Source organism: Chenopodium quinoa, unplaced genomic scaffold (assembly GCF_001683475.1).
Source record: "Chenopodium quinoa cultivar QQ74 unplaced genomic scaffold, ASM168347v1, whole genome shotgun sequence".
Lineage (NCBI taxonomy): Eukaryota > Viridiplantae > Streptophyta > Magnoliopsida > Caryophyllales > Amaranthaceae > Chenopodium > Chenopodium quinoa.
The window spans coordinates 3,293-67,718 of record NW_018743619.1 but is presented as its reverse complement, the minus strand read 5'-3'; the positions used below and the strand labels follow the sequence as shown (position 1 = coordinate 67,718).

At 35.6% G+C, this 64,426-nt stretch overlaps 2 protein-coding genes and 1 pseudogene across 2 annotated transcripts; all 3 read right to left on the bottom strand.

Moving 5' to 3' along the window:
• Positions 1 to 12,047: 12,047 nt before the first annotated feature.
• On the bottom strand, positions 12,048 to 15,031 carry LOC110683144 (annotated as a pseudogene).
• A 17,570-nt stretch (positions 15,032 to 32,601) lies between these two features.
• On the bottom strand, positions 32,602 to 36,063 carry LOC110683143 (peroxidase 4-like). Its single transcript, XM_021859491.1, has 3 exons — positions 35,801 to 36,063; positions 34,645 to 34,839; positions 32,602 to 33,709 (listed from the first exon to the last, which is right to left on the bottom strand). The coding sequence occupies exons 1-3, from the start codon at positions 35,978 to 35,980 to the stop codon at positions 33,152 to 33,154; spliced, it is 933 nt and encodes a 310-aa protein (XP_021715183.1). The 5' UTR covers positions 35,981 to 36,063; the 3' UTR covers positions 32,602 to 33,151.
• A 17,591-nt stretch (positions 36,064 to 53,654) lies between these two features.
• On the bottom strand, positions 53,655 to 57,122 carry LOC110683142 (peroxidase 4-like). Its single transcript, XM_021859490.1, has 3 exons — positions 56,830 to 57,122; positions 55,698 to 55,892; positions 53,655 to 54,762 (listed from the first exon to the last, which is right to left on the bottom strand). Exons 1-3 carry the CDS (start codon positions 57,043 to 57,045, stop codon positions 54,205 to 54,207), a joined length of 969 nt encoding a protein of 322 aa, XP_021715182.1. The 5' UTR covers positions 57,046 to 57,122; the 3' UTR covers positions 53,655 to 54,204.
• Between the last annotated feature and the right edge of the window lie 7,304 nt (positions 57,123 to 64,426).

The following is a 64,426-nucleotide window of genomic DNA, read 5'->3' as shown; positions in this document are numbered from 1 at the left end:
TTTGGGTAGTTTTTATTCAAGTACACGAAATTAATTAAGCACATTTTTCCAAGTATATTTAGAATAAAAGTATACCTAAGTGGAGTCAGGTCAGTGAAAACAAAGGCTAGGGGAGGGGGAACATTTACATAACTATTGATTATTTCAAATTCCTAATCCATGCATGTTGTTGTAAGATGCAATGTCCCTTTAAATCAAAATTATCAATTGGTTGACATTTCTCTTTCGATTACCTAAGGTTTATATTTACATTTAATTAATTGAGAAGAACTTGACTATGCAAATTCAAAGATCATCACTCCTATTGTCCCATATTGCTAGATGTCTGCCTAACATCACATCTTCTCCTAATTAAAGATAGTTATTGGTTCAATAGTCGAATCCTATTATATGCACATCTTCTCTTAACATGTACACATTATTTGGGTAAGAAATAGTGGGAGAAATGAAGGAAATGAGTTTCCTTATTTGGTTAAGGAGTGAAATGGAGGAATTCATTTCCCTAAGATTCAAATCATTTGACTTTAGTTTAGGTCAATTCACTTTAGTTCAATACAAGTCATTTCATTTGGATTCATATGAATTTCATAATTACCTCAATTCTATATCTAATCAAGTCTTGCAAATTCATGTTTCGTTTTGCTCAACAACATTTTGTATTCAATCACATTACCAATCCTCTCTAGTAGGGATGTCAATGGGGCAGGGCGGGGCGGGGCGCATGTTGGCATTCCCATCCCTATCCCCACCTAACATTTTCATCCCCATCCCCATCCACATCCCCGCAACGGGTCTAAAATTCATCCTATCCCCGCCCCGGCGGGTACAATTCCAAAACCATCCCCGCCCCACCCTCCACTTGGATATCCATCCCCACCTAATCCCCGCCAAAGACCCGCCTAATCCCCACCCAAGACCCACCTAACCTCCACCTTTCAAATACACAATCCTACATAATTAGGGCATGTTCTCTTACGTTGAAATTCAGTTCAGTTCGGTTCAGTTCAGCTCCTAATTTCCTTCTCTTATAAAATATTCATTTCAGTTCAGTTCAGTTCAGCTCAGTTCAGCTCAGTTCAGTTCAGCTGAGTTCAGGCAATGAGAACAGACTCTTAATATAGATTACATTAAAAAGAAAAAAAAAATCATTCTAAATATTACACATTTTTTTGTTTATAATATAAGTATATTACAAAGTGTTGTAATTAATATTTTATTTTACATAAATATATATAAAATAGTATAAAAGTATAGAATTTGTTTTATAAGATATATAAATGTGGGTACAACCTAAAATCCACCCCCCGCCCCATCACCCATGACGAGTATGGTTTTCAATTCATCCTCATCTTCGCCCCATCACCCGCCAAACCAAGACCCATCCCCGCCCCACTGGGGCGGGGATGGGGCGAATCTCCTATTTGACCCGCCCCACTGACATCCCTACTCTCTAGTAGTCTAGTTCTCCTAACAAAATATACAAAAACTACACATGACATTTGATACTCCGTACATGTATCCTCTTGTTCAACAAGCTATCAATGATGAGATGCCGAAGAACCAAACTAGAAACTGCTTCTTAGATCGTCTCATTGTAAATTACAATGTAGATAATTTATAGAGTTATTAGTCTTTAAAATAGTTTAGTGGCAAATGTTATAGAATAAACATATCAAAAAAAAAAAAAAAAAAAAAAAAAAAAAACTTAGATAGTATAATTGAAAAAAAAATGTTAAGGATAAAATATTATATGAAAATAAATATATTGATTCATGTGTACCACGGATAAGGGTAGAGCTGTCAAAAAAAATACTCCCTCCGTTCAATAATATAATTCCTGTTTTTCTATTTAAGAGACCCAAAATGTTGAACCTGTTTCTATTTTTAGATTATGTAAAGAACTTTATACCCGTATTTTTTTAACTTTATTCATTAAACTTTCTAATTTACCCTTAAATTATCTACTTGTATTGTACTACCTCCGTATAGGTTATGTGCAACGATTAGACATTTTCCCTCTCTGCTTTATGTCAAATCGTTGCACATAACCTGTAACAGAGGTAATACTTCTTTAATTTCCACTTTCTCCCTATATCTTTTGTCTATAACTGTACTTTTTCCCTTAAATTTATCCACTTGCTTTGTCTTTATGTCTAACTTTTATCCATGTTTTTCCATTTTTAATCTACTATTTCTATTTCACCTCCCATTTCTTAAATATCAAAAAAAAAAAAAAAAACATAGTAGGAATTATATTATGGGACGGAGGGAGTAAAAGTAAAATAAAAATAAATAAAAAGGATGAATGTAGACAATTAGGAAGGTACCTGGACTAAATAACATACTTCCTCCGTTTTCTTTTATTTGCAACACTTCTCTAAAAAGGAAATGTCACAATACTTGCAACACATTATAAAAGGAAAGTTATTTTAGGGAAAAAATATATTATATCTCTTATTTAAAGCACATGACCCACTAAATTACACTCCTAACAACCACTCATCCTATTTTAAAGTTTATTATATCATGTAAACCCCCATTCTTAATTATCGCGCTAAAGGGTGTGTTGCATCTTAAAGAAAATGGATGAAGTATAAGATATAAACTTGATTGACAATATTTTGTTATGGAAATATGAACATCAATACTAATGCACAGTTTTAAATATGAAGGTAATATCAAAGTTAATAAAATATAATCTAAATGTAAGTTTATAGTTTATGGAAGATAATTTTAATTTTATAGCTTATGTAGTTAATTTTGGACTTAATTTAAGTAATTAATTTATAAATTTTGTTGATTGTTCAATATTTAATTAAATTTTCGTTTTTTTTTTCTTTATTATCTTTGCTAATAGGTTATTGCACACTAGAATCGTTAAAAGCTGACCTGACCCGAAAAAATTACCCGAACCCAATTATTAACCGACTTGTTGAATCCAGAAAAAAAAAGGGTGACCTTGAACCCGATGTGACACGACCTGGAAACAACCCTAGACCCGAGTTAACCCGAGTATTTGAGACCCGAACCCGAACATGAACCCACCTAGAAATGACCCGACTTGAATATAACCCGTAAATTATTGACCTGAACTGAACCTGACCTGAATCGAGATTAAACCAAACCCATTTTAACCCGTTAAAATCAAGATTTAACCCGACCTATACTAACCCGATCCGAATTCTACCTGACCTGTTACTAATCCGACTCGAATTTTAACCTGATTGGTTACTAACCTAACCCAAAATCAAACACGACTTGTTATTGACCCAAATTCAATCTGAATTGTTCGTGACCCATTTCGAACTCCATCTAACTTGTTATTGACCTAACCCGATGTCAAATTACCTTAAATTCAATTTAGACCATCTTATCAATATATAGTTAAGTACTCATTTCTAAATTATTTCTACTAAGGGCCTCTTCTCATACGATTATTTTTAGTTCTATTCAGCTCTAATAAGTTCAGTTCAGCTCATAATTTCTTTCTCTTATAAAATATTTATTTCATTCCAGTCTAGTTCAATTCAATTCAGTTCAGTTCATCTCTAATAAGCTCAATTTAGTTCAGTTCAGCTCTTTTAAGTTCAGTTCATCTCTAATAAGTTCAATTTAGTTCAGTTCAGCTCTAATAAATTCAGTTCAGTTTAGCTGAGTTCGATTAATGAGAACAGGCCTTGATGATGATGATAATCATCATGACACGTCAGATGAAGAGTCAGCAGTAGTTTGTTAGATTTCCGTTATGCAATAACCGAATGATGCGTTTTGTAGTAAAGTTGTTAGCTGCTTGTAACAAACTTCTCTATAAATATCTGTAAGCTGTCCTAAGATCATTTTGATCAATTAATCAATAAAAATCTCTTCTCTCTCTCTAACTTTCTCTCTCAAGATCAAATGTTCTTCACTGTGATTTTCAATATGGTATCAGAGCAGGAGCTCAAAGATCTTCGAATTCTTCGATTATTACAGTGAAATCACTAAGATTCTTGTTCTAATCTCTCAGTTTTAATCTGATTTTCTTCCGCATCAAGTCAGATTTATGTGTTTTTTTTTTGTTGATTGTAATCAAACAATCAGATTATAGTAGCTTCGAATTTCTGCATATTTCTATAAGAAATCGTGAGAGTTTGAGCAATTTCCTTTGATAATATCATAGATTGAATCAATCAATCTGTTGTTTCTTCCATTTATACACAATTTCTTGATTGAAAATGGCGGAAAATTCTTCAGTTCCAGTAACTTCTGATCCAACTTCACCTTATTACATCAATCCATCTGAGAATACTGCTTTGCCTATTGTTTCTGAAAAGTTTTCTGGTGAGGCTTATGGTGAATGGAAGAGGAGTATGATCATTGCGCTTGCAACGAAGAATAAGTTAGGTTTCATTGATGGAAGTTTGCCGAAACCAGCTGAAGATCATCCAAATTGTGGTGCCTGGAAAAGATGTGATGCTATAATCATTTCTTACATTCTGAGATCCTTGGAGAATTCGATTGCTAGGAGTGTTTTGTTTTTGACTTCTTCTCAGGAAATATGGAAGGATCTTGAGGAGAGATTTTCTCAGACCTCAGTTATACACCTTGCAGCAATCCTTGAACTTTAAGATCAAAGCACGGACACCCTCCTTATCCAAGATCCAAGCACCTGAAGAGTCTTTAAGAATGTGAATCATGTTGCACCGCTTCCTGGCCTGAACCACCGAAAAATGCAGTTTCGAACCAAATTCACCCGTAGCATCCCACCAAACCTTCGTGCGCTAACGCTAGTACAAAAAAACAGTTTGAGCTTCCTCTACCTTCTCATTACGGTTATTAAGAAACAGTATGCAAGCCAATGGAGAGTGCAACGCCTGCAAACTTGTCGTGACCTCTTGACAAAAAAGCTCTCCAATTAATCCCCTATGACGTCCTGTGAGATAAGCACCAGTTACGGAGTTTATCCCTGATTACAGCCAACCGTCGAGACAAAGAAAATTGAGATGAACCTTGAAAGTTCTCGAGGCAAATGGAAGTAACAAATTCCGACACATCCTTAGCAGCCAAACACCAATTTTCTATTCAGTATGGCTGGCGAAAGTGCGACATGTCCATCGTGTCAGTGAAAATAATAGTTGCATGATCAGAAAATAGAATTGGTTGATGAGTCACATTCGGGTTTGGGTATTGAATGAACCAATCAGACGTCGCATAGGCTCGATCCAATCATTCAAAAGTCGGATTTGAATCAATGCGCCCATTAGTCCAAGTATAAGTGGGACCAGTAAAAAGAACATTAATGAGGCCCAAATCTAGACGCCAGTGAATAAAATTAAGCATGCCATGGAAATTGCAGACCTCCAATTTTATCAAAAAGGTATTCAACCTGATTAAAGTCTCCAATCAACAAAACATTAGGGTGAGTCCTAACAAAGCTAGAAATGGAAGTCCAAACCTCTAATCTATCAGCTAAATGATGCGCACCATACACAAACACTACATGTCTTATTTCATTTCCAACTGATATTTTACAAGCTACAAAGTTTGGAGAAATATATATCGGGTCTACCAACACCGGAGCTAACCAAAATACTACAAACCCACCACTTAAACCTATAGCATCTAAACCACAACTACCCAAAATAGGAATAGATGTTATCCTTTATAAAACCTTATTTACAGGGAGCATAGTTTCCATCAAAAAACCAACATCCAACCCATAAGTGGGACAAGGACATAATGTATGGAACCTTAGGGGAGTCCGCTTGCCCAATGCCCCTACAATTCCATGCTCCAATTCTCATTCCTGTCTTTAAGGCTCTGGAGGGGAGCCACCTAACCTACATCAGACAAGCTGCTAGAAGAGACCGAACCATCTAGACCCTTACGCTTCTTGAACGGAAGAACACAAGGCAAACAACCAGATGAGCAAACACTACCCACCTCCGATTCCAGGATAGGCGAGGCCAACGGAGCTACAGCAGAAGCTTCACGCTTAGCCAGTCACACCTTAGTAACCTGTCGCACCCATTTAATTACCATTTTTCCCTTCTTCTTAATAGGAGAGAAAGATCAGAGATGAAGTTTACCAGGAGAACGCGGAGCCATATCCTCAAGATGAGCAGTTGGAGCATTCGGAGCAGTCGGAGTCGCTGAAGAAGATTCAGTAGGTGAAGCTGGAGAAGGCGGAGATTCAGAAACCGTCGGGGAATAATCCGTTGGAATGGCGAAGGAGGTGACGGCCCATGAGTTTGAAGATTCAAAGAGAGTGAGAACTGCTGTGAAGACGAATCGGCCCTGTAACCGGAGCTTAATGAAGGGTCGCCGAAAAAGATCAAGAAAGAAAGGGATATTTTTGAGCAGATTCCTCTCCCATCCAATTTCTAGGTCCGACTTCGAAAGGGACCTCAAAAAAAGGGCCTGATGGACCAAGGGGAGGAGGAGAAAACCCATGTCCAAACAGATCCAGGTCCGGAAACCGTTTGGTCCATTGGAGAAGCCCGGGTAAAACAATCCATATCATTTAAGTAACCCATATCAGGTCAGATCTGGCCCACAGGAGAAGTAACATGGTAGCTTGGGCTATGTTGTAAATTAGAATTGGGTCGGCTCACTGCATAAGAGGAGAAGCGCATAAAAGGATCAGGTGATGGATTAGTATTTGGCATAAACTCAGAAGAGATTATTCTTGAATTCAGATCCCACGTGAGAGCTTGATGGCCCATTTCCGTGTCACAACCCAATACATAAAGTGGATAAGAACCGGAGACAACCTGGCGATAAGGGTCCCTGTTTATCACAGAAGTTCCCAAAAATCTTTGCAAAGCTCCACCGTCATTTGAAGAATGTTGTTGACTCCATCCATTGACACATGTATCCTTATTTTGCCAGCCCCTCATGTATTGCCAACCTGAATTAGAAGGAGTTGCATGTCTTACACATAGAGCTCTTCGAGCCTCATGATTAACTATCGCAAATTGTCCCTTAATCGCACGATTAGGCCCCAAATCCATGCTTAAGACTTCATTATTATCAGCTGATCGGAAAGCAGTTGGAGATGGGGGCGGAAAAAGTCCTGGAATACTTGCCACTGATCGTTTATTGCCCGAACCACATGTGGACTCAGATGAAGAGTTCTAACAAAACCCCTTGAAACGTTGTTCCATCATCATCATCATCATAATCCGAGGGGTGCGAATCCGCATCGTATTCTAACGGATCATCATCATCATGAGCTCCAAACCAAAGCTCCGTAGTCTAAGCGCTTGGGGAAGGAAAAATTCCTTGCAAAGAGTCTGAATATAATTCTAGGTCCGTGGGTCCGAAGAGCACATAACCACCATTCTAATGGATATGACGATAATGACGTTCCAAAGGACCACTAATTTTAGCATGATCTTTTTCACACAAGGTAGAACTATGTCCGACTAAACCACACTTTCTACAAAATCTAAAGATCCCTTCATATTTAAATTTCACCCACGTGACATGATTGTCAAATGTGGAAAAATAACAACCAGCAATCAAAGGTAACGACAAACAAACTAATATTTTAACTCTAGGGCAAAGTATAGGAAACTGACCATTAGATTCATCAAAGTTCGTTACATCACCCACATGAGCTAATACAACCGCCGCAACTTAAGGAGTAGAATATCGTAAAGGTAGACCCACCACGCCCACCACAACTCAGCAAGATGAAGATTAAGATTCATTGGTACTGCATGTTCCCGAAGGCGCTGTAACACGACCAAACTTCCTTTAAAATGGACCCACCCTCTCTCATCTAATTCATCGCCATCCTCAGAAGTTTCACAACTAAATATTAGATCTTTACCATAGTTGAAAACCGTCACTGGGGGCACAAAGATGCCAAAATTGGGCTAGTAGCCGCTGATAAAGAGATAAAGAAAAGTCCCTATCATCCCACACACGTCCAATAACACAACTTTCCCAATTAATAGGTGCTTCATCTTCTAGGACTGGGAGAGGTTGAAAGTTTTTCCCCATATAGTGAGGGTATACAAAGGTATTAGGATGAAGATAATGAGACATCTTGAAGGTAACTAGAGAAACCGAGAGAGACAGAGGAATTTTTAAATTTTAACTTTAAACTTTGAAAAGGAAAGAGTACTAGAGTGAGAAAGTAGAGAGAAGTTGGGCAATTTAGTGCTCTATTTATTGTTATGTCACAATCCACCCCTCCCATCATCAATGATTAGGGTATTTATAGGGGTAGGAATTTGTGCCCCTTAGAATAAGTGACCTAGAGATATGTGCTCTGATTCGCTGCGCAATTAGTGTAGGGCACGTGTCCCCTCTAGGGCCCCGTTTTGCGGCTTTCAAGGGTAGTTGGGCCTTATGATGTAAGGAGGCCTTTACTCTCTTTATTTTTTAGGTGCTCTCATGCTCTTCATACGTGTCATAAATCTTCCTATAGTGACACGTGTCACCTCTTTATTGGGCCACGTGTCACCATAGGATTGGACCACGTATTTGGGGTAATTTTTACCCTAAACAGTGTACATTCTTTAATTTGAACACAAATTTTTATATATGGTTGGCCACACCATGTGGCCGGTGTTACTCAAGTGACTCGGTTAGGGGTTACTCGAGTTACTCGGTCAGAAGTTACTTGAGGGGTTCGATCAGGGGTTACTCAGTCAGAAGTTACTTGAGGGGTTCGATTAGGGGTTACTCAATCAAGGGTTACTTGAAGGGATGGTCAGGGGTTACTCGTTTAGGGGGTTACTCGAGGGGTTACTCGGTCATGGGTTACCTGAGGGGTTACTCGATCAGGGGTTACTCGTGGGAATATTCAATTAGAGGTTACTTGAGGGGTTACTCGGTTAGGACTAACTCGAGTCACCCCTGACCGAGTAACCCCAGCCACACGTTGAAGCCAGTCACATAGAAAAATCCCCCAAACATTCCTTTTTATAGTGTGTTATTACTATTGTGATATTTCTATTTTAGGATAGTGTTACAACAATGAATTAAAGATGATAACATTTTCATTTATAAAGTGATAAACTTAAATCTATTAGACTTTCAATTGATACTTTAAGAAAGAGGATACACTAATTAAATAACATTAAATAAAAATGTTATGACTTAGAAATGTTTAGGTCATTAATTACCTGGAGTACAAATATATAAATATGGAAGCGTGTTATATAATGTAAGTAAGCTACATAATTTTCTTTTCATTTTTAAAACAAATATTCAACCACCTTATATAAAGTAAGGAAATTACATAAATTTTATTATATTAGGTCATGTCTATTGTCTTGTATTAATTTGTTTCTCCTATTTAGTTAGAATAGTGACATTATTATTATTGGGATTTTTTTGAAAATAACACCACAAAAAAATCCAAAAATTGGATTTCACCACCTTCTAACTGAATTTTGGATGAAATTCGTTAGTGGGACCCAAGATAGACACGTGGCAATAAGACATTGGTTTAAAAAATAAAGGTAAAAAAAAAAAAAAAAAAGAAAAACACTCTATAACCCTAACCCAGCCACTAGCCCACCACCGGCGGCCGCGACTCCACAGTCGGAGACTCATACTGACGCCGACAACCCTTCCTTCACCGGCGAAATCACCGCCCATCATCCCCACCCACCACGGCCCCCTCCCCCCGCGCAAATCCCACCAATCAGTTCGTGCAAACCCTTACCACGAACCACCGAAAACCACCCATGTCGTCGCCTCACCGCAAAAATCGACCTAGCTAGGGCTTCGAAAGTGGTTTTCGACTGGTTTGAAGGTGAAGCGGAAGTACAGGGGTGGTTTTTCGAGGAGGAATCGAAGTGGCTGGGAGGTTTTGGCTGGGTAGGGTTAGGTTTCGGCTGACGGTGGTTCGGCGACGATGTGGGTTGGGGTTTCGGCTAGTTTAGGTTGGGGTTTCGATGGTGTGGTGACAGTATCGGAGGTTTTGGGGCGGGGTATGGTGACGACGGTGGTTCAGCGACGGTCTCGGAGCTTCGGGGGTTAGGTTTGGGTGACGGTGGTGGGAACCCATCGGCGGTGGTGGCTGGTTTAGCAATTTAGGATTTTTCTTTTTCTTAAAAAAAATAATAAATTTTTTTAATCCAATAAATGAGTGACATGTGTCAAAAGTGAGCCCCACTAACGGATTCTTGGATGTAGTAGCAGTAGTAGTAGCAGCAGTAGTAGCAGCAGCAGCAGTAGCAGCAGCAGTAGCAGCAGCAGTAGCAGCAGCAGTAGGAGTAGCAGCAAGCAGTAGGAGTAGCAGTAGCAGTAGGAGTAGCAGTAGCAGTAGCAGTAGCAGTAGCAGTAGAAGTAGCAGTAGCAGTAGCAGCAGCAGCAGCAGTAGCAGCAGCAGCAGCAGCAGTAGCAGCAGCAGCAGCAGCAGCAGCAGCAGCAGGAGCAGTAGCAGTAGCAGTAGCAGTAGCAGTAGCAGTAGCAGTAGCAGTAGCAGTAGCAGTAGCAGTAGCAGTAGCAGTAGCAGTAGTAGTAGTAGTAGTAGTAGTAGTAGTAGTAGCAGCAGCAGCAGCCGCAGTAGCCGCAGCCGCAACCGCAGCAGCAGCAGCAGCAACAGCAGCAGTAGCAGTAGTAGCAGCAGCAGCAGCAGTAGCAGCAGCCAGCAGCCGCCGCAGCAGCAGCAGCCAGCAGCCGCCGCAGCCGCAGCAGCAGCAGCAGTAGTAGTAGCAGCAGTAGCAGCAGCAGCAGTAGCAGCAGCAGTAGCAGCAGCAGTAGGAGTAGCAGTAGCAGTAGGAGTAGCAGTAGCAGTAGCAGTAGCAGTAGAAGTAGCAGTAGCAGTAGCAGTAGCCGCTTTCGATGAGCCGCAAAAGCCACAACCCGTCCTAGAATTAAACATCATCATCATCATCATCATCATCATTATTATTATCATCATCATCATCATCATTTTTATCGACTCAATTATATCACAATATAAAATTCATCATGATTTAAACATTCAATTTTTATTCATTCTCAAAAATATGAAACATAATTTAAAATAGGATAAATTCTGTTAATTACAATATTAAACTAATTATAGGATAATAAACTAACATATTTTTTTTTTGAATGGAAAACAACTAATATATAAAACAGGGATAATTTTGGTTATTATAAAATAAATTATAAGATTATAACTAATATTTAATAATAGGATAAATTTTGGTAATTATAATAATTGATATACCTTTCGTCAATAAACCATTATGATATATGTTTGAAAGTGTTAAATATATTGTATGCTAAACATATATTGTATATATCTTTGTAAATGTGAATTAGTTAGGTGTATTATTTTCCTTCCTAGTTTATAGCCTATGACTTGAATAATTGTAAATTAGTTGACTGTAGATATTCTTTCCTAGTTTATACCTTTCACCCCCTTGTTGTAGATTTGTAGCCATCAATGCTATGGTTTAGTATATAATTATGAGGTCACGCCCAACGTATACATAGGTAAATGCCTTAAATATAAACAGAGCATATAATTCTTATATGCAATGACCAAAAGTAGTTTAGGTCACTACCTAATCCACGAACAAGTTTGCGAAAAATTAATTAATTTGTGCCGATCAAACTGATGGACTCGAAAAAAAAAAAAAAATAGTCGTCTTCTCAATTTATACAATTGGAAGAACGCCAATCATTCAACCTAAATCACTATGTCGCCGACCACTATGATATTGCAAAACATCTATCAATATAATTCTTCTTTAACAAATACTTAAAAAATGAGATTGTTGTTGAGATTTTTTAATGAACAGAACCTAAAAAACAAAACTACCTAATTTTTTTAAAATGTTGTAATTTACTACCTTTATGCCGGATTATGAATGAGTTTGACCAAAATTCTCCGGCATTGACTTGGTCACGTGACACTTGGTGAAAGAAAAGGGTCATTAAGTGTCACGTGATGGTCACGTGACCAAGTCAACATCGGAGAACTTTGGTCAAACTCATTCATAATCCGGCGTAAGGTAGTAAATTACAACATTTTTTCGAAAATTAGGTAGTCAATTACAACATTTTTTTTAATAGGTAGTTTCTCGCAAATTCTGAACTATAATAGGTAGTTTTTCACAAAATTTCCATTTATATATAGTACGTACAAGTGTAATTAAAACCAGAATTATGAAATAAACTGATGATATTAACAATAATCTAATTGATAACGCGACAGTTCTTTCTAATCTCTCCTTTAGTACCAGTAAGAAGCTTAATGTTCCCCATCTTGATCATCGCTGCAACAAAATCTTGAAAGAAAACAGCTTGATTAGTACTATACTTCTTCACCAAGGAATCTTGAGAACCACCATTGTAAAAGCTCTTGATCCGAATGTAATAGACCGCGTTTTTGAACAAGGTTTTGAAAATAATCGTTGTCGAATTTGTTTGGTGTTTGACGATCAAGAGGGGCTAAGTTGAAGTCTCCATTCCCAGCTTGTTTAGGGCAGTTGGCTTGGCGAGTGGCTGCAAAGGTGGGATCTATGTCGGTGTCGTTGTAAATGTGGGGTCGGAAGTTGATGCAACGAGCGAGGCCGATGGTGTGGCCGCCGGAGAGGGCGGTCATTTCGTTGATGTTTAAGTTTTGTCTTGCAAAGAGGGAAGTGAGGTTAGCAAGGCTTGAACGTGGGGGTGGAAGGTTTTGGTTTGCCAAGCTTAGGCTTGCTGTTCTTGCATCTCTTCTACCTAGTGGTACTTTCCATGTGGGCCCTCCTAACTACAAATGTGAGAACATATAGTTAGGTACATCAAGTGGTAGGATCTTAAAATAATAAATTTTGATAAGAACAAATTGAGGTGTTTAAATTGAATAACTAGTTTTGGTGGGATAAATAGACAATGTACGTCTTGAGTTATTGTATTCAACTTCATTTTTCATTTTCAATTGTCATTAATATGGTTCTGAAATAATACAATGCAATGTACTTCAACTTAGATAAGCAAATGGGATTATTATCAAACTTGTGGTTGCAATGGGTTCATATTGTATACCAACCATGCATGTTTATAAGGGATGACATAAACGTTAACACTTAGATGAATTAAAGATGATGGAATGAGCGACGTGACAAGATTAATGCAATTTGAAACGCTTTTTAATACGGATTATTTCCTTTGTTTCTTTATAATTGCAACACTTTCCTATAATGAAAATATTATAATAGTTGCAACACACATAAATGGAAGATTTTTATGGTGAAAATTGTACTATTATCTTTATTTAAAGCTCATGGCCACTTGATTATACCTCTAACAACCTCTTAACCCCTTTTTAAGTGTATTATATCATGTGAGATCTATTTGTCTTAAATACCATATCAATAAAGTGTATGTTGCAACTATAAAGAAACGGAGAAAGTATATATATTATTATATACCAGACTGTATATATTATTATAGATTATAGATTTATTCACATTTTTGTTACAGATGCTAGCTAAAACATTGCATGTATTTTTCAATTTTCCTATGCTTGGAAAATAGGGAGGAAGTAAGCAATATGGCTTATTTTGTAATGTTTTTCTTTTTGTTCTTAAACAATGAATGAAGCTCAAGTGATAGGGAGTAGTAATACAAACTAATTAATCTTTAGATTTATGTGCACAATGAAATCTATAATCCAAAGTATTTTTATGAGTTTTATGTGCTTACCAATCTAACTCCGTCTCGTGATGCAAGAGCTAGAATGTCTGCACACGATACAGTTTGGGGGCAAGCAGCTTCAAGATTACACTTGATTGCATCAATCACTTCAAAACCCCTTATTGAGTTGTTTGCATTTGCTTTAGCAGTTTTCTCCCCTGTAAATGTTGGTGTATCATCTAGGAGTACAGATGCATCACAACCCTAATGTTACCGGAAATGAATGAAAAAAACATGAATGAGTTAGTCTAATAGATGAACAATATAGTGTATATATTGATTCCAGTCTATTTTAATTGATCCTTTAGCGTAAATATAAAACGACCATATATACTTTCTTTGTTCACAATTACTACTCAGCGTACATTTCTTTTATAATTTCTAATAACTAAATTAATCACATGATTTATTTGGATGAACCTTTATATTCATTATGAGATAAAATTAGGTCAAAGACTTTTATGTATGTACTTCTATTAATCTATTATTATTTAGGGGTGTGACAAAAAAGATGTGATTTTTCCTAAAAAGTATGGATCATATTTAATTAACCATTGTGCCAATATTAAAAATAAATTAGATCATTTATTAATATATATATATATATATATATATATATATATATATATATATATATATATATATATATATGCTTCTATCAAAGTTGTATATTATCCATTGGTTAGGGTTGTCTCTCATGATATTAATGAATGCGATCAAACCTCACTATGCAACCGGGGTCTAACCCTAGGTAAAGCATTTTTTTTTTCCTTGACAATAGATCATGTAACGTTAGTATTATAAACGAAGTATATATATTTTTTAATTCTTCATTTTCTCACTCAGTTTTTTTTTATGTAGATAACATCCATCATTTTCTCTAAACCTTCTATATAATTGTCTAGGGACCCATAATTGTCCAAACTAATCATCATCCTCCCAACCATTTTCTTTCTAGAAAAATGCAACAATATTACAATCAATAATGACATTACAAGGAAATAACGAAATTCTCCCATCTTTGCATAATAATTTTTCATACGTCGTAGTATATTGTTTAATAATGTACATAGAACATGGTATTGCAATAAAAAAAATAAAAAAAATAAATAAAAAAAAAACTTAAATAAATAATAAGGTTATAGATTCGAAAATACTTACGTTGACAAAGCAATCATGGAAGAACAAGCGAAGAATAGATGCACCCATACGTGGTTCCTTACTAACGGCTTGCTTCATAGTATTGTACACAATTTGTTCAACATTAGGGCAACTAGAGGCATAAAAGTCTGGCTGCATAAGCCAAGCATTAGAAGCACCCATAAAAAGTGATGTTAGAGAAAAGATTACCAAAAAACATATCAATTTGGAAGCCATAATTAACTTGCTTCTAGCTTGCTAATTATGGCAAAGCGAAGGTAGAGTTGATGAATATATTATATGCTTTGAGTTTCATATATATATATACACACTAGACTTACTAGTAACCAATATTGGAGTATAAAATGGAAGACACCGCATGTAAGGGAGTAATTAGGATTAGTTGCAAATTAAATGGGGGTAGACATTTCAAATCTAGCCCCAGAACACGTACACCCTGCCAGTCCATTTCAGAATATCATTTCTATAATTATTACTCTTTCATTCCCTTCTTCAAACTTAAACAAAAATATTCACTTCATACTCTTGGGTACGATGTATGTATAGTAAATGATTGAGTAATAATCACTCTTGCTCATAGATCGTATGTATTTTCTTCAAGCCAATCTTACCCAAAGGAATCGATAGAGTAATAAAATCAATCATGGAGATTGGGGATTTAACCATCAGATTATGTTTTTGGCTGAGTTGTTCCTTTTATATGGAATCAAGAATCTGATCCTAGGTATAAGGAGCCCTGTGTTCATTGCATCAACATTTCAAGTCCAAATGATCTTATGTGACGGAGCATGATAGAGTATAAAATCACCAATCATGAGATCTCTAATCATCAGCTTATTACATACCCAAAGATAAAAAAAAAAAAAAAAAAAAAAAAAAAAAAAAAAAAAAAAAAAAAAAACCCAAAAATTGATTGAAAATCCCTTTAGGAACCCAATTAACCCAGCCTAAGCCTTTTAGGACAAACCAACTTAGTTGGACCTTAGGATTAGTTAGCCTAATTAAAGACTCAGGGTCTGTTCATTTCAACTTAATTTCAATTCAGTTCAGTTAAGTTCAGATCCAATCAATTCGGTTCGGTTCAGTTTATTTTAGTTCAGCTCCTAATTTCCTTCTCTCATAAAATATTCATTTCAACTCTATTCAGTTTTGTTCAGTTCAATTCAGTTCAGCTCACTTGAGTAAATGTGAACATAACATGCTCTTAAATTGCCTAAGCAAAACCCTTGCTAATAGAGTAATTAAATTAATCCATATTATAAAGTCATTGCACACCCATCTGGATTTGCAATCTTACGTCCTTAGAGGTGTCAAAAATCAAAAAACTTATGCGACAAACCTGATCCGATCTGACACGAAAAAGTGCTTTGGAGCCTGCAACTTGTGAGTAGTTTGATTTGCAATAGGTTGCAATGCGTTTCATTTGTTTTAATATTACTCCCTCTGTATTATTATAAATTTTGACGGTTCTAGTCATATCACCAAATCAAAAGTAATTCTTAAGTCCTCTACCTAAAATAGATAGGGAAGTAGGGTCGAATCCACGTGAAAGCAATGTATTTCTACTCCTAAAGAATTGATATGGTCTAAATTATCATGTAACAAATATAATTTTATGAGAATTAAACTAAGGGAAATAAATAAACTAACGTGAATAAGAATAATAGGAATAACAATAAATCAAAGCCTAGGGTATAGGTTCACCAATAATACTCAGGGGTATGTAAAGCATAAAAATCAATGCATCAATTAATAAGATCATAAAAGACTTTGCTACGTATTACAATCACAGAGTAAATCTAGCGGTATTAAATCGCATCTCTCAAATCTTGACTTAACCATTTATAAATTAATCTGCCTATTGAAACTAAGCCTAAACATCAATTCTCATTTGTCGAATCTCAAATCAATATTGCATAACTTAAACAGTGAAACCATGCCTAATCTAATTGAATAGCATTAAATCAATCAATAGGAAATTAACTAAAGCATTAACAATCATCAATAATAAATCACCCCCTAACCGTAGAAATAAACTACTCACACATATTGAAATCTAACCTAAGAAAACAATTAAACAAGACATAACTAATCAAAGTATTTAAATTACGAGAAATAAAAAGAAGAAAATCGTTACCAAAATAAATGGAATTAATAAATTGCATAAACCAAAGAGTGTTGAGAGAACAAAATACTAATGTAAGCTTAAAACTAAAATTTGGAATTTTTAACTAATGGAAGATGTAATAGTTTCGCTTGACAAAAGCGTATTTATATTAAAGCTAAGAAATCTAAACTAAGACTATGATTAGTCATCTCTAAACGCCCTCAAAAACACACGCCCGGTAGGAAGCATGACTGGTCGACCAGGCCGATAAGCCTCATGGTGCTCCTTCAATCTCTTTCGCCCGGTAGGACACGCCTTCAGAAGAGATGTTGCTGCTCTTTCTCTTCCTCGCGCGGTCGGGCGCGCCTCAAGGCGAGAACACTTGTCGATCGGGCAAGTCCATCAGGTAACATTGGATTCCTCGTTTGGGATCCTTTACTCGGCCCAATCCAAATATTTTCTTCTATGAAGCAAGTCCAATGCCTCAGCTTCTTCTTCTTCGCAAGCCCTTAATTACAGTTCTTAATTACTCTGACACGATCTTGGGCTATGCAATATGGTCATATCAATGCGATCCAAATTCAATGCTCATAGTGGCTCAACTAACTCCGGGGAAATACTCCAAATCTGCAATTTCCTACAAAGCAATACCAAAATCTACGAAAACACTAGAAAATGCATATTGGTAATAAAAATAGATCCGTAGAGCCAAAAATACTCCTAAATATGACCAAGGGACGAGATAAATCACTATATAAAATGGACATATATCCCAAGCCAGATCTTTGCTTGACTAGCACACATATCAATGCACAATTTTGACCATTAATATTTAATTTGTAATTACTACCTCTATTAAATATTAGTTGCAACTATATATCTCAAATATTACCCCAAATTTGCAACTAATACTTAACGGATGTAGTATATTTTCATTAGATTGTATAAAAGGTTAGGGCCTGTTCTCATTGACTGAACTCAGCTGAACTGAACTGAACTGAACTGAACTGAATATTTTATAAGAGAAGGAAATTAGGAGCTGAGCTGAACTGAGCTGAAATGAACTGAACTGAACTGAATTGAGCTAAACTGAACTGAGCTGAACTGAACTGAATTGAACTGAATTTCAACGTAAGAGAAAAGGCCCTTAATACAATGAAAATATACTTAAATACACTAATCCAAAAATATTTTACATGGCCATATATGTTTAGTATACATATAATGGTAAAAAATTATCGTCAAAATAAACATATAAATAGTGAAAAAGTCAAAGTATTACGATTATGACAAAATAAAGGGAAAACCTTTGTCAAATAAAAAAAAAGAACATTTATAAACAAATAATATATATATTGATTAATAAAAAGAGTGGGGGACATAAGTAATTCACAAAATTTTATATGTGGCACCGTATGGCCTACCATCATGTGGTTACTTCATTAGTGTTATAGGGATTATTCGATCATTGTTACAGAGGTTACTTCGTCGGTGTTAGTTATAAGGGTTACTTAATAACGTTATAAGGGTTACTCAGTCGTATGTGTTAGTTGATCAATGTTATAAGGACATGTTCACATTTACTGAACTGAGCTGAACTGAACTGATTGGAGCTGAACTGAACTTAACTGTACTAAGCTGAAATGAATATTTTTATGAGAGAGGGAATTATGAGCTGAATTTAACAGATTGGAGCTGAACTGAACTGAACTGATTGGAGCAGAGCTGAACTGAACTGAACTGAAATTAAATAAATGTGAACAGGGCCTAAGAGTTACTTTGTTCATTTACAAGCGATCATGTGGTGTGATGAACGCACTCAAAACACGCTATAATTAATTATATCGTATATGATAAATTATCTTGTCAATATAGATGAATTATATATTTATATTTCCAATTTCAATAAACACACTCCCACAAGTTTTAATTATGTTATATCCTTTTTTGTTTTTTTTTTCCATGGCACCAATGCCTACAATTAATCATAATATCTAAAAATATTTATCATAAAAAGTCATATAGAAATTAAAAATGATCTCACATAGTATTTTTATATACACGCATTGCTAGTAATACAAACTTTTATATGTAGTTGGTCACATCGTGTGGCCAATAATTATGGGGTTGGGGTTACTTTGTTAGTGTTATAGGGGTTACTCACTCGGTGTGGAGTTACTAAGTCGGTTAGGGATTACTTGGTTGATCAGTGGTTACTCGGTCGAGGGTTACTCACTCGGTCCGGAGTTACTCGGTCAAGGGTAATTTGGTCAGTTAGGAGTTATTCGGTCAATCAAGTGTTACGCCCCAGTCGATTAGGGGTTACTTGGTGTGTGTCAGCTGGCCCACGGTGTCGCCAGTCGCTATTAAATAATTCTAATCTTGATTAAATCTTACCTATTGGCAATAGTCAACAAATGGAACTAATCATAATGTTATGAATAACAACCCACAAGAACAATTGTTGTAAGCCTGCTGGAACTTGTGTCACAATGGTTTAAGTACTTTGCAATACGAGTATATTTTTGAGTAAAGGTTAAAGGTTAAAATCTTGACCCTGTGTACTTTTTGGTTTAAGAATCGCTAATACTTTAAAGTACAAGTATCTTATTGATAAATTATAGGATTACAACTTATGTAGCTCTTAAATGAACCCTTTCTCCAAGGGGCTCTTAAGCTTGTGTAAGTGATAACCAAGTCATATGAGGTAAAGGCTACACATACAATTGTTGTATGTGGTCCCTACATACAACTCTAATTTGTCATGTTTTGATTGGCTAGAACAATGGACCCAAGTTCTATTATATTCAATATATATTTGACTTCTAATTTTCTCCCTTTTTCTAATGATGTGTCAAAATTTTAATGGTGTTGTATGTAGGGACAACCTACAATGGTTGTATGTATATCAGCTCTCGTCATATGATCATATGAATTTAATTAAATCATTTTGCAACAAAGTATGTAATTACCTACTTTCTCCCCTTTTTCACGGTATTTAAGAAAAGTGAGTCACATGTGATTTAGAACACTTAAAAAGGAGGAGAGAGATTGTTAAGAGGATAATTTAGTGGGCTATGAGATTATAATAAGGGTTATAGTACAACTTTTGACATAAAATATTTTCCCATTATAGTGTGTTGCAACTATTGTGACATTTCCCTTTTAGCTAGGTGAGATGATTGTCAATCTTTATCTCCACTATTCAAGCTATGGTTTAAAGCTTGTAGAAGAATTCCATGATTATGAACTTATGAAGGCATGTCAAGTTTAGCTTTTCATTTCCACATCGAAATTCCTAGATCTATCAGTCAAAGTTATGCAACGTATATCAAGTACTTCTGCACGTTCCGGTGTACGTATTTATAGACCGACACTACGCTACTATCTTATTAATTATTGGTATCATACATGTCTAAACCTTTTCAAACTAATATTTTTAATGTGACAAAATTGTGAATCAAATTTGGGTAGTTTTTATTCAAGTACACGAAATTAATTAAGCACATTTTTCCAAGTATATTTAGAATAAAAGTATACCTAAGTGGAGTCAGGTCAGTGAAAACAAAGGCTAGGGGAGGGGGAACATTTACATAACTATTGATTATTTCAAATTCCTAATCCATGCATGTTGTTGTAAGATGCAATGTCCCTTTAAATCAAAATTATCAATTGGTTGACATTTCTCTTTCGATTACCTAAGGTTTATATTTACATTTAATTAATTGAGAAGAACTTGACTATGCAAATTCAAAGATCATCACTCCTATTGTCCCATATTGCTAGATGTCTGCCTAACATCACATCTTCTCCTAATTAAAGATAGTTATTGGTTCAATAGTCGAATCCTATTATATGCACATCTTCTCTTAACATGTACACATTATTTGGGTAAGAAATAGTGGGGAGAAATGAAGGAAATGAGTTTCCTTATTTGGTTAAGGAGTGAAATGGAGGAATTCATTTCCCTAAGATTCAAATCATTTGACTTTAGTTTAGGTCAATTCACTTTAGTTCAATACAAGTCATTTCATTTGGATTCATATGAATTTCATAATTACCTCAATTCTATATCTAATCAAGTCTTGCAAATTCATGTTTCGTTTTGCTCAACAACATTTTGTATTCAATCACATTACCAATCCTCTCTAGTAGGGATGTCAATGGGGCAGGGCGGGGCGGGGCGCATGTTGGCATTCCCATCCCTATCCCCACCTAACATTTTCATCCCCATCCCCATCCACATCCCCGCAACGGGTCTAAAATTCATCCCTATCCCCGCCCCGGCGGGTACAATTCCAAAACCATCCCCGCCCCACCCTCCACTTGGATATCCATCCCCACCTAATCCCCGCCAAAGACCCGCCTAATCCCCACCCAAGACCCACCTAACCTCCACCTTTCAAATACACAATCCTACATAATTAGGGCATGTTCTCTTACGTTGAAATTCAGTTCAGTTCGGTTCAGTTCAGCTCCTAATTTCCTTCTCTTATAAAATATTCATTTCAGTTCAGTTCAGTTCAGCTCAGTTCAGCTCAGTTCAGTTCAGCTGAGTTCAGGCAATGAGAACAGACTCTTAATATAGATTACATTAAAAAGAAAAAAAAATCATTCTAAATATTACACATTTTTTTGTTTATAATATAAGTATATTACAAAGTGTTGTAATTAATATTTTATTTTACATAAATATATATAAAATAGTATAAAAGTATAGAATTTGTTTTATAAGATATATAAATGTGGGTACAACCTAAAATCCACCCCCGCCCCATCACCCATGACGAGTATGGTTTTCAATTCATCCTCATCTTCGCCCCATCACCCGCCAAACCAAGACCCATCCCCGCCCCACTGGGGCGGGGATGGGGCGAATCTCCTATTTGACCCGCCCCACTGACATCCCTACTCTCTAGTAGTCTAGTTCTCCTAACAAAATATACAAAAACTACACATGACATTTGATACTCCGTACATGTATCCTCTTGTTCAACAAGCTATCAATGATGAGATGCCGAAGAACCAAACTAGAAACTGCTTCTTAGATCGTCTCATTGTAAATTACAATGTAGATAATTTATAGAGTTATTAGTCTTTAAAATAGTTTAGTGGCAAATGTTATAGAATAAACATATCAAAAAAAAAAAAAAAAAAAAAAAAAAAAAAAAAAAAAAACTTAGATAGTATAATTGAAAAAAAAATGTTAAGGATAAAATATTATATGAAAATAAATATATTGATTCATGTGTACCACGGATAAGGGTAGAGCTGTCAAAAAAAAATACTCCCTCCGTTCAATAATATAATTCCTGTTTTTCTATTTAAGAGACCCAAAATGTTGAACATGTTTCTATTTTTAGATTATGTAAAGAACTTTATACCCGTATTTTTTTAACTTTATTCATTAAACTTTCTAATTTACCCTTAAATTATCTACTTGTATTGTACTACCTCCGTATAGGTTATGTGCAACGATTAGACATTTTCCCTCTCTGCTTTATGTCAAATCGTTGCACATAACCTGTAACAGAGGTAATACTTCTTTAATTTCCACTTTCTCCCTATATCTTTTGTCTATAACTGTACTTTTTCCCTTAAATTTATCCACTTGCTTTGTCTTTATGTCTAACTTTTATCCATGTTTTTCCATTTTTAATCTACTATTTCTATTTCACCTCCCATTTCTTAAATATCAAAAAAAAAAAAAAAAAAACATAGTAGGAATTATATTATGGGACGGAGGGAGTAAAAGTAAAATAAAAAAATAAATAAAAAGGATGAATGTAGACAATTAGGAAGGTACCTGGACTAAATAACATACTTCCTCCGTTTTCTTTTATTTGCAACACTTCTCTAAAAAGGAAATGTCACAATACTTGCAACACATTATAAAAGGAAAGTTATTTTAGGGAAAAAAATATATTATATCTCTTATTTAAAGCACATGACCCACTAAATTACACTCCTAACAACCACTCATCCTATTTTAAAGTTTATTATATCATGTAAACCCCACCATTCTTAATTATCGCGCTAAAGGGTGTGTTGCATCTTAAAGAAAATGGATGAAGTATAAGATATAAACTTGATTGACAATATTTTGTTATGGAAATATGAACATCAATACTAATGCACAGTTTTAAATATGAGGTAATATCAAAGTTAATAAAATATAATCTAAATGTAAGTTTATAGTTTATGGAAGATAATTTTAATTTTATAGCTTATGTAGTTAATTTTGGACTTAATTTAAGTAATTAATTTATAAATTTTGTTGATTGTTCAATATTTAATTAAATTTCGTTTTTTTTTCTTTATTATCTTTGCTAATAGGTTGGCTTCTTATATTTGAAGAATAAAAAAAGGTTTGCTTTATTTTTTTAAAACTATCTTTATTTTAATTTTAAAGGAAGAGGGATGTTATAATCTTTTAAGGTGCTCGTGGAAAGGAAAAAAAAAAAAAAAAAAAAAAAGTGCACACTAGAATCGTTAAAAGCTGACCTGACCCGAAAAATTACCCGAACCCAATTATTAACCGACTTGTTTGAATCCAGAAAAAAAAAAGGGTGACCTTGAACCCGATGTGACACGACCTGGAAACAACCCTAGACCCGAGTTAACCCGAGTATTTGAGACCCGAACCCGAACATGAACCCACCTAGAAATGACCCGACTTGAATATAACCCGTAAATTATTGACCTGAACTGAACCTAACCTGAATCGAGATTAAACCAAACCCATTTTAACCCGTTAAAATCAAGATTTAACCCGACCTATACTAACCCGATCCGAATTCTACCTGACCTGTTACTAATCCGACTCGAATTTTAACCTGATTGGTTACTAACCTAACCCAAAATCAACACGACTTGTTATTGATCCAAATTCAATCTGAATTGTTCGTGACCCATTTCGAACTCCATCTAACTTGTTATTGACCTAACCCGATGTCAAATTACCTTAAATTCAATTTAGACCATCTTATCAATATATAGTTAAGTACTCATTTCTAAATTATTTCTACTAAGGGCCTCTTCTCATACGATTATTTTTAGTTCTATTCAGCTCTAATAAGTTCAGTTCAGCTCATAATTTCTTTCTCTTATAAAATATTTATTTCATTCCAGTCCAGTTCAATTCAATTCAGTTCAGTTCATCTCTAATAAGCTCAATTTAGTTCAGTTCAGCTCTTTTAAGTTCAGTTCATCTCTAATAAGTTCAATTTAGTTCAGTTCAGCTCTAATAAATTCAGTTCAGTTTAGCTGAGTTCGATTAATGAGAACAGGCCTTGATGATGATGATAATCATCATGACACGTCAGATGAAGAGTCAGCAGTAGTTTGTTAGAATTCTGTTATGCAATAACAGAATGATGCGTTTTGTAGTAAAGTTGTTAGCTGCTTGTAACAAACTTCTCTATAAATATCTGTAAGCTGTCCTAAGATCATTTTGATCAATTAATCAATAAAAATCTCTTCTCTCTCTCTAACTTTCTCTCTCAAGATCAAATGTTCTTCACTGTGATTTTCAATATGGTATCAGAGCAGGAGCTCAAAGATCTTCGAATTCTTCGATTATTACAGTGAAATCACTAAGATTCTTGTTCTAATCTCTCAGTTTTGATCTGATTTTCTTCCGCATCAAGTCAGATTTATGTGTTTTTTTTTTGTTGATTGTAATCAAACAATCAGATTATAGTAGCTTCGAATTTCTGCATATTTCTATAAGAAATCGTGAGAGTTTGAGCAATTTCCTTTGATAATATCATAGATTGAATCAATCAATCTGTTGTTTCTTCCATTTATACACAATTTCTTGATTGAAAATGGCGGCAAATTCTTCAGTTCCAGTAACTTCTGATCCAACTTCACCTTATTACATCAATCCATCTGAGAATACTGCTTTGCCTATTGTTTCTGAAAAGTTTTCTGGTGAGGCTTATGGTGAATGGAAGAGGAGTATGATCATTGCGCTTGCAACGAAGAATAAGTTAGGTTTCATTGATGGAAGTTTGCCGAAACCAGCTGAAGATCATCCAAATTGTGGTGCCTGGAAAAGATGTGATGCTATAATCATTTCTTACATTCTGAGATCCTTGGAGAATTCGATTGCTAGGAGTGTTTTGTTTTTGACTTCTTCTCAGGAAATATGGAAGGATCTTGAGGAGAGATTTTCTCAGACCTCAGGACCTCAGTTATACACCTTGCAGCATCCTTGAACTTTAAGATCAAAGCACGGACACCCTCCTTATCCAAGATCCAAGCACCTGAAGAGTCTTTAAGAATGTGAATCATGTTGCACCGCTTCCTGGCCTGAACCACCGAAAAATGCAGTTTCGAACCAAATTCACCCGTAGCATCCCACCAAACCTTCGTGCGCTAACGCTAGTACAAAAAAACAGTTTGAGCTTCCTCTACCTTCTCATTACGGTTATTAAGAAACAGTATGCAAGCCAATGGAGAGTGCAACGCCTGCAAACTTGTCGTGACCTCTTGACAAAAAGCTCTCCAATTAATCCCCTATGACGTCCTGTGAGATAAGCACCAGTTACGGAGTTTATCCCTGATTACAGCCAACCGTCGAGACAAAGAAAATTGAGATGAACCTTGAAAGTTCTCGAGGCAAATGGAAGTAACAAATTCCGACACATCCTTAGCAGCCAAACACCAATTTTCTATTCAGTATGGCTGGCGAAAGTGCGACATGTCCATCGTGTCAGTGAAAATAATAGTTGCATGATCAGAAAATAGAATTGGTTGATGAGTCACATTCGGGTTTGGGTATTGAATGAACCAATCAGACGTCGCATAGGCTCGATCCAATCATTCAAAAGTCGGATTTGAATCAATGCGCCCATTAGTCCAAGTATAAGTGGGACCAGTAAAAAGAACATTAATGAGGCCCAAATCTAGACGCCAGTGAATAAAATCAAGCATGCCATGGAAATTGCAGACCTCCAATTTTATCAAAAAGGTATTCAACCTGATTAAAGTCTCCAATCAACAAAACATTAGGGTGAGTCCTAACAAAGCTAGAAATGGAAGTCCAAACCTCTAATCTATCAGCTAAATGATGCGCACCATACACAAACACTACATGTCTTATTTCATTTCCAACTGATATTTTACAAGCTACAAAGTTTGGAGAAATATATATCGGGTCTACCAACACCGGAGCTAACCAAAATACTACAAACCCACCACTTAAACCTATAGCATCTAAACCACAACTACCCAAAATAGGAATAGATGTTATCCTTTATAAAACCTTATTTACAGGGAGCATAGTTTCCATCAAAAAACCAACATCCAACCCATAAGTGGGACAAGGACATAATGTATGGAACCTTAGGGGAGTCCGCTTGCCCAATGCCCCTACAATTCCATGCTCCAATTCTCATTCCTGTCTTTAAGGCTCTGGAGGGGGAGCCACCTAACCTACATCAGACAAGCTGCTAGAAGAGACCGAACCATCTAGACCCTTACGCTTCTTGAACGGAAGAACACAAGGCAAACAACCAGATGAGCAAACACTACCCACCTCCGATTCCAGGATAGGCGAGGCCGACGGAGCTACAGCAGAAGCTTCACGCTTAGCCAGTCACACCTTAGTAACCTGTCGCACCCATTTAATTACCATTTATCCCTTCTTCTTAATAGGAGAGAAAGATCAGAGATGAAGTTTACCAGGAGAACGCGGAGCCATATCCTCAAGATGAGCAGTTGGAGCATTCGGAGCAGTCGGAGTCGCTGAAGAAGATTCAGTAGGTGAAGCTGGAGAAGGCGGAGATTCAGAAACCGTCGGGGAATAATCCGTTGGAATGGCGAAGGAGGTGACGGCCCATGAGTTTGAAGATTCAAAGAGAGTGAGAACTGCTGTGAAGACGAATCGGCCCTGTAACCGGAGCTTAATGGAAGGGTCGCCGAAAAAGATCAAGAAAGAAAGGGATATTTTTGAGCAGATTCCTCTCCCATCCAATTTCTAGGTCCGACTTCAAAAGGGACCTCAAAAAAAAGGGCCTGATGGACCAAGGGGAGGAGGAGAAAACCCATGTCCAAACAGATCCAGGTCCGGAACCGTTTGGTCCATTGGAGAAGCCCGGGTAAAACAATCCATATCATTTAAGTAACCCATATCAGGTCAGATCTGGCCCACAGGAGAAGTAACATGGTAGCTTGGGCTATGTTGTAAATTAGAATTGGGTCGGCTCACTGCATAAGAGGAGAAGCGCATAAAAGGATCAGGTGATGGATTAGTATTTGGCATAAACTCAGAAGAGATTATTCTTGAATTCAGATCCCACGTGAGAGCTTGATGGCCCATTTCCGTGTCACAACCCAATCCATAAAGTGGATAAGAACCGGAGACAACCTGGCGATAAGGGTCCTTGTTTCTCACAGAAGTTCCCAAAAATCTTTGCAAAGCTCCACCGTCATTTGAAGAATGTTGTTGACTCCATCCATTGACACATGTATCCTTATTTTGCCAGCCCCTCATGTATTGCCAACCTGAATTAGAAGGAGTTGCATGTCTTACACATAGAGCTCTTCGAGCCTCATGATTAACTATCGCAAATTGTCCCTTAATCGCACGATTAGGCCCCAAATCCATGCTTAAGACTTCATTATTATCAGCTGATCGGAAAGCAGTTGGAGATGGGGGCGGAAAAAGCCCTGGAATACTTGCCACTGATCGTTTATTGCCCGAACCACATGTGGACTCAGATGAAGAGTCTAACAAAACCCCTTGAAACGTTGTTCCATCATCATCATCATCATAATCCGAGGGGTGCGAATCCGCATCGTATTCTAACGGATCATCATCATCATGAGCTCCAAACCAAAGCTCCGTAGTCTAAGCGCTTGGGGAAGGAAAAATTCCTTGCAAAGAGTCTGAATATAATTCTAGGTCCGTGGGTCCGAAGAGCACATAACCACCATTCTCATGGATATGACGATAATGACGTTCCAAAGGACCACTAATTTTAGCATGATCTTTTTCACACAAGGTAGAACTATGTCCGACTAAACCACACTTTCTACAAAATCTAAAGATCCCTTCATATTTAAATTTCACCCACGTGACATGATTGTCAAATGTGGAAAAATAACAACCAGCAATCAAAGGTAACGACAAACAAACTAATATTTTAACTCTAGGGCAAAGTATAGGAAACTGACCATTAGATTCATCAAAGTTCGTTACATCACCCACATGAGCTAATACAACCGCCGCAACTTAAGGAGTAGAATATCGTAAAGGTAGACCCACCACGCCCACCCACAACTCAGCAAGATGAAGATTAAGATTCATTGGTACTGCATGTTCCCGAAGGCGCTGTAACACGACCAAAATTCCTTTAAAATGGACCCACCCTCTCTCATCTAATTCATCGCCATCCTCAGAAGTTTCACAACTAAATATTAGATCTTTACCATATTTGAAAACCGTCACTGGGGCACAAAGATGCCAAAATTGGGCTAGTAGCCGCTGATAAAGAGATAAAGAAAAGTCCCTATCATCCCACACACGTCCAATAACACAACTTTCCCAATTAATAGGTGCTTCATCTTCTAGGACTGGGAGAGGTTGAAAGTTTTTCCCCATATAGTGAGGGTATACAAAGGTATTAGGATGAAGATAATGAGACATCTTGAAGGTAACTAGAGAAACCGAGAGAGACAGAGGAATTTTTAAATTTTAACTTTAAACTTTGAAAAGGAAAGAGTACTAGAGTGAGAAAGTAGAGAGAAGTTGGGCAATTTAGTGCTCTATTTATTGTTATGTCACAATCCACCCCTCCCATCATCAATGATTAGGGTATTTATAGGGGTAGGAATTTGTGCCCCTTAGAATAAGTGACCTAGAGATATGTGCTCTGATTCGCTGCGCAATTAGTGTAGGGCACGTGTCCCTCTAGGGCCCCGTTTTGCGGCTTTCAAGGGTAGTTGGGCCTTATGATGTAAGGAGGCCTTTACTCTCTTTATTTTTTAGGTGCTCTCATGCTCTTCATACGTGTCATAATCTTCCTATAGTGACACGTGTCACCTCTTTATTGGGCCACGTGTCACCATAGGATTGGACCACGTATTTGGGGTAATTTTTACCCTAAACAGTGTACATTCTTTAATTTGAACACAAATTTTTATATATGGTTGGCCACACCATGTGGCCGGTGTTACTCAAGTGACTCGGTTAGGGGTTACTCGAGTTACTCGGTCAGAAGTTACTTGAGGGGTTCGATCAGGGGTTACTCAGTCAGAAGTTACTTGAGGGGTTCGATTAGGGGTTACTCAATCAAGGGTTACTTGAAGGGATGGTCAGGGGTTACTCGTTTAGGGGGTTACTCGAGGGGTTACTCGGTCATGGGTTACCTGAGGGGTTACTCGATCAGGGGTTACTCGTGGGAATATTCAATTAGAGGTTACTTGAGGGGTTACTCGGTTAGGACTAACTCGAGTCACCCCTGACCGAGTAACCCCAGCCACACGTTGAAGCCAGTCACATAGAAAAATCCCCCAAACATTCCTTTTTATAGTGTGTTATTACTATTGTGATATTTCTATTTTAGGATAGTGTTACAACAATGAATTAAAGATGATAACATTTTCATTTATAAAGTGATAAACTTAAATCTATTAGACTTTCAATTGATACTTTAAGAAAGAGGATACACTAATTAAATAACATTAAATAAAAATGTTATGACTTAGAAATGTTTAGGTCATTAATTACCTGGAGTACAAATATATAAATATGGAAGCGTGTTATATAATGTAAGTAAGCTACATAATTTTCTTTTCATTTTTAAAACAAATATTCAACCACCTTATATAAAGTAAGGAAATTACATAAATTTTATTATATTAGGTCATGTCTATTGTCTAGTATTAATTTGTTTCTCCTATTTAGTTAGAATAGTGACATTATTATTATTATTATTATTATTATTATTATTGGGATTTTTTTTGAAAATAACACCACAAAAAAATCCAAAAATTGGATTTCACCACCTTCTAACTGAATTTTGGATGAAATTCGTTAGTGGGACCCAAGATAGACACGTGGCAATAAGACATTGGTTTAAAAAATAAAGGTAAAAAAAAAAAAAAAAAAGAAAAACACTCTATAACCCTAACCCAGCCACTAGCCCACCACCGGCGGCCGCGACTCCACAGTCGGAGACTCATACTGACGCCGACAACCCTTCCTTCACCGGCAAAATCACCGCCCATCATCCCCACCCACCACGGCCCCCCTCCCCCCGCGCAAATCCCACCAATCAGTTCGTGCAAACCCTTACCACGAACCACCGAAAACCACCCATGTCGTCGCCTCACCGCAAAATCGACCTAGCTAGGGCTTCGAAAGTGGTTTTCGACTGGTTTGAAGGTGAAGCGGAAGTACAGGGGTGGTTTTTCGAGGAGGAATCGAAGTGGCTGGGAGGTTTTGGCTGGGTAGGGTTAGGTTTCGGCTGACGGTGGTTCGGCGACGATGTGGGTTGGGGTTTCGGCTAGTTTAGGTTGGGTTTCGATGGTGTGGTGACAGTATCGGAGGTTTTGGGGCGGGGTATGGTGACGACGGTGGTTCAGCGACGGTCTCGGAGCTTCGGGGGTTAGGTTTGGGTGACGGTGGTGGGAACCCATCGGCGGTGGTGGCTGGTTTAGCAATTTAGGATTTTTCTTTTTCTTAAAAAAAATAATAAATTTTTTTAATCCAATAAATGAGTGACATGTGTCAAAAGTGAGCCCCACTAACGGATTCTTGGATGTAGTAGCAGTAGTAGTAGCAGCAGTAGTAGCAGCAGCAGCAGTAGCAGCAGCAGCAGCAGTAGCAGCAGCAGTAGAGTAGCAGCAGCAGTAGGAGTAGCAGTAGCAGTAGGAGTAGCAGTAGCAGTAGCAGTAGCAGTAAGTAGCAGTAGAAGTAGCAGTAGCAGTAGCAGCAGCAGCAGCAGTAGTAGCAGCAGCAGCAGCAGCAGCAGCAGTAGCAGTAGCAGTAGCAGTAGCAGTAGCAGTAGTGCAGCAGTAGCAGTAGCAGTAGCAGTAGTAGCAGTAGCAGTAGCAGTAGCAGTAGTAGTAGTAGTAGTAGTAGTAGTAGTAGTAGCAGCAGCAGCCGCAGTAGCCGCAGCCGCAACCGCAGCAGCAGCAGCGCCAGCAGTAGCAGTAGCAGCAGCAGCAGCCAGCAGCAGCAGCCAGCAGCGCCGCAGCCGCAAGCAGCAGCAGTAGTAGTAGCAGCAGTAGCAGCAGCAGTAGTAGCAGCAGTAGCAGCAGTAGTAGCAGCAGCAGCAGCAGCAGTAGTAGCAGCAGTAGCCGCTTTCGATGAGCCGCAAAAGCCACAACCCGTCCTAGAATTAAACATCATCATCATCATCATCATCATCATCATTTTTATCGACTCAATTATATCACAATATAAAATTCATCATGATTTAAACATTCAATTTTTATTCATTCTCAAAAATATGAAACATAATTTAAAATAGGATAAATTCTGTTAATTACAATATTAAACTAATTATAGGATAATAACTAACATATTTTTTTTTTGAATGGAAAACAACTAATATATAAAACAGGGATAATTTTGGTTATTATAAAATAAATTATAAGATTATAACTAATATTTAATAATAGGATAAATTTTGGTAATTATAATAATTGATATACCTTTCGTCAATAAACCATTATGATATATGTTTGAAAGTGTTAAATATATTGTATGCTAAACATATATTGTATATATCTTTGTAAATGTGAATTAGTTAGGTGTATTATTTTCCTTCCTAGTTTATAGCCTATGACTTGAATAATTGTAAATTAGTTGACTGTAGATATTCTTTCCTAGTTTATACCTTTCACCCCCTTGTTGTAGATTTGTAGCCATCAATGCTATGGTTTAGTATATAATTATGAGGTCACGCCCAACGTATACATAAGGTAAATGCCTTAAATATAAACAGAGCATATAATTCTTATATGCAATGACCAAAAGTAGTTTAGGTCACTACCTAATCCACGAACAAGTTTGCGAAAAATTAATTAATTTGTGCCGATCAAACTGATGGGACTCGAAAAAAAAAAAAATAGTCGTCTTCTCAATTTATACAATTGGAAGAACGCCAATCATTCAACCTAAATCACTATGTCGCCGACCACTATGATATTGCAAAACACCTATCAATATAATTCTTCTTTAACAAATACTTAAAAATGAGATTGTTGTTGAGATTTTTTAATGAACAGAACCTAAAAAACAAAACTAAAAAAAGCGAAACTCTACAAAACAATTCATTTATGAGTTTTAATGAGGATTTTAGGCCGGATTTGAGTATACTTTCACAAATAACAATGATTTTGGGAATAGGTTGTTAATCTATGACATGAATGAAGAACATTGTTGAACATGAATGAAGAACATTATTGAAAAATGATGAATTTTTTATTTTCTAAATTTTAATTTTAATCTAATTTTTCGAAAATGATCTTAAAAAGATAAAAATTAAATTTAAAAAACTATAATTACGTATTGTTAAAAAAAATTACATGTATAATACATTTAGGCTTTTAAATAAATAAAAATAATTGACCATTTATAATCTGACACATCATCATCTTATGATGTAAAAAATCCCAATATTATACGACTCCATTCGCATGCAAGTTTATTTTATAATACGGAGTAAGAAATGGAGTACATAATTACACTGTCCTTTTCAATTTTCACATCCATAAATCACTCGGATATAATTCCAACTTCCACGTAACAACACTAACAACAATTAATACAAATCATATATTTATATAGGAAATTTTGTGAAAAACTGCCTATTATAATCTAGAATTTACGAGAAACTACCTATTAAAAAGAATGTTGTAATTGACTACCTAATTTTTTTAAAATGTTGTAATTTACTACCTTTATGCCGGATTATGAATGAGTTTGACCAAAATTCTCCGGCATTGACTTGGTCACGTGACACTTGGTGAAAGAAAAGGGTCATTAAGTGTCACGTGATGGTCAAGTGACCAAGTCAACATCGGAGAACTTTGGTCAAACTCATTCATAATCCGGCGTAAGGTAGTAAATTACAACATTTTTCGAAAATTAGGTAGTCAATTACAACATTTTTTTAATAGGTAGTTTCTCGCAAATTCTGAACTATAATAGGTAGTTTTTCACAAAATTTCCATTTATATATAGTACGTACAAGTGTAATTAAAACCAGAAGTATGAAATAAACTGATGATATTAACAATAATCTAATTGATAACGCGACAGTTCTTTCTAATCTCTCCTTTAGTACCAGTAAGAAGCTTAATGTTCCCCATCTTGATCATCGCTGCAACAAAATCTTGAAAGAAAACAGCTTGATTAGTACTATACTTCTTCACCAAGGAATCTTGAGAACCACCATTGTAAAGCTCTTGATCCGAATGTAATAGACCGCGTTTTTGAACAAGGTTTTGAAAATAATCGTTGTCGAATTTGTTTGGTGTTTGACGATCAAGAGGGGCTAAGTTGAAGTCTCCATTCCCAGCTTGTTTAGGGCAGTTGGCTTGGCGAGTGGCTGCAAAGGTGGGATCTATGTCGGTGTCGTTGTAAATGTGGGGTCGGAAGTTGATGCAACGAGCGAGGCCGATGGTGTGGCCGCCGGAGAGGGCGGTCATTTCGTTGATGTTTAAGTTTTGTCTTGCAAAGAGGGAAGTGAGGTTAGCAAGGCTTGAACGTGGGGGTGGAAGGTTTTGGTTTGCCAAGCTTAGGCTTGCTGTTCTTGCATCTCTTCTACCTAGTGGTACTTTCCATGTGGGCCCTCCTAACTACAAATGTGAGAACATATAGTTAGGTACATCAAGTGGTAGGATCTTAAAATAATAAATTTTGATAAGAACAAATTGAGGTGTTTAAATTGAATAACTAGTTTTGGTGGGATAAATAGACAATGTACGTCTTGAGTTATTGTATTCAACTTCATTTTTCATTTTCAATTGTCATTAATATGGTTCTGAAATAATACAATGCAATGTACTTCAACTTAGATAAGCAAATGGGATTATTATCAAACTTGTGGTTGCAATGGGTTCATATTGTATACCAACCATGCATGTTTATAAGGGATGACATAAACGTTAACACTTAGATGAATTAAAGATGATGGAATGAGCGACGTGACAAGATTAATGCAATTTGAAACGCTTTTTAATACGGATTATTTCCTTTGTTTCTTTATAATTGCAACACTTTCCTATAATGAAAATATTATAATAGTTGCAACACACATAAATGGAAGATTTTTATGGTGAAAATTGTACTATTATCTTTATTTAAAGCTCATGGCCACTTGATTATACCTCTAACAACCTCTTAACCCCTTTTTAAGTGTATTATATCATGTGAGATCTATTTGTCTTAAATACCATATCAATAAAGTGTATGTTGCAACTATAAAGAAACGGAGAAAAAATATATATTATTATATACCAGACTGTATATATTATTATAGATTATAGATTTATTCACATTTTTGTTACAGATGCTAGCTAAAACATTGCATGTATTTTTCAATTTTCCTATGCTTGGAAAATAGGGAGGAAGTAAGCAATATGGCTTATTTTGTAATGTTTTTCTTTTTGTTCTTAAACAATGAATGAAGCTCAAGTGATAGGGAGTAGTAATACAAACTAATTAATCTTTAGATTTATGTGCACAATGAAATCTATAATCCAAAGTATTTTTATGAGTTTTATGTGCTTACCAATCTAACTCCGTCTCGTGATGCAAGAGCTAGAATGTCTGCACACGATACAGTTTGGGGGCAAGCAGCTTCAAGATTACACTTGATTGCATCAATCACTTCAAAACCCCTTATTGAGTTGTTTGCATTTGCTTTAGCAGTTTTCTCCCCTGTAAATGTTGGTGTATCATCTAGGAGTACAGATGCATCACAACCCTAATGTTACCGGAAATGAATGAAAAAAACATGAATGAGTTAGTCTAATAGATGAACAATATAGTGTATATATTGATTCCAGTCTATTTTAATTGATCCTTTAGCGTAAATATAAAACGGCCATATATACTTTCTTTGTTCACAATTACTACTCAGCGTACATTTCTTTTATAATTTCTAATAACTAAATTAATCACATGATTTATTTGGATGAACCTTTATATTCATTATGAGATAAAATTAGGTCAAAGACTTTTATGTATGTACTTCTATTAATCTATTATTATTTAGGGGTGTGACAAAAAAGATGTGATTTTTCCTAAAAAGTATGGATCATATTTAATTAACCATTGTGCCAATATTAAAAATAAATTAGATCATTTATTAATATATATATATATATTTTTTTTTTTTTTATATATATATATATATATATATATATATATATATATGCTTCTATCAAAGTTGTATATTATCCATTGGTTAGGGTTGTCTCTCATGATATTAATGAATGCGATCAAACCTCACTATGCAACCGGTCTCTAACCCTAGGTAAAGCATTTTTTTTTCCTTGACAATAGATCATGTAACGTTAGTATTATATACGAAGTATATATATTTTTTAATTCTTCATTTTCTCACTCAGTTTTTTTTTATGTAGATAACATCCATCATTTTCTCTAAACCTTCTATATAATTGTCTAGGGACCCATAATTGTCCAAACTAATCATCATCCTCCCAACCATTTTCTTTCTAGAAAAATGCAACAATATTACAATCAATAATGACATTACAAGGAAATAACGAAATTCTCCCATCTTTGCATAATAATTTTTCATACGTCGTAGTATATTGTTTAATAATGTACATAGAACATGGTATTGCAATAAAAAAAATAAAAAAAATAAATAAAAAAAAAACTTAAATAAATAATAAGATTATAGATTCGAAAATACTTACGTTGACAAAGCAATCATGGAAGAACAAGCGAAGAATAGATGCACCCATACGTGGTTCCTTACTAACGGCTTGCTTCATAGTATTGTACACAATTTGTTCAACATTAGGGCAACTAGAGGCACCCATAAAAAGTGATGTTAGAGAAAAGATTACCAAAAAACATATCAATTTGGAAGCCATAATTAACTTGCTTCTAGCTTGCTAATTATGGCAAAGCGAAAGTAGAGTTGATGAATATATTATATGCTTTGAGTTTCATATATATATATACACACTAGACTTACTAGTAACCAATATTGGAGTATAAAATGGAAGACACCGCATGTAAGGGAGTAATTAGGATTAGTTGCAAATTAAATGGGGGTAGACATTTCAAATCTAGCCCCAGAACACGTACACCCTGCCAGTCCATTTCAGAATATCATTTCTATAATTATTACTCTTTCATTCCCTTCTTCAAACTTAAACAAAAATATTCACTTCATACTCTTGGGTACGATGTATGTATAGTAAATGATTGAGTAATAATCACTCTTGCTCATAGATCGTATGTATTTTCTTCAAGCCAATCTTACCCAAAGGAATCGATAGAGTAATAAAATCAATCATGGAGATTGGGGATTTAACCATCAGATTATGTTTTTGGCTGAGTTGTTCCTTTTATATGGAATCAAGAATCTGATCCTAGGTATAAGGAGCCCTGTGTTCATTGCATCAACATTTCAAGTCCAAATGATCTTATGTGACGGAGCATGATAGAGTATAAAATCACCAATCATGAGATCTCTAATCATCAGCTTATTACATACCCAAAGATAAAAAAAAAAAAAAAAAAAAAAAAAAAAAAAAAAAAAAAAACCCAAAAATTGATTGAAAATCCCTTTAGGAACCCAATTAACCCAGCCTAAGCCTTTTAGGACAAACCAACTTAGTTGGACCTTAGGATTAGTTAGCCTAATTAAAGACTCAGGGTCTGTTCATTTCAACTTAATTTCAATTCAGTTCAGTTAAGTTCAGATCCAATCAATTCGGTTCGGTTCAGTTTATTTTAGTTCAGCTCCTAATTTCCTTCTCTCATAAAATATTCATTTCAACTCTATTCAGTTTTGTTCAGTTCAATTCAGTTCAGCTCACTTGAGTAAATGTGAACATAACATGCTCTTAAATTGCCTAAGCAAAACCCTTGCTAATAGAGTAATTAAATTAATCCATATTATAAAGTCATTGCACACCCATCTGGATTTGCAATCTTACGTCCTTAGAGGTGTCAAAAATCAAAAACTTATGCGACAAACCTGATCCGATCTGACACGAAAAAGTGCTTTGGAGCCTGCAACTTGTGAGTAGTTTGATTTGCAATAGGTTGCAATGCGTTTCATTTGTTTTAATATTACTCCCTCTGTATTATTATAAATTTTGACGGTTCTAGTCATATCACCAAATCAAAAGTAATTCTTAAGTCCTCTACCTAAAATAGATAGGGAAGTAGGGTCGAATCCACGTGAAAGCAATGTATTTCTACTCCTAAAGAATTGATATGGTCTAAATTATCATGTAACAAATATAATTTTATGAGAATTAAACTAAGGGAAATAAATAAACTAACGTGAATAAGAATAATAGGAATAACAATAAATCAAAGCCTAGGGTATAGGTTCACCAATAATACTCAGGGGTATGTAAAGCATAAAAATCAATGCATCAATTAATAAGATCATAAAAGACTTTGCTACGTATTACAATCACAGAGTAAATCTAGCGGTATTAAATCGCATCTCTCAAATCTTGACTTAACCATTTATAAATTAATCTGCCTATTGAAACTAAGCCTAAACATCAATTCTCATTTGCCGAATCTCAAATCAATATTGCATAACTTAAACAGTGAAACCATGCCTAATCTAATTGAATAGCATTAAATCAATCAATAGGAAATTAACTAAAGCATTAACAATCATCAATAATAAATCACCCCCTAACCGTAGAAATAAACTACTCACACATATTGAAATCTAACCTAAGAAAACAATTAAACAAGACATAACTAATCAAAGTATTTAAATTACGAGAAATAAAAAGAAGAAAATCGTTACCAAAATAAATGGAATTAATAAATTGCATAAACCAAAGAGTGTTGAGAGAACAAAATACTAATGTAAGCTTAAAACTAAAATTTGGAATTTTTAACTAATGGAAGATGTAATAGTTTCGCTTGACAAAAGCGTATTTATATTAAAGCTAAGAAACCTAAACTAAGACTATGATTAGTCATCTCTAAACGCCCTCAAAAACACGCGCCCGGTAGGAAGCATGACTGGTCGACCAGGCCGATAAGCCTCATGGTGCTCCTTCAATCTCTTTCGCCCGGTAGGACACGCCTTCAGAAGAGATGTTGCTGCTCTTTCTCTTCCTCGCGCGGTCGGGCGCGCCTCAAGGCGAGAACACTTGTCGATCGGGCAAGTCCATCAGGTAACATTGGATTCCTCGTTTGGGATCCTTTACTCGGCCCAATCCAAATATTTTCTTCTATGAAGCAAGTCCAATGCCTCAGCTTCTTCTTCTTCGCAAGCCCTTAATTACAGTTCTTAATTACTCTGACACGATCTTGGGCTATGCAATATGGTCATATCAATGCGATCCAAATTCAATGCTCATAGTGGCTCAACTAACTCCGGGGAAATACTCCAAATCTGCAATTTCCTACAAAGCAATACCAAAATCTACGAAAACACTAGAAAATGCATATTGGTAATAAAAATAGATCCGTAGAGCCAAAAATACTCCTAAATATGACCAAGGGACGAGATAAATCACTATATAAAATGGACATATATCCCAAGCCAGATCTTTGCTTGACTGGCACACATATCAATGCACAATTTTGACCATTAATATTTAATTTGTAATTACTACCTCTATTAAATATTAGTTGCAACTATATATCTCAAATATTACCCCAAATTTGCAACTAATACTTAACGGATGTAGTATATTTTCATTAGATTGTATAAAAGGTTAGGGCCTGTTCTCATTGACTGAACTCAGCTGAACTGAACTGAACTGAACTGAACTGAATATTTTATAAGAGAAGGAAATTAGGAGCTGAGCTGAACTGAGCTGAAATGAACTGAACTGAACTGAATTGAGCTAAACTGAACTGAGCTGAACTGAACTGAATTGAACTGAATTTCAACGTAAGAGAAAAGGCCCTTAATACAATGAAAATATACTTAAATACACTAATCCAAAAATATTTTACATGGCCATATATGTTTAGTATACATATAATGGTAAAAAATTATCGTCAAAATAAACATATAAATAGTGAAAAAGTCAAAGTATTACGATTATGACAAAATAAAGGGAAAACCTTTGTCAAATAAAAAAAAAGAACATTTATAAACAAATAATATATATATTGATTAATAAAAAGAGTGGGGGACATAAGTAATTCACAAAATTTTATATGTGGCACCGTATGGCCTACCATCATGTGGTTACTTCATTAGTGTTATAGGGATTATTCGATCATTGTTACAGAGGTTACTTCGTCGGTGTTAGTTATAAGGGTTACTTAATAACGTTATAAGGGTTACTCAGTCGTATGTGTTAGTTGATCAATGTTATAAGGACATGTTCACATTTACTGAACTGAGCTGAACTGAACTGATTGGAGCTGAACTGAACTTAACTGTACTAAGCTGAAATGAATATTTTTATGAGAGAGGGAATTATGAGCTGAATTTAACAGATTGGAGCTGAACTGAACTGAACTGATTGGAGCAGAGCTGAACTGAACTGAACTGAAATTAAATAAATGTGAACAGGGCCTAAGAGTTACTTTGTTCATTTACAAGCGATCATGTGGTGTGATGAACGCACTCAAAACACGCTATAATTAATTATATCGTATATGATAAATTATCTTGTCAATATAGATGAATTATATATTTATATTTCCAATTTCAATAAACACACTCCCACAAGTTTTAATTATGTTATATCCTTTTTTGTTTTTTTTTTCCATGGCACCAATGCCTACAATTAATCATAATATCTAAAAATATTTATCATAAAAAGTCATATAGAAATTAAAAATGATCTCACATAGTATTTTTATATACACGCATTGCTAGTAATACAAACTTTTATATGTAGTTGGTCACATCGTGTGGCCAATAATTATGGGGTTGGGGTTACTTTGTTAGTGTTATAGGGGTTACTCACTCGGTGTGGAGTTACTAAGTCGGTTAGGGATTACTTGGTTGATCAGTGGTTACTCGGTCGAGGGTTACTCACTCGGTCCGGAGTTACTCGGTCAAGGGTAATTTGGTCAGTTAGGAGTTATTCGGTCAATCAAGTGTTACGCCCCAGTCGATTAGGGGTTACTTGGTGTGTGTCAGCTGGCCCACGGTGTCGCCAGTCGCTATTAAATAATTCTAATCTTGATTAAATCTTACCTATTGGCAATAGTCAACAAATGGAACTAATCATAATGTTATGAATAACAACCCACAAGAACAATTGTTGTAAGCCTGCTGGAACTTGTGTCACAATGGTTTAAGTACTTTGCAATACGAGTATATTTTTGAGTAAAGGTTAAAGGTTAAAATCTTGACCCTGTGTACTTTTTGGTTTAAGAATCGCTAATACTTTAAAGTACAAGTATCTTATTGATAAATTATAGGATTACAACTTATGTAGCTCTTAAATGAACCCTTTCTCCAAGGGGCTCTTAAGCTTGTGTAAGTGATAACCAAGTCATATGAGGTAAAGGCTACACATACAATTGTTGTATGTGGTCCCTACATACAACTCTAATTTGTCATGTTTTGATTGGCTAGAACAATGGACCCAAGTTCTATTATATTCAATATATATTTGACTTCTAATTTTCTCCCTTTTTCTAATGATGTGTCAAAATTTTAATGGTGTTGTATGTAGGGACAACCTACAATGGTTGTATGTATATCAGCTCTCGTCATATGATCATATGAATTTAATTAAATCATTTTGCAACAAAGTATGTAATTACCTACTTTCTCCCCTTTTTCACGGTATTTAAGAAAAGTGAGTCACATGTGATTTAGAACACTTAAAAAGGAGGAGAGAGATTGTTAAGAGGATAATTTAGTGGGCTATGAGATTATAATAAGGGTTATAGTACAACTTTTGACATAAAATATTTTCCCATTATAGTGTGTTGCAACTATTGTGACATTTCCCTTTTAGCTAGGTGAGATGATTGTCAATCTTTATCTCCACTATTCAAGCTATGGTTTAAAGCTTGTAGAAGAATTCCATGATTATGAACTTATGAAGGCATGTCAAGTTTAGCTTTTCATTTCCACATCGAAATTCCTAGATCTATCAGTCAAAGTTATGCAACGTATATCAAGTACTTCTGCACGTTCCGGTGTACGTATTTATAGACCGACACTACGCTACTATCTTATTAATTATTGGTATCATACATGTCTAAACCTTTTCAAACTAATATTTTTAATGTGACAAAATTGTGAATCAAATTTGGGTAGTTTTTATTCAAGTACACGAAATTAATTAAGCACATTTTTCCAAGTATATTTAGAATAAAAGTATACCTAAGTGGAGTCAGGTCAGTGAAAACAAAGGCTAGGGGAGGGGGAACATTTACATAACTATTGATTATTTCAAATTCCTAATCCATGCATGTTGTTGTAAGATGCAATGTCCCTTTAAATCAAAATTATCAATTGGTTGACATTTCTCTTTCGATTACCTAAGGTTTATATTTACATTTAATTAATTGAGAAGAACTTGACTATGCAAATTCAAAGATCATCACTCCTATTGTCCCATATTGCTAGATGTCTGCCTAACATCACATCTTCTCCTAATTAAAGATAGTTATTGGTTCAATAGTCGAATCCTATTATATGCACATCTTCTCTTAACATGTACACATTATTTGGGTAAGAAATAGTGGGGAGAAATGAAGGAAATGAGTTTCCTTATTTGGTTAAGGAGTGAAATGGAGGAATTCATTTCCCTAAGATTCAAATCATTTGACTTTAGTTTAGGTCAATTCACTTTAGTTCAATACAAGTCATTTCATTTGGATTCATATGAATTTCATAATTACCTCAATTCTATATCTAATCAAGTCTTGCAAATTCATGTTTCGTTTTGCTCAACAACATTTTGTATTCAATCACATTACCAATCCTCTCTAGTAGGGATGTCAATGGGGCAGGGCGGGGCGGGGCGCATGTTGGCATTCCCATCCCTATCCCCACCTAACATTTTCATCCCCATCCCCATCCACATCCCCGCAACGGGTCTAAAATTCATCCCTATCCCCGCCCCGGCGGGTACAATTCCAAAACCATCCCCGCCCCACCCTCCACTTGGATATCCATCCCCACCTAATCCCCGCCAAAGACCCGCCTAATCCCCACCCAAGACCCACCTAACCTCCACCTTTCAAATACACAATCCTACATAATTAGGGCATGTTCTCTTACGTTGAAATTCAGTTCAGTTCGGTTCAGTTCAGCTCCTAATTTCCTTCTCTTATAAAATATTCATTTCAGTTCAGTTCAGTTCAGCTCAGTTCAGCTCAGTTCAGTTCAGCTGAGTTCAGGCAATGAGAACAGACTCTTAATATAGATTACATTAAAAAGAAAAAAAAAATCATTCTAAATATTACACATTTTTTTGTTTATAATATAAGTATATTACAAAGTGTTGTAATTAATATTTTATTTTACATAAATATATATAAAATAGTATAAAAGTATAGAATTTGTTTTATAAGATATATAAATGTGGGTACAACCTAAAATCCACCCCCGCCCCATCACCCATGACGAGTATGGTTTTCAATTCATCCTCATCTTCGCCCCATCACCCGCCAAACCAAGACCCATCCCCGCCCCACTGGGGCGGGGATGGGGCGAATCTCCTATTTGACCCGCCCCACTGACATCCCTACTCTCTAGTAGTCTAGTTCTCCTAACAAAATATACAAAAACTACACATGACATTTGATACTCCGTACATGTATCCTCTTGTTCAACAAGCTATCAATGATGAGATGCCGAAGAACCAAACTAGAAACTGCTTCTTAGATCGTCTCATTGTAAATTACAATGTAGATAATTTATAGAGTTATTAGTCTTTAAAATAGTTTAGTGGCAAATGTTATAGAATAAACATATCAAAAAAAAAAAAAAAAAAAAAAAAAAAAAAAAAAAAAAAAACTTAGATAGTATAATTGAAAAAAAAATGTTAAGGATAAAATATTATATGAAAATAAATATATTGATTCATGTGTACCACGGATAAGGGTAGAGCTGTCAAAAAAAATACTCCCTCCGTTCAATAATATAATTCCTGTTTTTCTATTTAAGAGACCCAAAATGTTGAACCTGTTTCTATTTTTAGATTATGTAAAGAACTTTATACCCTTATTTTTTTAACTTTATTCATTAAACTTTCTAATTTACCCTTAAATTATCTACTTGTATTGTACTACCTCCGTATAGGTTATGTGCAACGATTAGACATTTTCCCTCTCTGCTTTATGTCAAATCGTTGCACATAACCTGTAACAGAGGTAATACTTCTTTAATTTCCACTTTCTCCCTATATCTTTTGTCTATAACTGTACTTTTTCCCTTAAATTTATCCACTTGCTTTGTCTTTATGTCTAACTTTTATCCATGTTTTTCCATTTTTAATCTACTATTTCTATTTCACCTCCCATTTCTTAAATATCAAAAAAAAAAAAAAAAAACATAGTAGGAATTATATTATGGGACGGAGGGAGTAAAAGTAAAATAAAAAAATAAATAAAAAGGATGAATGTAGACAATTAGGAAGGTACCTGGACTAAATAACATACTTCCTCCGTTTTCTTTTATTTGCAACACTTCTCTAAAAAGGAAATGTCACAATACTTGCAACACATTATAAAAGGAAAGTTATTTTAGGGAAAAAAATATATTATATCTCTTATTTAAAGCACATGACCCACTAAATTACACTCCTAACAACCACTCATCCTATTTTAAAGTTTATTATATCATGTAAACCCCACCATTCTTAATTATCGCGCTAAAGGGTGTGTTGCATCTTAAAGAAAATGGATGAAGTATAAGATATAAACTTGATTGACAATATTTTGTTATGGAAATATGAACATCAATACTAATGCACAGTTTTAAATATGAGGTAATATCAAAGTTAATAAAATATAATCTAAATGTAAGTTTATAGTTTATGGAAGATAATTTTAATTTTATAGCTTATGTAGTTAATTTTGGACTTAATTTAAGTAATTAATTTATAAATTTTGTTGATTGTTCAATATTTAATTAAATTTCGTTTTTTTTTCTTTATTATCTTTGCTAATAGGTTGGCTTCTTATATTTGAAGAATAAAAAAAGGTTTGCTTTATTTTTTTAAAACTATCTTTATTTTAATTTTAAAGGAAGAGGGATGTTATAATCTTTTAAGGTGCTCGTGGAAAGAAAAAAAAAAAAAAAAAAAAAAAAAAAAAAAGTGCACACTAGAATCGTTAAAAGCTGACCTGACCCGAAAAATTACCCGAACCCAATTATTAACCGACTTGTTTGAATCCAGAAAAAAAAAGGGTGACCTTGAACCCGATGTGACACGACCTGGAAACAACCCTAGACCCGAGTTAACCCGAGTATTTGAGACCCGAACCCGAACATGAACCCACCTAGAAATGACCCGACTTGAATATAACCCGTAAATTATTGACCTGAACTGAACCTGACCTGAATCGAGATTAAACCAAACCCATTTTAACCCGTTAAAATCAAGATTTAACCCGACCTATACTAACCCGATCCGAATTCTACCTGACCTGTTACTAATCCGACTCGAATTTTAACCTGATTGGTTACTAACCTAACCCAAAATCAACACGACTTGTTATTGATCCAAATTCAATCTGAATTGTTCGTGACCCATTTCGAACTCCATCTAACTTGTTATTGACCTAACCCGATGTCAAATTACCTTAAATTCAATTTAGACCATCTTATCAATATATAGTTAAGTACTCATTTCTAAATTATTTCTACTAAGGGCCTCTTCTCATACGATTATTTTTAGTTCTATTCAGCTCTAATAAGTTCAGTTCAGCTCATAATTTCTTTCTCTTATAAAATATTTATTTCATTCCAGTCCAGTTCAATTCAATTCAGTTCAGTTCATCTCTAATAAGCTCAATTTAGTTCAGTTCAGCTCTTTTAAGTTCAGTTCATCTCTAATAAGTTCAATTTAGTTCAGTTCAGCTCTAATAAATTCAGTTCAGTTTAGCTGAGTTCGATTAATGAGAACAGGCCTTGATGATGATGATAATCATCATGACACGTCAGATGAAGAGTCAGCAGTAGTTTGTTAGAATTCTGTTATGCAATAACAGAATGATGCGTTTTGTAGTAAAGTTGTTAGCTGCTTGTAACAAACTTCTCTATAAATATCTGTAAGCTGTCCTAAGATCATTTTGATCAATTAATCAATAAAAATCTCTTCTCTCTCTCTAACTTTCTCTCTCAAGATCAAATGTTCTTCACTGTGATTTTCAATATGGTATCAGAGCAGGAGCTCAAAGATCTTCGAATTCTTCGATTATTACAGTGAAATCACTAAGATTCTTGTTCTAATCTCTCAGTTTTGATCTGATTTTCTTCCGCATCAAGTCAGATTTATGTGTTTTTTTTTGTTGATTGTAATCAAACAATCAGATTATAGTAGCTTCGAATTTCTGCATATTTCTATAAGAAATCGTGAGAGTTTGAGCAATTTCCTTTGATAATATCATAGATTGAATCAATCAATCTGTTGTTTCTTCCATTTATACACAATTTCTTGATTGAAAATGGCGGCAAATTCTTCAGTTCCAGTAACTTCTGATCCAACTTCACCTTATTACATCAATCCATCTGAGAATACTGCTTTGCCTATTGTTTCTGAAAAGTTTTCTGGTGAGGCTTATGGTGAATGGAAGAGGAGTATGATCATTGCGCTTGCAACGAAGAATAAGTTAGGTTTCATTGATGGAAGTTTGCCGAAACCAGCTGAAGATCATCCAAATTGTGGTGCCTGGAAAAGATGTGATGCTATAATCATTTCTTACATTCTGAGATCCTTGGAGAATTCGATTGCTAGGAGTGTTTTGTTTTTGACTTCTTCTCAGGAAATATGGAAGGATCTTGAGGAGAGATTTTCTCAGACCTCAGGACCTCAGTTATACACCTTGCAGCATCCTTGAACTTTAAGATCAAAGCACGGACACCCTCCTTATCCAAGATCCAAGCACCTGAAGAGTCTTTAAGAATGTGAATCATGTTGCACCGCTTCCTGGCCTGAACCACCGAAAAATGCAGTTTCGAACCAAATTCACCCGTAGCATCCCACCAAACCTTCGTGCGCTAACGCTAGTACAAAAAAACAGTTTGAGCTTCCTCTACCTTCTCATTACGGTTATTAAGAAACAGTATGCAAGCCAATGGAGAGTGCAACGCCTGCAAACTTGTCGTGACCTCTTGACAAAAAGCTCTCCAATTAATCCCCTATGACGTCCTGTGAGATAAGCACCAGTTACGGAGTTTATCCCTGATTACAGCCAACCGTCGAGACAAAGAAAATTGAGATGAACCTTGAAAGTTCTCGAGGCAAATGGAAGTAACAAATTCCGACACATCCTTAGCAGCCAAACACCAATTTTCTATTCAGTATGGCTGGCGAAAGTGCGACATGTCCATCGTGTCAGTGAAAATAATAGTTGCATGATCAGAAAATAGAATTGGTTGATGAGTCACATTCGGGTTTGGGTATTGAATGAACCAATCAGACGTCGCATAGGCTCGATCCAATCATTCAAAAGTCGGATTTGAATCAATGCGCCCATTAGTCCAAGTATAAGTGGGACCAGTAAAAAGAACATTAATGAGGCCCAAATCTAGACGCCAGTGAATAAAATCAAGCATGCCATGGAAATTGCAGACCTCCAATTTTATCAAAAAGGTATTCAACCTGATTAAAGTCTCCAATCAACAAAACATTAGGGTGAGTCCTAACAAAGCTAGAAATGGAAGTCCAAACCTCTAATCTATCAGCTAAATGATGCGCACCATACACAAACACTACATGTCTTATTTCATTTCCAACTGATATTTTACAAGCTACAAAGTTTGGAGAAATATATATCGGGTCTACCAACACCGGAGCTAACCAAAATACTACAAACCCACCACTTAAACCTATAGCATCTAAACCACAACTACCCAAAATAGGAATAGATGTTATCCTTTATAAAACCTTATTTACAGGGAGCATAGTTTCCATCAAAAAACCAACATCCAACCCATAAGTGGGACAAGGACATAATGTATGGAACCTTAGGGGAGTCCGCTTGCCCAATGCCCCTACAATTCCATGCTCCAATTCTCATTCCTGTCTTTAAGGCTCTGGAGGGGGAGCCACCTAACCTACATCAGACAAGCTGCTAGAAGAGACCGAACCATCTAGACCCTTACGCTTCTTGAACGGAAGAACACAAGGCAAACAACCAGATGAGCAAACACTACCCACCTCCGATTCCAGGATAGGCGAGGCCGACGGAGCTACAGCAGAAGCTTCACGCTTAGCCAGTCACACCTTAGTAACCTGTCGCACCCATTTAATTACCATTTTTCCCTTCTTCTTAATAGGAGAGAAAGATCAGAGATGAAGTTTACCAGGAGAACGCGGAGCCATATCCTCAAGATGAGCAGTTGGAGCATTCGGAGCAGTCGGAGTCGCTGAAGAAGATTCAGTAGGTGAAGCTGGAGAAGGCGGAGATTCAGAAACCGTCGGGGAATAATCCGTTGGAATGGCGAAGGAGGTGACGGCCCATGAGTTTGAAGATTCAAAGAGAGTGAGAACTGCTGTGAAGACGAATCGGCCCTGTAACCGGAGCTTAATGGAAGGGTCGCCGAAAAAGATCAAGAAAGAAAGGGATATTTTTGAGCAGATTCCTCTCCCATCCAATTTCTAGGTCCGACTTCAAAAGGGACCTCAAAAAAAGGGCCTGATGGACCAAGGGGAGGAGGAGAAAACCCATGTCCAAACAGATCCAGGTCCGGAACCGTTTGGTCCATTGGAGAAGCCCGGGTAAAACAATCCATATCATTTAAGTAACCCATATCAGGTCAGATCTGGCCCACAGGAGAAGTAACATGGTAGCTTGGGCTATGTTGTAAATTAGAATTGGGTCGGCTCACTGCATAAGAGGAGAAGCGCATAAAAGGATCAGGTGATGGATTAGTATTTGGCATAAACTCAGAAGAGATTATTCTTGAATTCAGATCCCACGTGAGAGCTTGATGGCCCATTTCCGTGTCACAACCCAATCCATAAAGTGGATAAGAACCGGAGACAACCTGGCGATAAGGGTCCTTGTTTCTCACAGAAGTTCCCAAAAATCTTTGCAAAGCTCCACCGTCATTTGAAGAATGTTGTTGACTCCATCCATTGACACATGTATCCTTATTTTGCCAGCCCCTCATGTATTGCCAACCTGAATTAGAAGGAGTTGCATGTCTTACACATAGAGCTCTTCGAGCCTCATGATTAACTATCGCAAATTGTCCCTTAATCGCACGATTAGGCCCCAAATCCATGCTTAAGACTTCATTATTATCAGCTGATCGGAAAGCAGTTGGAGATGGGGGCGGAAAAAGCCCTGGAATACTTGCCACTGATCGTTTATTGCCCGAACCACATGTGGACTCAGATGAAGAGTCTAACAAAACCCCTTGAAACGTTGTTCCATCATCATCATCATCATAATCCGAGGGGTGCGAATCCGCATCGTATTCTAACGGATCATCATCATCATGAGCTCCAAACCAAAGCTCCGTAGTCTAAGCGCTTGGGGAAGGAAAAATTCCTTGCAAAGAGTCTGAATATAATTCTAGGTCCGTGGGTCCGAAGAGCACATAACCACCATTCTCATGGATATGACGATAATGACGTTCCAAAGGACCACTAATTTTAGCATGATCTTTTTCACACAAGGTAGAACTATGTCCGACTAAACCACACTTTCTACAAAATCTAAAGATCCCTTCATATTTAAATTTCACCCACGTGACATGATTGTCAAATGTGGAAAAATAACAACCAGCAATCAAAGGTAACGACAAACAAACTAATATTTTAACTCTAGGGCAAAGTATAGGAAACTGACCATTAGATTCATCAAAGTTCGTTACATCACCCACATGAGCTAATACAACCGCCGCAACTTAAGGAGTAGAATATCGTAAAGGTAGACCCACCACGCCCACCCACAACTCAGCAAGATGAAGATTAAGATTCATTGGTACTGCATGTTCCCGAAGGCGCTGTAACACGACCAAAATTCCTTTAAAATGGACCCACCCTCTCTCATCTAATTCATCGCCATCCTCAGAAGTTTCACAACTAAATATTAGATCTTTACCATATTTGAAAACCGTCACTGGGGCACAAAGATGCCAAAATTGGGCTAGTAGCCGCTGATAAAGAGATAAAGAAAAGTCCCTATCATCCCACACACGTCCAATAACACAACTTTCCCAATTAATAGGTGCTTCATCTTCTAGGACTGGGAGAGGTTGAAAGTTTTTCCCCATATAGTGAGGGTATACAAAGGTATTAGGATGAAGATAATGAGACATCTTGAAGGTAACTAGAGAAACCGAGAGAGACAGAGGAATTTTTAAATTTTAACTTTAAACTTTGAAAAGGAAAGAGTACTAGAGTGAGAAAGTAGAGAGAAGTTGGGCAATTTAGTGCTCTATTTATTGTTATGTCACAATCCACCCCTCCCATCATCAATGATTAGGGTATTTATAGGGGTAGGAATTTGTGCCCCTTAGAATAAGTGACCTAGAGATATGTGCTCTGATTCGCTGCGCAATTAGTGTAGGGCACGTGTCCCTCTAGGGCCCCGTTTTGCGGCTTTCAAGGGTAGTTGGGCCTTATGATGTAAGGAGGCCTTTACTCTCTTTATTTTTTAGGTGCTCTCATGCTCTTCATACGTGTCATAATCTTCCTATAGTGACACGTGTCACCTCTTTATTGGGCCACGTGTCACCATAGGATTGGACCACGTATTTGGGGTAATTTTTACCCTAAACAGTGTACATTCTTTAATTTGAACACAAATTTTTATATATGGTTGGCCACACCATGTGGCCGGTGTTACTCAAGTGACTCGGTTAGGGGTTACTCGAGTTACTCGGTCAGAAGTTACTTGAGGGGTTCGATCAGGGGTTACTCAGTCAGAAGTTACTTGAGGGGTTCGATTAGGGGTTACTCAATCAAGGGTTACTTGAAGGGATGGTCAGGGGTTACTCGTTTAGGGGGTTACTCGAGGGGTTACTCGGTCATGGGTTACCTGAGGGGTTACTCGATCAGGGGTTACTCGTGGGAATATTCAATTAGAGGTTACTTGAGGGGTTACTCGGTTAGGACTAACTCGAGTCACCCCTGACCGAGTAACCCCAGCCACACGTTGAAGCCAGTCACATAGAAAAATCCCCCAAACATTCCTTTTTATAGTGTGTTATTACTATTGTGATATTTCTATTTTAGGATAGTGTTACAACAATGAATTAAAGATGATAACATTTTCATTTATAAAGTGATAAACTTAAATCTATTAGACTTTCAATTGATACTTTAAGAAAGAGGATACACTAATTAAATAACATTAAATAAAAATGTTATGACTTAGAAATGTTTAGGTCATTAATTACCTGGAGTACAAATATATAAATATGGAAGCGTGTTATATAATGTAAGTAAGCTACATAATTTTCTTTTCATTTTTAAAACAAATATTCAACCACCTTATATAAAGTAAGGAAATTACATAAATTTTATTATATTAGGTCATGTCTATTGTCTAGTATTAATTTGTTTCTCCTATTTAGTTAGAATAGTGACATTATTATTATTATTATTATTATTATTGGGATTTTTTTGAAAATAACACCACAAAAAAATCCAAAAATTGGATTTCACCACCTTCTAACTGAATTTTGGATGAAATTCGTTAGTGGGACCCAAGATAGACACGTGGCAATAAGACATTGGTTTAAAAAATAAAGGTAAAAAAAAAAAAAAAAAAAAGAAAAACACTCTATAACCCTAACCCAGCCACTAGCCCACCACCGGCGGCCGCGACTCCACAGTCGGAGACTCATACTGACGCCGACAACCCTTCCTTCACCGGCAAAATCACCGCCCATCATCCCCACCCACCACGGCCCCCCTCCCCCCGCGCAAATCCCACCAATCAGTTCGTGCAAACCCTTACCACGAACCACCGAAAACCACCCATGTCGTCGCCTCACCGCAAAATCGACCTAGCTAGGGCTTCGAAAGTGGTTTTCGACTGGTTTGAAGGTGAAGCGGAAGTACAGGGGTGGTTTTTCGAGGAGGAATCGAAGTGGCTGGGAGGTTTTGGCTGGGTAGGGTTAGGTTTCGGCTGACGGTGGTTCGGCGACGATGTGGGTTGGGGTTTCGGCTAGTTTAGGTTGGGGTTTCGATGGTGTGGTGACAGTATCGGAGGTTTTGGGGCGGGGTATGGTGACGACGGTGGTTCAGCGACGGTCTCGGAGCTTCGGGGGTTAGGTTTGGGTGACGGTGGTGGGAACCCATCGGCGGTGGTGGCTGGTTTAGCAATTTAGGATTTTTCTTTTTCTTAAAAAAAATAATAAATTTTTTTAATCCAATAAATGAGTGACATGTGTCAAAAGTGAGCCCCACTAACGGATTCTTGGATGTAGTAGCAGTAGTAGTAGCAGTAGTAGTAGCAGCAGTAGTAGCAGCAGCAGCAGTAGCAGCAGCAGTAGCAGCAGCAGTAGCAGCAGCAGTAGGAGTAGCAGCAGCAGTAGGAGTAGCAGTAGCAGTAGGAGTAGCAGTAGCAGTAGCAGTAGCAGTAGCAGTAGCAGTAGTAGTAGCAGTAGAAGTAGCAGTAGCAGTAGCAGCAGCAGCAGCAGTAGTAGCAGCAGCAGCAGCAGCAGCAGCAGCAGTAGCAGTAGCAGTAGCAGTAGCAGTAGCAGTAGCAGTAGCAGTAGCAGTAGCAGTAGCAGTAGCAGTAGCAGTAGTAGTAGTAGTAGTAGTAGTAGTAGTAGTAGTAGTAGCAGCAGCAGCCGCAGTAGCCGCAGCCGCAACCGCAGCAGCAGCAGCAGCAACAGCAGCAGTAGCAGTAGTAGCAGCAGCAGCAGCAGCAGCAGCCAGCAGCCGCCGCAGCAGCAGCAGCCAGCAGCCGCCGCAGCCGCAGCAGCAGCAGCAGTAGTAGTAGCAGCAGTAGCAGCAGCAGTAGTAGTAGCAGCAGTAGCAGCAGCAGTAGTAGCAGCAGTAGCAGCAGCAGCAGCAGCAGTAGTAGCAGCAGTAGCCGCTTTCGATGAGCCGCAAAAGCCACAACCCGTCCTAGAATTAAACATCATCATCATCATCATCATCATCATCATTTTTATCGACTCAATTATATCACAATATAAAATTCATCATGATTTAAACATTCAATTTTTATTCATTCTCAAAAATATGAAACATAATTTAAAATAGGATAAATTCTGTTAATTACAATATTAAACTAATTATAGGATAATAACTAACATATTTTTTTTTTGAATGGAAAACAACTAATATATAAAACAGGGATAATTTTGGTTATTATAAAATAAATTATAAGATTATAACTAATATTTAATAATAGGATAAATTTTGGTAATTATAATAATTGATATACCTTTCGTCAATAAACCATTATGATATATGTTTGAAAGTGTTAAATATATTGTATGCTAAACATATATTGTATATATCTTTGTAAATGTGAATTAGTTAGGTGTATTATTTTCCTTCCTAGTTTATAGCCTATGACTTGAATAATTGTAAATTAGTTGACTGTAGATATTCTTTCCTAGTTTATACCTTTCACCCCCTTGTTGTAGATTTGTAGCCATCAATGCTATGGTTTAGTATATAATTATGAGGTCACGCCCAACGTATACATAAGGTAAATGCCTTAAATATAAACAGAGCATATAATTCTTATATGCAATGACCAAAAGTAGTTTAGGTCACTACCTAATCCACGAACAAGTTTGCGAAAAATTAATTAATTTGTGCCGATCAAACTGATGGGACTCGAAAAAAAAAAAAAATAGTCGTCTTCTCAATTTATACAATTGGAAGAACGCCAATCATTCAACCTAAATCACTATGTCGCCGACCACTATGATATTGCAAAACACCTATCAATATAATTCTTCTTTAACAAATACTTAAAAATGAGATTGTTGTTGAGATTTTTTAATGAACAGAACCTAAAAAACAAAACTAAAAAAAGCGAAACTCTACAAAACAATTCATTTATGAGTTTTAATGAGGATTTTAGGCCGGATTTGAGTATACTTTCACAAATAACAATGATTTTGGGAATAGGTTGTTAATCTATGACATGAATGAAGAACATTGTTGAACATGAATGAAGAACATTATTGAAAAATGATGAATTTTTTATTTTCTAAATTTTAATTTTAATCTAATTTTTCGAAAATGATCTTAAAAAGATAAAAATTAAATTTAAAAAACTATAATTACGTATTGTTAAAAAAAATTACATGTATAATACATTTAGGCTTTTAAATAAATAAAAATAATTGACCATTTATAATCTGACACATCATCATCTTATGATGTAAAAAATCCCAATATTATACGACTCCATTCGCATGCAAGTTTATTTTATAATACGGAGTAAGAAATGGAGTACATAATTACACTGTCCTTTTCAATTTTCACATCCATAAATCACTCGGATATAATTCCAACTTCCACGTAACAACACTAACAACAATTAATACAAATCATATATTTATATAGGAAATTTTGTGAAAAACTGCCTATTATAATCTAGAATTTACGAGAAACTACCTATTAAAAAGAATGTTGTAATTGACTACCTAATTTTTTTAAAATGTTGTAATTTACTACCTTTATGCCGGATTATGAATGAGTTTGACCAAAATTCTCCGGCATTGACTTGGTCACGTGACACTTGGTGAAAGAAAAGGGTCATTAAGTGTCACGTGATGGTCAAGTGACCAAGTCAACATCGGAGAACTTTGGTCAAACTCATTCATAATCCGGCGTAAGGTAGTAAATTACAACATTTTTCGAAAATTAGGTAGTCAATTACAACATTTTTTTAATAGGTAGTTTCTCGCAAATTCTGAACTATAATAGGTAGTTTTTCACAAAATTTCCATTTATATATAGTACGTACAAGTGTAATTAAAACCAGAAGTATGAAATAAACTGATGATATTAACAATAATCTAATTGATAACGCGACAGTTCTTTCTAATCTCTCCTTTAGTACCAGTAAGAAGCTTAATGTTCCCCATCTTGATCATCGCTGCAACAAAATCTTGAAAGAAAACAGCTTGATTAGTACTATACTTCTTCACCAAGGAATCTTGAGAACCACCATTGTAAAGCTCTTGATCCGAATGTAATAGACCGCGTTTTTGAACAAGGTTTTGAAAATAATCGTTGTCGAATTTGTTTGGTGTTTGACGATCAAGAGGGGCTAAGTTGAAGTCTCCATTCCCAGCTTGTTTAGGGCAGTTGGCTTGGCGAGTGGCTGCAAAGGTGGGATCTATGTCGGTGTCGTTGTAAATGTGGGGTCGGAAGTTGATGCAACGAGCGAGGCCGATGGTGTGGCCGCCGGAGAGGGCGGTCATTTCGTTGATGTTTAAGTTTTGTCTTGCAAAGAGGGAAGTGAGGTTAGCAAGGCTTGAACGTGGGGGTGGAAGGTTTTGGTTTGCCAAGCTTAGGCTTGCTGTTCTTGCATCTCTTCTACCTAGTGGTACTTTCCATGTGGGCCCTCCTAACTACAAATGTGAGAACATATAGTTAGGTACATCAAGTGGTAGGATCTTAAAATAATAAATTTTGATAAGAACAAATTGAGGTGTTTAAATTGAATAACTAGTTTTGGTGGGATAAATAGACAATGTACGTCTTGAGTTATTGTATTCAACTTCATTTTTCATTTTCAATTGTCATTAATATGGTTCTGAAATAATACAATGCAATGTACTTCAACTTAGATAAGCAAATGGGATTATTATCAAACTTGTGGTTGCAATGGGTTCATATTGTATACCAACCATGCATGTTTATAAGGGATGACATAAACGTTAACACTTAGATGAATTAAAGATGATGGAATGAGCGACGTGACAAGATTAATGCAATTTGAAACGCTTTTTAATACGGATTATTTCCTTTGTTTCTTTATAATTGCAACACTTTCCTATAATGAAAATATTATAATAGTTGCAACACACATAAATGGAAGATTTTTATGGTGAAAATTGTACTATTATCTTTATTTAAAGCTCATGGCCACTTGATTATACCTCTAACAACCTCTTAACCCCTTTTTAAGTGTATTATATCATGTGAGATCTATTTGTCTTAAATACCATATCAATAAAGTGTATGTTGCAACTATAAAGAAACGGAGAAAGTATATATATTATTATATACCAGACTGTATATATTATTATAGATTATAGATTTATTCACATTTTTGTTACAGATGCTAGCTAAAACATTGCATGTATTTTTCAATTTTCCTATGCTTGGAAAATAGGGAGGAAGTAAGCAATATGGCTTATTTTGTAATGTTTTTCTTTTTGTTCTTAAACAATGAATGAAGCTCAAGTGATAGGGAGTAGTAATACAAACTAATTAATCTTTAGATTTATGTGCACAATGAAATCTATAATCCAAAGTATTTTTATGAGTTTTATGTGCTTACCAATCTAACTCCGTCTCGTGATGCAAGAGCTAGAATGTCTGCACACGATACAGTTTGGGGGCAAGCAGCTTCAAGATTACACTTGATTGCATCAATCACTTCAAAACCCCTTATTGAGTTGTTTGCATTTGCTTTAGCAGTTTTCTCCCCTGTAAATGTTGGTGTATCATCTAGGAGTACAGATGCATCACAACCCTAATGTTACCGGAAATGAATGAAAAAAACATGAATGAGTTAGTCTAATAGATGAACAATATAGTGTATATATTGATTCCAGTCTATTTTAATTGATCCTTTAGCGTAAATATAAAACGGCCATATATACTTTCTTTGTTCACAATTACTACTCAGCGTACATTTCTTTTATAATTTCTAATAACTAAATTAATCACATGATTTATTTGGATGAACCTTTATATTCATTATGAGATAAAATTAGGTCAAAGACTTTTATGTATGTACTTCTATTAATCTATTATTATTTAGGGGTGTGACAAAAAAGATGTGATTTTTCCTAAAAAGTATGGATCATATTTAATTAACCATTGTGCCAATATTAAAAATAAATTAGATCATTTATTAATATATATATATATATATATATATATATATATATATATATGCTTCTATCAAAGTTGTATATTATCCATTGGTTAGGGTTGTCTCTCATGATATTAATGAATGCGATCAAACCTCACTATGCAACCGGTCTCTAACCCTAGGTAAAGCATTTTTTTTTTCCTTGACAATAGATCATGTAACGTTAGTATTATATACGAAGTATATATATTTTTTAATTCTTCATTTTCTCACTCAGTTTTTTTTTATGTAGATAACATCCATCATTTTCTCTAAACCTTCTATATAATTGTCTAGGGACCCATAATTGTCCAAACTAATCATCATCCTCCCAACCATTTTCTTTCTAGAAAAATGCAACAATATTACAATCAATAATGACATTACAAGGAAATAACGAAATTCTCCCATCTTTGCATAATAATTTTTCATACGTCGTAGTATATTGTTTAATAATGTACATAGAACATGGTATTGCAATAAAAAAATAAAAAAAATAAATAAAAAAAAAAACTTAAATAAATAATAAGGTTATAGATTCGAAAATACTTACGTTGACAAAGCAATCATGGAAGAACAAGCGAAGAATAGATGCACCCATACGTGGTTCCTTACTAACGGCTTGCTTCATAGTATTGTACACAATTTGTTCAACATTAGGGCAACTAGAGGCATAAAAGTCTGGCTGCATAAGCCAAGCATTAGAAGCACCCATAAAAAGTGATGTTAGAGAAAAGATTACCAAAAAACATATCAATTTGGAAGCCATAATTAACTTGCTTCTAGCTTGCTAATTATGGCAAAGCGAAAGTAGAGTTGATGAATATATTATATGCTTTGAGTTTCATATATATATATACACACTAGACTTACTAGTAACCAATATTGGAGTATAAAATGGAAGACACCGCATGTAAGGGAGTAATTAGGATTAGTTGCAAATTAAATGGGGGTAGACATTTCAAATCTAGCCCCAGAACACGTACACCCTGCCAGTCCATTTCAGAATATCATTTCTATAATTATTACTCTTTCATTCCCTTCTTTAAACTTAAACAAAAATATTCACTTCATACTCTTGGGTACGATGTATGTATAGTAAATGATTGAGTAATAATCACTCTTGCTCATAGATCGTATGTATTTTCTTCAAGCCAATCTTACCCAAAGGAATCGATAGAGTAATAAAATCAATCATGGAGATTGGGGATTTAACCATCAGATTATGTTTTTGGCTGAGTTGTTCCTTTTATATGGAATCAAGAATCTGATCCTAGGTATAAGGAGCCCTGTGTTCATTGCATCAACATTTCAAGTCCAAATGATCTTATGTGACGGAGCATGATAGAGTATAAAATCACCAATCATGAGATCTCTAATCATCAGCTTATTACATACCCAAAGATAAAAAAAAAAAAAAAAAAAAAAAAAAAAAAACCCAAAAATTGATTGAAAATCCCTTTAGGAACCCAAATAACCCAGCCTAAGCCTTTTAGGACAAACCAACTTAGTTGGACCTTAGGATTAGTTAGCCTAATTAAAGACTCAGGGTCTGTTCATTTCAACTTAATTTCAATTCAGTTCAGTTAAGTTCAGATCCAATCAATTCGGTTCGGTTCAGTTTATTTTAGTTCAGCTCCTAATTTCCTTCTCTCATAAAATATTCATTTCAACTCTATTCAGTTTTGTTCAGTTCAATTCAGTTCAGCTCACTTGAGTAAATGTGAACATAACATGCTCTTAAATTGCCTAAGCAAAACCCTTGCTAATAGAGTAATTAAATTAATCCATATTATAAAGTCATTGCACACCCATCTGGATTTGCGATCTTACGTCCTTAGAGGTGTCAAATATCAAAAACTTATGCGACAAACCTGATCCGATCTGACACGAAAAAGTGCTTTGGAGCCTGCAACTTGTGAGTAGTTTGATTTGCAATAGGTTGCAATGCGTTTCATTTGTTTTAATATTACTCCCTCTGTATTATTATAAATTTTGACGGTTCTAGTCATATCACCAAATCAAAAGTAATTCTTAAGTCCTCTACCTAAAATAGATAGGGAAGTAGGGTCGAATCCACGTGAAAGCAATGTATTTCTACTCCTAAAGAATTGATATGGTCTAAATTATCAAGTAACAAATATAATTTTATGAGAATTAAACTAAGGGAAATAAATAAACTAACGTGAATAAGAATAATAGGAATAACAATAAATCAAAGCCTAGGGTATAGGTTCACCAATAATACTCAGGGGTATGTAAAGCATAAAAATCAATGCATCAATTAATAAGATCATAAAAGACTTTGCTACGTATTACAATCACAGAGTAAATCTAGCGGTATTAAATCGCATCTCTCAAATCTTGACTTAACCATTTATAAATTAATCTGCCTATTGAAACTAAGCCTAAACATCAATTCTCATTTGCCGAATCTCAAATCAATATTGCATAACTTAAACAGTGAAACCATGCCTAATCTAATTGAATAGCATTAAATCAATCAATAGGAAATTAACTAAAGCATTAACAATCATCAATAATAAATCACCCCCTAACCGTAGAAATAAACTACTCACACATATTGAAATCTAACCTAAGAAAACAATTAAACAAGACATAACTAATCAAAGTATTTAAATTACGAGAAATAAAAAGAAGAAAATCGTTACCAAAATAAATGGAATTAATAAATTGCATAAACCAAAGAGTGTTGAGAGAACAAAATACTAATGTAAGCTTAAAACTAAAATTTGGAATTTTTAACTAATGGAAGATGTAATAGTTTCGCTTGACAAAAGCGTATTTATATTAAAGCTAAGAAACCTAAACTAAGACTATGATTAGTCATCTCTAAACGCCCTCAAAAACACGCGCCCGGTAGGAAGCATGACTGGTCGACCAGGCCGATAAGCCTCATGGTGCTCCTTCAATCTCTTTCGCCCGGTAGGACACGCCTTCAGAAGAGATGTTGCTGCTCTTTCTCTTCCTCGCGCGGTCGGGCGCGCCTCAAGGCGAGAACACTTGTCGATCGGGCAAGTCCATCAGGTAACATTGGATTCCTCGTTTGGGATCCTTTACTCGGCCCAATCCAAATATTTTCTTCTATGAAGCAAGTCCAATGCCTCAGCTTCTTCTTCTTCGCAAGCCCTTAATTACAGTTCTTAATTACTCTGACACGATCTTGGGCTATGCAATATGGTCATATCAATGCGATCCAAATTCAATGCTCATAGTGGCTCAACTAACTCCAGGGAAATACTCCAAATCTGCAATTTCCTACAAAGCAATACCAAAATCTACGAAAACACTAGAAAATGCATATTGGTAATAAAAATAGATCCGTAGAGCCAAAAATACTCCTAAATATGACCAAGAGACGAGATAAATCACTATATAAAATGGACATATATCCCAAGCCAGATCTTTGCTTGACTGGCACACATATCAATGCACAATTTTGACCATTAATATTTAATTTGTAATTACTACCTCTATTAAATATTAGTTGCAACTATATATCTCAAATATTACCCCAAATTTGCAACTAATACTTAACGGATGTAGTATATTTTCATTAGATTGTATAAAAGGTTAGGGCCTGTTCTCATTGACTGAACTCAGCTGAACTAAACTGAACTGAACTGAACTGAATATTTTATAAGAGAAGGAAATTAGGAGCTGAGCTGAACTGAGCTGAAATGAACTGAACTGAACTGAATTGAGCTAAACTGAACTGAGCTGAACTGAACTGAATTGAACTGAATTTCAACGTAAGAGAAAAGGCCCTTAATACAATGAAAATATACTTAAATACACTAATCCAAAAATATTTTACATGGCCATATATGTTTAGTATACATATAATGGTAAAAAATTATCGTCAAAATAAACATATAAATAGTGAAAAAGTCAAAGTATTACGATTATGACAAAATAAAGGGAAAACCTTTGTCAAATAAAAAAAAAAGAACATTTATAAACAAATAATATATATATTGATTAATAAAAAGAGTGGGGGACATAAGTAATTCACAAAATTTTATATGTGGCACCGTATGGCCTACCATCATGTGGTTACTTCATTAGTGTTATAGGGATTATTCGATCATTGTTACAGAGGTTACTTCGTCGGTGTTAGTTATAAGGGTTACTTAATAACGTTATAAGGGTTACTCAGTCGTATGTGTTAGTTGATCAATGTTATAAGGACATGTTCACATTTACTGAACTGAGCTGAACTGAACTGATTGGAGCTGAACTGAACTTAACTGTACTAAGCTGAAATGAATATTTTTATGAGAGAGGGAATTATGAGCTGAATTTAACAGATTGGAGCTGAACTGAACTGAACTGATTGGAGCAGAGCTGAACTGAACTGAACTGAAATTAAATAAATGTGAACAGGGCCTAAGAGTTACTTTGTTCATTTACAAGCGATCATGTGGTGTGATGAACGCACTCAAAACACGCTATAATTAATTATATCGTATATGATAAATTATCTTGTCAATATAGATGAATTATATATTTATATTTCCAATTTCAATAAACACACTCCCACAAGTTTTAATTATGTTATATCCTTTTTTGTTTTTTTTTTCCATGGCACCAATGCCTACAATTAATCATAATATCTAAAAATATTTATCATAAAAAGTCATATAGAAATTAAAAATGATCTCACATAGTATTTTTATATACACGCATTGCTAGTAATACAAACTTTTATATGTAGTTGGTCACATCGTGTGGCCAATAATTATGGGGTTGGGGTTACTTTGTTAGTGTTATAGGGGTTACTCACTCGGTGTGGAGTTACTAAGTCGGTTAGGGATTACTTGGTTGATCAGTGGTTACTCGGTCGAGGGTTACTCACTCGGTCCGGAGTTACTCGGTCAAGGGTAATTTGGTCAGTTAGGAGTTATTCGGTCAATCAAGTGTTATGCCCCAGTCGATTAGGGGTTACTTGGTGTGTGTCAGCTGGCCCACGATGTCGCCAGTCGCTATTAAATAATTCTAATCTTGATTAAATCTTACCTATTGGCAATAGTCAACAAATGGAACTAATCATAATGTTATGAATAACAACCCACAAGAACAATTGTTGTAAGCCTGCTGGAACTTGTGTCACAATGGTTTAAGTACTTTGCAATACGAGTATATTTTTGAGTAAAGGTTAAAGGTTAAAATCTTGACCCTGTGTACTTTTTGGTTTAAGAATCGCTAATACTTTAAAGTACAAGTATCTTATTGATAAATTATAGGATTACAACTTATGTAGCTCTTAAATGAACCCTTTCTCCAAGGGGCTCTTAAGCTTGTGTAAGTGATAACCAAGTCATATGAGGTAAAGGCTACACATACAATTGTTGTATGTGGTCCCTACATACAACTCTAATTTGTCATGTTTTGATTGGCTAGAACAATGGACCCAAGTTCCATTATATTCAATATATATTTGACTTCTAATTTTCTCCCTTTTTCTAATGATGTGTCAAAATTTTAATGGTGTTGTATGTAGGGACAACCTACAATGGTTGTATGTATATCAGCTCTCGTCATATGATCATATGAATTTAATTAAATCATTTTGCAACAAAGTATGTAATTACCTACTTTCTCCCCTTTTTCACGGTATTTAAGAAAAGTGAGTCACATGTGATTTAGAACACTTAAAAAGGAGGAGAGAGATTGTTAAGAGGATAATTTAGTGGGCTATGAGATTATAATAAGGGTTATAGTACAACTTTTGACATAAAATATTTTCCCATTATAGTGTGTTGCAACTATTGTGACATTTCCCTTTTAGCTAGGTGAGATGATTGTCAATCTTTATCTCCACTATTCAAGCTATGGTTTAAAGCTTGTAGAAGAATTCCATGATTATGAACTTATGAAGGCATGTCAAGTTTAGCTTTTCATTTCCACATCGAAATTCCTAGATCTATCAGTCAAAGTTATGCAACGTATATCAAGTACTTCTGCACGTTCCGGTGTACGTATTTATAGACCGACACTACGCTACATCTTATTAATTATTGGTATCATACATGTCTAAACCTTTTCAAACTAATATTTTTAATGTGACAAAATTGTGAATCAAATTTGGGTAGTTTTTATTCAAGTACACGAAATTAATTAAGCACATTTTTCCAAGTATATTTAGAATAAAAGTATACCTAAGTGGAGTCAGGTCAGTGAAAACAAAGGCTAGGGGAGGGGGAACATTTACATAACTATTGATTATTTCAAATTCCTAATCCATGCATGTTGTTGTAAGATGCAATGTCCCTTTAAATCAAAATTATCAATTGGTTGAAATTTCTCTTTCGATTACCTAAGGTTTATATTTACATTTAATTAATTGAGAAGAACTTGACTATGCAAATTCAAAGATCATCACTCCTATTGTCCCATATTGCTAGATGTCTGCCTAACATCACATCTTCTCCTAATTAAAGATAGTTATTGGTTCAATAGTCGAATCCTATTATATGCACATCTTCTCTTAACATGTACATATTATTTGGGTAAGAAATAGTGGGGAGAAATGAAGGAAATGAGTTTCCTTATTTGGTTAAGGAGTGAAATGGAGGAATTCATTTCCCTAAGATTCAAATCATTTGACTTCAGTTTAGGTCAATTCACTTTAGTTCAATACAAGTCATTTCATTTGGATTCATATGAATTTCATAATTACCTCAATTCTATATCTAATCAAGTCTTGCAAATTCATGTTTCGTTTTGCTCAACAACATTTTGTATTCAATCACATTACCAATCCTCTCTAGTAGGGATGTCAATGGGGCGGGGCGGGGCGCATGTTGGCATTCCCATCTCTATCCCCACCTAACATTTCATCCCCATCCCCATCCACATCCCCGCAACGGGTCTAAAATTCATCCCTATCCCCGCCCCGGCGGGTACAATTCCAAAACCATCCCCGCCCCACCCTCCACTTGGATATCCATCCCCACCTAATCCCCGCCAAAGACCCGCCTAATCCCCACCCAAGACCCACCTAACCTCCACCTTTCAAATACACAATCCTACATAATTAGGGCATGTTCTCTTATGTTGAAATTCAGTTCAGTTCGGTTCAGTTCAGCTCCTAATTTCCTTCTCTTATAAAATATTCATTTCAGTTCAGTTCAGTTCAGCTCAGTTCAGCTCAGTTCAGTTCAGCTGAGTTCAGGCAATGAGAACAGACTCTTAATATAGATTACATTAAAAAGAAAAAAAAATCATTCTAAATATTACACATTTTTTTGTTTATAATATAAGTATATTACAAAGTGTTGTAATTAATATTTTATTTTACATAAATATATATAAAATAGTATAAAAGTATAGAATTTGTTTTATAAGATATATAAATGTGGGTACAACCTAAAATCCACCCCCGCCCCATCACCCATGACGAGTATGGTTTTCAATTCATCCTCATCTTCGCCCCATCACCCGCCAAACCAAGACCCATCCCCGCCCCACTGGGGCGGGGATGGGGCGAATCTCCTATTTGACCCGCCCCACTGACATCCCTACTCTCTAGTAGTCTAGTTCTCCTAACAAAATATACAAAAACTACACATGACATTTGATACTCCGTACATGTATCCTCTTGTTCAACAAGCTATCAATGATGAGATGCCGAAGAACCAAACTAGAAACTGCTTCTTAGATCGTCTCATTGTAAATTACAATGTAGATAATTTATAGAGTTATTAGTCTTTAAAATAGTTTAGTGGCAAATGTTATAGAATAAACATATCAAAAAAAAAAAAAAAAAAAAAAAAAAAAAAAAACTTAGATAGTATAATTGAAAAAAAAATGTTAAGGATAAAATATTATATGAAAATAAATATATTGATTCATGTGTACCACGGATAAGGGTAGAGCTGTCAAAAAAAATACTCCCTCCGTTCAATAATATAATTCCTGTTTTTCTATTTAAGAGACCCAAAATGTTGAACCTGTTTCTATTTTTAGATTATGTAAAGAACTTTATACCCTTATTTTTTTAACTTTATTCATTAAACTTTCTAATTTACCCTTAAATTATCTACTTGTATTGTACTACCTCCGTATAGGTTATGTGCAACGATTAGACATTTTCCCTCTCTGCTTTATGTCAAATCGTTGCACAT

Coding starts and splice junctions, on each gene's coding strand:
- LOC110683143 (XM_021859491.1), bottom strand. CDS start 35,980: ATGGCTTCCAAATTGATATGTTTTTTGGTAATCTTTTCTCTAACATCA. Junction 34,840..35,800: donor TCCATGATTGCTTTGTCAAC/GTAAGTATTTTC, acceptor CGGTAACATTAG/GGTTGTGATGCATCTGTACT. Junction 33,710..34,644: donor CACGAGACGGAGTTAGATTG/GTAAGCACATAA, acceptor TCACATTTGTAG/TTAGGAGGGCCCACATGGAA.
- LOC110683142 (XM_021859490.1), bottom strand. CDS start 57,045: ATGGCTTCCAAATTGATATGTTTTTTGGTAATCTTTTCTCTAACATCA. Junction 55,893..56,829: donor TCCATGATTGCTTTGTCAAC/GTAAGTATTTTC, acceptor CGGTAACATTAG/GGTTGTGATGCATCTGTACT. Junction 54,763..55,697: donor CACGAGACGGAGTTAGATTG/GTAAGCACATAA, acceptor TCACATTTGTAG/TTAGGAGGGCCCACATGGAA.